Here is a 71,831-nt window from a genome sequence, read left to right as displayed (position 1 = left end):
ACACTTATATTCAGGGTCGTGCATTCAATCACTCTGCAAGATTTTCCAAAAAGGACTGAGAGAAGAGAACTGCTGGTCTATGTTTAGGCAAAGACGAGAGCTGAAAGGGGAGTGTAATAGTGGTTATATGCAATTTATGCCATTATCTCTTACAGACCATGGCTTAAGTATATACACACTGAACCGGATATTAGTGTAAACCTAGTGTTTGCATATTCACCCATTTCGGACACCATCCCCTCCTCTGCCCCGCTGAAGTAACTGTCTGTGTTAACTTGTAACTTACCAAAAAATATGTACAGACATTTGGATGGAGAGAGGATGCCGGTCCCGTGAGGATGAAGGGAAGCTTGTAGGATGATCAAACTCTCTGGAGTCAGGCAACATTGGCCAGGCCACGCACTCCAGCTTCCCATGGAGGGATTCTTGGGGGTCAGAGTGTATTAATGTGAACCTTAGTTAAGGGAAAGTTAATAGAGCCCAGTTCTGATCATAATTACACATGTAAATCTGGAGTAATGCGATTGAAGTCAATTTTATTGAATTAAGAACCTGGACCTAGGAATTTATCCCATGTACTGCAAACATGCAGTGGCATAATTTGAACTCTTAGGAGTGGAACAAATAAAGACTATATATATATATATAATGCTGCAAAGAAACACATTTATAAATAGCTTCAGTGCAGGACAGATAAATGCAATGACTGTTTTCACCATGCACTTGCCATGTGTTTATACACCTGTCATGGTACTATGGGCCACGCTCAGAAGTGGAGGGCCAGAAAGGGTGTCTGTGGAAAGGTCACAATTGTAAAATCACACAGTGCTCACATAGCTTGCGGAACTCCCTGCCACAAGATATCAAAGGGGCCAAGAGCTTAGCAGGATTCAAAGAGGTAGGGGATGTTTATATGCGTAACCAGAAAATCCAATTACAGTCTTGAGGATTTTTTAAAGAAGAGTCTTGGAAGGGCTATACACTTTTGTGATTCACACCACAAACTATGTCTAACTAGTGGGTGTCAGGGGAAAACTTTCCTGAGGAGCAAGTCATTCATAGCTGCCTATTGCAGAGCTTCTACCACCTTCCTCTGCAGCGTCTGGAACTGGCCACTGGATAGGGCGCTAGATGGACTACAGGTCTGATCCAGTCTGGCAGTGCCTATCTTCCTATCCTTGGATCCATGGATATGCTTTTGCTGATCTTCATTGAGCTCCTGGGGGTCTCTAGACTTGCACTGAGAGCAGAAAGATGTCTCACTAAATATTATCTAGTTTCCTGTTCTTTTTCCTTTCAGGAAGAAAAGTTCAGAACTCCTCGGACCTGCCCAGTACATTATGTCAGCTGTCAATGACACCAACTTGAACTCTGCAGTGTTCTTTCTCACCGGGATACCTGGGCAGGAAGACGTCTATCTGTGGATCTCTATCCCCTTCTGTTTCATGTACGTTATTTCCATAGCAGGAAATTCAGTTATTCTGTTCATTATAAAAACAGATCAAAGTCTCCATGAGCCCATGTACATTTTCCTTTCCATGTTGGCCATCACAGACCTTGGCTTATCGATAGTCACCATACCGACAATACTGGGCATATATTTGTTCAAATCCAGGGAGATCAGCTTCGATGCCTGCTTTGCCCAGCTCTTCTTCATCCACTCGCTTGCAAAATTTGAATCCTCCATTCTCTTATTGATGGCCTTTGACCGCTTCATCGCAATCTGTAACCCACTGAGATATGCTGCCATCCTAACTCCACCAAGAATAGCCAAAATGGGACTGGCTTTTATGTTAAGAGGGGTGGTTGTAATATTCCCACTTCCCTTTCTCCTTAAACGGTTCCATTACTGTCGAGACAACGTCCTCTCCCATTCCTACTGTGTGCATCAGGAGGTCATGAGGATGGCTTGTTCGGATATCACAGTCAACTACATCTATGGCTTGTGTACTACACTCTTAACAGTGGGGTTGGACTCGCTGCTCATCTTCCTCTCTTATGCAATGATCCTCAAAACAGTGCTGAGCATCGCATCCCACACGGAGTGCCTCAGGGCCCTGAACACTTGCGTCTCCCACCTCTGCGCCGTCCTGGTCTTCTATACGCCAGACATTGGCCTGGCTGTGACACACAGATTCGGGAATAGCTCTTCTCACTTGCTTCAAACGGTCCTGGGCTATGTCTACTTGCTGGTCCCACCTCTGATAAATCCAATTGTGTACAGCGTGAAAAGCAAACATCTTCGTGAGAGGATAATCAGGGCATTTGTCAAATGAAGGGTCAGTTCATCACCCGTCTCCAGGGCTGGAGGCACGGGAGACAAAAAACACAGCCACCTATTTCATCCTGGATCCTCTTCCCTGGAGGTCCCTCCCTCTGCCCTGTCTCCAGGCTGGAAGCCAGAGCCAGGCTGTGGTAAGAGCTGCCCAGAGAGCCACACCCACTGTGAGGAGCCCCAGACCCTCCACATTTGATGCCTCCCCCCACTAGGATGTACAACCCAGGGAAAGTGGAGAGTCCAGGGTTCCCCACAACATCCTGTGCTCCTGGGGCAGCTCTTACCATGGCCCGACTCTGGGCTGGCTGGGAGGCGGAGCATCAGGGGAAGTGGAGGAGCAGGGGGCAGGGCTTAGTGGAAGAGATGGGACAGGGGGCGGGGCTTCAGGGGAAAAAGAGGAATAGGGATGTGGGAAGTTTGAACCAATGCTGGACCCAGCTAGCAAGGTGGTGGGGGGGCTCCTGAGCTAAGGATCTGGGGGTTAGGAGACCTTGTGTTTTGGAGAAGACTGAATTAATGCAACCCCAGAAAGGGGCTCCTTTTTTAAGTATTCTAGGCTGAGCATAAGTCATTTCAAGGATCTTAGAGGGAAAGGTAGAGCAGGGCTACCTCAGGCCCCAAGGGGACACTCTGGGGTGGCCCCTGTCTACAGGGACTTGGCCAGAGTGGGCTGTGATCTTGGAAGCCGATACTAATGGGTGGAGGCCAGCCGAGGCCCCAGGCTGCCCTGAACTCCGCTCAGGGGGAGAACAGGCCAGCAAGTCAAACCACTGTACCTGGCTCCTTGCTCTCCGTGCTCCCTGCAGCACAGCGGGGAGCTCTTCTGGCACAGCAGACAATCCAGCCAGGCCTGTCACTGCTCAGATGGCTGGAAGGCTGGTCCTGTGATCTGGGCACGGTTCTGTGACTCAAGAGAGTTGGGTTTGATTCCCTGACATGTGTGACCGTGGGCAAGCCATTGGCTGTCTCTGAGCCTCTGCACAGGTGGATAATAGCCCTGCCCTGCCTCACAGCAGTGACGGGAGCATAAATACATTCAAAGGGCTCAGATACTCAGAGACCCTAAGATCAGGGCTAGGTCAGGGTTCCACCTCTGACACTGGTCTATAAAAGGCTTCTTATCACAGCCTCCTTTGACAGCGGGTTTTTGGGAAGCCCCATGAGTTTAGCCCCTTGATGTCTGTGGCAGCAATCTGAGGGCAAAGGTGAGCTTCACACCTAGGCCCTGTAATATGGACATGGCTGAGCACTGCAGTGAATGGACCCAGGCTCACACAGGTTTCAGCAAAGGCTGCTTCCACAAGAAAGGGGTAAACAGATGGGAAGATGCTCTCAGGGACACAGGAAAACTAGGCTGGGTCCCAAGAGCTCCTTGGCATTCCAAAAGAAGGTAAGTTGGGCCAGGTCTGATCCTCTATCTCCAGAGAAAAGCCTGTCTAACTTAGCTTGCAGTCAGACGTGAGATGATTGTGGATTGCGGATGATACTAAACTGGGAGGAGTGGTAGATACGCTGGAGGGGAGGGATAGGATACAGAAGGACCTAGACAAATTGGAGGATTGGGCCAAAAGAAATCTGATGAGGTTCAATAAGGATAAGTGCAGGGTCCTGCACTTAGGACGGAAGAACCCAATGCACAGCTACAGACTAGGGACCGAATGGCTAGGCAGCAGTTCTGCGGAAAAGGACCTAGGGGTGACAGTGGACGAGAAGCTGGATATGAGTCAGCAGTGTGCCCTTGTTGCCAAGAAGGCCAATGGCATTTTGGGATGTATAGGTAGGGGCATTGCCAGCAGATCGAGGGACGTGATCGTTCCCCTCTATTTGACATTGGTGAGGCCTCATCTGGAGTACTGTGTCCAGTTTTGGGCCCCACACTTCAAGAAGGATGTGGATAAATTGGAGAGAGTCCAGCGAAGGGCAACAAAAATGATTAGGGGACTGGAACACATGAGTTATGAGGAGAGGCTGAGGGAGCTGGGATTGTTTAGCCTGCAGAAGAGAAGAATGAGGGGGGATTTGATAGCTGCTTTCAAGTACCTGAAAGGGGGTTCCAAAGAGGATGGCTCTAGACTGTTCTCAATGGTAGCAGATGACAGAACGAGGAGTAATGGTCTCAAGTTGCAGTGGGGGAGGTTTAGATTGGATATTAGGAAAAACTTTTTCACTAAGAGGGTGGTGAAACACTGGAATGCGTTACCTAGGGAGGTGGTAGAATCTCCTTCCTCAGAGGTTTTTAAGGTCAGGCTTGACAAAGCCCTGGCTGGGATGATTTAACTGGGAATTGGTCCTGCTTCGAGCAGGGGGTTGGACTAGATGACCTTCTGGGGTCCCTTCCAACCCTGATATTCTATGATTCTATGATTCTATGAGATAGATGAGTGTAGACGTGTGACAGCTGCCTGGTATTTTCAAACCATTTTCTCCAATGCTTTGTGAGATTTGCCAATAAAACTACTACTTTTAAAGAAGCTGGAGGTGACTGTGTAGCTCTGGTCACAAACACCCGAAGGGAAGAGACTGAGGTGTCCAATTGGACCTGCTTGGTGATAAGCATTTTATATAGGTGGGGTGTTGTTCCCAGCTGGAAGAGTGGTACAGTTGTGAGTTCCCCCCAAGACAGGAAAGGACCTGGTTTAGAGAACAAAGACCATATCTCCTGGTTTTACTTTGACAATTCAGATTCTTCTTGGCCAGCGTCTCTCCTGACTGAGTGCCTGTCAGCATTCAAAGTAGCAACTTGTTCAAATTGGATCCAACATAACTATCCACTCAAGACAATGATTCATAAAGTCATAGAATGTAAGGCCAGAAAGAGCTGTTAGATCATCTAGTCCGGAGGTTCTCACACTGGGGGCTGGGCCCCTCTGGGGTGTGCAGAATGTATTCCGGTGTGGGGGGCATGAGAAGCTTTCGGGGAAAAACCTGACTGCACATTTTACCCACAGCAATGAGTAACTAGCCACGCTAATTCCTCCAGACAGATCCAGTCCTCAGATGGCACTGTGCGTTTGATTCTACGCGGTGCTGTGTATTTTGACAGATTTCTGTTAGGTTTGCAGAGCATGATAGAAAGTCGGTGCCATCTGTATGTGAATCCGTTTGCTATGGCACAGTGTGCGTATTTCACTGTAAGCAGGGACCACAATCACAGTTTTGTTTTGGTCTTATTACAGTGGATCTTTGGATCATTCATGCAGCAGAAAAAACCCACAACTGATTCAAGTGGAGCCCCGTCCCCACATGTATCACTATATGTATTTGTGTGGTGGTGGTCGGCGGGGAGGGGGGACGCTACCCTCTTACAGACACAAAGACATGGGGGCGCAATCAAAAAGTTTGAGAACCACTGATCTAGTCTGACCTCCTCTATATCACAGGCTGCAGAATTTCACCCATTTACCCCTGTCTTGAACCCAGTGACCTTGTCTGACTAACTCATCACTTGCGTTTATCTAAAGTGTATCTTCCAGGAAGGCATCCAGTCTTGGTTTGGAGATAGCAGGAGAATCCACCATCTCCCTGCGGAGTTTGTTCCAGTGGTTAAACACCCTTGATATTAAAAAGGTGTGCCTCATGTCCACATTTAGTTTGTCTGGTTTCAGCTTCAAGCCATTGGCTCTTATTATAACTTTCCATGCTTGATAAACGATCCCCTTAGTAGCTGGTATTTTGACCCTGTGAAGGTGCTTGTACACGGTTATCAAGTCAGCTCTCTGCCTTACTTTTAGTAAGCTAAGCAGAGTCAGCCCTTGAAGTCTCCACTGTCCGGCATTTGCTCCAGCCTTCAGTCATTTTTGTGGCTCTTTTCTCCACCCACTCCAATTTTTCAATCTAGGCACCAGACCGGTGTGCAGTATTCCAGCACTGGTCTCAACAATGTCATATAGAGACCTGAGATCACCTCCCTAGTTCTAGTCACTACACACTTGTTTATACAGCGAAGGGTATGTTGGAAACGAGAGAGGAGAAGAAAGACGTGGGTGTATTAGTCAGTGCCAGGATGACTGTGAGCCACGGGTGTGATGCCGCTTTGAAGAAGAGGCATGAGGTCCTAGAATGTGTTAGGCAAGATAGAGAATTATGAATATCACTATACAAGGCACTGGTGAGACCTTCTCTGGCAAACTGTGTAAAATTCTGCTCACTCCTATGCTAGAAAGAAGAATTCAGGCTGGAACAGGGACAGAGAATGGCTGCTAGGATCATCAGGGCAATGGAGGGCCTGGCTGATGAGGAAACTGAAAGAGCTTGGCTGCTTTAGCCTAACACAAGGCAGGCTGAGAAGGGATCGGATTGCTCTATAAATACACCAGGGGAGTAAAAACCAAGGGGGGAGCCGAGCTCCTGAAGCTAAAGGACAGTGTTTGCCCAAGAAGAAATGGGGAGAAACTGGCCAGGAGCAAACTGAGGCTGGAGAGGAGAAGGAGGTTTTGACCATGCGTAGAGGGAGGTTCTGGAACAGCTGCCCAAAAATGGCAGTGTGGGGCCAACAACCCAGATGGTTTTAACATGGAGCTTGACAGGTACATAAAGTAGGCAATATGCCAGGGTCACCTGCCATAGCAGAGACCGGGCTCATGGAGCCATGAGGTCACTTCCAGACCTATATCCCTCTGGATCACATTCACCCATTTTCACAGAATCATAGGACTGGAAGGGACCTCGAGAGGTCGTCGAGTCCAGTCCCCTGCACTCATGGCAAGACCAAGCACCATCTGGACCATCCCTGACAGGTGTTTGTCCAACATGCTCTTAAAAATCTCCAACGATGGAGATTCCACAACCTCCCTAGGCAATTTATTCCAGTAGTTGACCACTCCGACAGTTAGGAAGTTTTTCCTAATGTGCAACCTAAATCTCCCTTGCTGCAATTTAAGCCCATTGCTTCTTGTCCTATTATCACAGGTTGAAGAGGACAATTTTTCACCCCCCTCCTTGTAACAATCTTTTAGGTACTTCAAAACTGTTATGTCCCCTCTCAGTCTTCTCCTTTCCTGACTAAACAAACCCACTTCTTTTCATCTTCCTTCAGAGGTTTTCTAGATCTTTAATAATTTTTGTTGCTCTTCTCTGGACTTTCTCCAATCTGTCCACCTCTTTCCTGAAATGTGGCACCCAGAACTGGACACAATACTCCAGTTGAGGCCTAATCAGCATGTATGCCTCATAGAGGTGCTATGGGGTACTGGGTGGAGACCCTGAACCTTCCCAACACTCCTTGGTGATGAGACCTGAGATAGCACAGCATTCTTTGGCAGCAAGAGGGGGAATCAGGATGTGATTTCAGAGAGCGAAGGATCTGGAGAGTGGTACCTAGCCGAACAGAGCCCTGCTGGGCTACTCCTCAGTCTGATCCTGACCCTCACCCACTCTATGAGCACTGAGCGCCTCTCTAGTGCTGGTGATAGACTTCACACCCTGCGTCCAAATTTCCAACATCACAAAGTTTGGGGGGAGCTGAATGTAGGGGAGGGGGTTGTTTGGGTCCAAGAGAAAGCTCGGAGCAGGCATTTGAAGGTGAGCTTTGATCATGCCCCTTTCTATTAAAAATGTTGATGGCCTTGCTTAACTGCATGTGCATGTCTTATGCCTAAATATGAGGAGAGCCCCTCTGAGCTGTGCCTCAGGTACCCAGTGACCATGCGAGCCCATCGCTGTTATGTCCGGCTCTCTGTGGTATACTACTGTTCCTTACAACAGGGGACTCTGTATCCCAGTGCCGAGGGAAAGAGCGTCTCTGTCAGTGCTGGACTGTGTGACCAGCAATGTCCGCTAACCAACCCTCAGTGCCTTCGTTTGTGGACATTTGGTCTGACCCAATATGGCCTTTGTTATGTTCTGCATTTGTGCCACTGATGCATGAGCTGCTGCAGACAAACCATTTCCAGGGCCACCCTCTGTTATGTTGCTAGCATAGCCATGCTACGAGATGTCCAGGGGCTGCTGAGTGTGGGAGACCAATGAGGGGCTAATGATTCCACGTAGGGGTGTGGTCCTGTAGCACCTGGCACAGAGGCTCATGGTTTGAGCTAGAGCTGAGCTGGAAGACAGAGTGTTTTCCCTCATGCAAAATTATGACACAAACTCACATGTTTGCTTTTCATCCATGTTTTGGGGTGAGTCTTCATAGAAAATGGATGATCAATTTTCTTTGTAAGCTCAGCTCCCAAGATGCTGCCCATCTGCAGGTGCCTGGATCCCCAAGAGAAATTGGAGGCTTTTCATCTGCCTCTTCCTCATAACGTAGATGAAGGTTGCACTGATGGAGTCTCTGGCTGCGCTCTGGGTATGGAAATGTCAAAACCTCCCGACCAGTCTATGGCTGGGGTACTGTGCCCAGCAGCTACTCTAACCAGCCCTCCCATCTCTGTACAGCCCCCTCCACCCTGTACAACCCCCTCCACCCTGTACAACACCCCAAGTAGATCGTGTGGGCAGTGGTTACTGTGACAGGCCCTGGCAGCACATCTCTGATTAGCCTGTGCTAGCAGAGAGCTGGAGAGGGTCCTGGAGCAGTTGTGGAGGCCCAGAGATTGTGGGTGGGAGACCTAGCTATCAGTGGATCACTGAGATCTATGCCTAACTTTGGGCATCCCTGGATATTGGGTCCCCCTTTTCATTCCTCAGGGAGAAGGGAAGGGCACCCCTCCCCCCAAAAAAACAATCTGAGGGAAATTTCCCTGTTGGGAGCCTTGTAGAATCTCCCTTCCCTGGCCTGCACCCTGGGTTTGTAATGCAGAAAAGGGGGTTGCTGGGGAGAAATCTAGCCCTATGTTGTTATTATTATTATTATTACTACTATTATTATTATTATTATTATTATTTCAGCAAGATCACAGTTATGACATAATCATTGTTACCACTCAGTGACTCTCGAGGTAGCTGTGGGATTAATCAGAACGATAGGAACAGTGATGAAAAGCCCAGATTCCAGGAGCAGAGCCTTTAGCAGGGCTTGTGCTACAGTCCATTTGGGCAGCATCCCCACACGTCCCCTGTGATTTGGCCTCCTGCTGTTTGCCATTGGATGTGATGGCGGTTAAAGCTGGTGCACACTAAGCCAAGCAGCTGAGGTTCCCTGATGGCCAGGTGGCCCCAAGGGAATATTCAGGCACGCTTCATAAAGGCACCTGACGCCCTGTCTGAACAGATACTGCCTGCGGCCAGTGCTACCTCTCCAATGGCTCCTGGTCCTTTAGGGCGAAGACCTCTGGTGTTAGCGGCTCCCCTTCTAGCAGGAATTGGGTGCATTGGCAGGTTTCACTCTCTTTAAAATGCAAAGTGAAGGGGAAAGGCTGGAAGCTGTTTCTTTTGCAGATTTTCTGTGCAGTGGCAGAGGACTCATCTGGACCGTCGGGGTGACGCAGTGATGGGGCTGGAGGGCAGTCACTGCACGGTAGCTCAGGAACCCCGCCCTTACATCTGCCCATGCTTCATGGTGGGTTATTCAAACTCCACAGAAACCTGACATTCAAAGTGAACTTGGAGTGTTAAAACCCTGATGCCCCAAGTCAGGATTTCTCCAGGGCTCCCATTTCGAGAGGTGCCGTGTGCTGTGGGCCCGATCCTGCCAGGTGATGAGTGAGCGGAGACTCCGTAGAAAGTCAGTGACAAGTTCCCAAATCACCTCAGGTTTATTTGCTCCTGCAAATTTAATGAACAAATGCATTTTCAAGGGTCTTATTCTCTGGCTCGATTGTGAACACAGGAATCCAGAGCTACGGTTCTCTCTGGTAACAGGTCCCATAGGGCAAATTTCTGTGTCCAGACTGGCTGAGGGCTTCAGCATTTCTGCCCTGAAGATACTCCTCAGCGTTCCAGGGCTTCTAGCATCTCTGCCCCCTCTCTGGTTTCCCAGTGCCAGGTCGAGTGTCGTAGCCTTCCCTCCCACGGGGTGGAATCAATCGATCTGCTCACCCTCACACTGGGCTCTGGGCTACAGCACACTGTGGGGGGACTGGGCTTGCCGAGCAGGTCTGAGTGGGCTCAGCTCCTGTGGTTCTTCCCTTTGGGAGTCCGTGACTAGCGGTGAGAGGAGTGACCAGCCAGCCTTCTTGAGCCAAAATTCTGTTTAATCTGAACAGTCGGAATAAAGCGTAACATGGGAGAATAATAATTTACAAACTAGGGAAATACAACCTAGCTGGAGCTACTATAAGGGTGGGGGGTGGATAACCATTCCCAGAGAGTAGTTATCAATGGTTCACAATCAAGATGGAAGGGCATAATGAGCGGGGTTCCGCAGGGATCAGTTCTAGGTTCTGTTCTGTTCAATATCTTCATTGATGATTTAGTTGATGGCATAGAGAATACACTTATAAAGTTTGCAGATTACACCAAGATGGGAGGGGTTGCAAATGCTTTGGAGGATAGGATTATAATTGAAAATGATTCAGACAAACTGCAGAAATGATCTGAAGTAAATAGGATGAAATTCAATAAGGACAAATGCAAAGTACTCCACTTAGGAAGAAACAATCAGTTGCACACATATAAAATGGGAAATGACTGCCTGGGAAGGAGTACTGTGGAAAGGGATCTAGGGATCATAGTGGACCACAAGCTAAATATGAGTCAACAGTGTAACACTGTTGCAAAAAAAGCAAACATTATTCTGGGTTGTATTAGCAGGAATGTTGTAAGCAAGACACGAGAAGTAATTCTTCTGCTCTACTCCACGCTCAGCTGGAGTATTGTGTCCTGTTCTGGGCACCACATTCCAGGAAAGATTTGGACAAAATTGGAAAAAATCCAGAGAAGAGCAACAAAAATGATTAAAGTTCTAGAAAAAAGACTGATGAGGGAAGATGGAAAGCATTGGATTTGTTTAGTCTGGAAAAAGGAACACAGAGATGGGATATGATAAAAGTTTTCAAGTACCTAAAAGGATGTTACAAGGAGGAGGGAGAAAAATTATTCTCCTTAACCTCTGAGGGTAGGACAAGAAGCAATGGGCTTAAACTGCAGCAAAGGAGGTTTAGGTTGGACATTAGGGAAAATCTTCCTCACTGTCAGGGTGGTTAGGCACTTGAATAAATTGCCTAGGGAGGCTGTGGAATCTCCATCACTGGAGGTTTTTAAGAGCAAGTTGAACAAACATCTGTCAGGGATGGTCTAGATGTTGCTGGTCCTGCTATGAGTTTAGGGCACTGGACTTGATGAGCTCTCGAGGTTCCTTCCAGACCTATGATTCTGTGATTCTGTGAATAAGAGGGTTTTCAAACAACAGTCTATAGACGTCTCTGACCCCAAGCCCTCTCACTCTGACGGGGACCCAGGCAGGCCGAGGGTCTTCAGACTTCCCCAGCGCTGTCTGCGCCTGTCAGTCTGAAGAGCTTCTCAGCAACAGCTGCCCCCCCTCTGGACAGACTCCCAGTTCTGGCAAAACAGGCTGTGTAACGTGGCTGGAGCCCACAAATAGGCTCTTCCCAGCTTGTAGCTCCAGAGTTGTCTCTGAGCTTGCCTGAAGTGCTGACTGAACGATAGCTTTTCTTCAGCTCTTGCTTCCCTTCCTGCTTTTTTCCCCACCAGCCGGCTGTTAAACTAAGATGAGCCAGACTGGTTTCACACACTATAGCCATAGCATAAATGTCCCCAAAGTTAACCCAATGTCTCTGTACAGCAAACATCCCAAGCACTGGGTTTAACATCCACATTCATTATGGCAGCTCCGCTCCATGTCTGACCCAATGCCATCATCGGGGGCTAAGTATTTGATAAATACCGTCCTAGACTGTCAGAGAGAGAGCGAGAGCGAGAGCGAGAGAGAGAGAGCAATAGACTTCTTTCCTGTGGGAAATGGAAAGTTCCATTTCCATGAATACTCCTGTATTCGACTTTGAAATCCACTTCCTGCAAACCCTCATCGTGCCTGAATAACAGGTGCTGAGGTCACTACGTACTTTGGAGTGAGAGCTCAGTGAATGAATATTTTCTATACCGACCCCAATGTCTGCAGCCACTCCAGATACAGGCTACAGACTGACAGAACAGAACCTGAGGGAAACCAGTCAGCTATTAACCCAGGGACAGAGGAGCTACTAGACTTTTGTTTGTTGACAAGAGACTGAATGAGGGCTGAGATGCTGGGATCTTTTCAGGTTCTGAAGAAATCCAGATGACAGATTTTGAGTCCCACTCTAGCCTGAGAAATCACCTCTGAAAGATGAGGCAAACAAATGGGTTCACATGCGTGCACTAGAATTCAGATGTGTAAATGTTATGCTGGAACTGTTCATTGTAATACAAATATTACAAACCAAACTTTCATGAATTGTTTGGATATCAAAAGCCAGCAGCAGAGTTGTTGGAATCTCTTCAGGAAGGAGCAGTTTACAGAGCTATTTACTTCTTAATAGCTTTTGCTTTTAGAAAGTATTTCAGAAGTACTCAAAATACTGTGTACAATGGGTTTGTGCTATTAACTCTTTCTTCAGTGGATAGTATGATACTGTCTCCTGGTAACTGACTAAAAGCTGTTTTGAAAATTTACATTCAGGGCCGTGTATTCAGTAAATCTTCAATACATGTGCAAGATTTACCAAAAAGTCTTGAGAGAACAGAAGTGCTGGTCTGTGTTTCAGCAAAGAGAAGAGCTGAGGTGCAGCAAAGGGGAGTGATACAGTGGATATATATAATTTACACTCATCACCTGTTACATGGGAATGGTTGTAGTAACTTGCACACTCAACTAGATATTAGTTCAAAAATACTGTTTGCACTATTCACCCATTTTTCACACCAACTCCTCCCCTGCTCAGCTGTAGTAACTGTCTCTGTTAGCTTGTAAATTGCCAAATATCTACAGACCCTTCCATGGGGAGAGGATACGAGTCCTGTGAGGATGAAGAGAACCCTGTAGAATGACTGAACTCTTTGGATTCAGTCAATGCTGGGCAGGCAAAGCACTTCAGCTTGTCTTGGAGGGATTCTTGGAGGTCAGAGTGTATCACCAGGAGCATTTGGTAAGGGAAACTTAATAGAGCCTGGTTCTGATCGAATTTACACATTTAAATCTGGAGTGACACCACTGAAGTCAATTTTATAACTCTCAGGAGTGGAGAAAATAATTATCTATCTAATGAGGCAATGAAACACGTTTATAAATAGCTTCAATGGAGGAAAGATAAATACAATGACTGTTTTCACCATGCACTTGCAATGTGATTACCCACAGGTCATGATACAGTGGGCCAAACTCAGAAGTGGAGGGCCAGAAAGGGAATGTCTCAATTGTAAAATCACACAGTACTCAAATAGGCTGTGGAACTCCCAGCCACCAGGTAGCCAGGGGGCAAGAGCAGGATTCAAAGAGGGACTGGATAATACAATTATAGTAGTGAGGATATTTTTGAAAACGTCTTGGAAGGGGTGTAAACCTTCCTGATTTACAGCACAAAATATGTCTAAGTAGTGGGTTTCAGGGGGAAACTTTGAACTGGCCACTGGTTACTGGGCTAGATGGACTATAGCTCTGATCCAGTCTGGCAGTGCCTATCATCCTATCGGTGATGTAAATCCAAGACTGTTTTTGCTCATTTTCCTTGAGCTCCTGGAGTCTCTAGACTTGCACTGAGAGCAGAAAGATGTCTCGTTAAATATCGTCTAATCTCTTGTTCTTTTTCCTTTCAGGAATGAAAGTTCCAAACTCCTCGGACCTGCCCAGTACATTATGTCAGCTGTCAATGACACCAACTTTGACTCTGCAGTGTTCCTTCTCTCTGGGATACCTGGGTGGGAAGACGTCTATCTGTGGATCTCTATCCCCTTCTGCTTAATGTATGTTATTTCAATGGTAGGAAATTCAGTCATTCTGTTCATTATAAAAACAGATCCAAGCCTCCATGAGCCCATGTACATTTTCCTTTCCATGTTGGCCGTCACAGACCTTGCCTTATTGATAGCCACCATGCCGACGATACTGGGCATATACTTGTTTAACTCTAGGGAGATCAGCTTCAGTGCCTGTTTTGCCCAGCTGTTCTTCATCCACTCACTTTCATTCATTGAATCCTCTGTGCTCTTGCTGATGGCCTTTGACCGCTTTGTCGCGATCCGTGACCCGCTGAGATATGCTTCCATCTTAACTCCACCGAGAATAGCTAAGATAGGACTGGTTTTTATGCTAAGATCAGTGGCCCAAATATTCCCACTCCCTTTTCTCCTGAAACAGTTCCAATACTGTCAAGCCAATGTCCTCTCCCATTCCTACTGCCTGCACCAGGAGGTCATGAAGATGGCTTGTTCAGACATCACAGTGAACAGTATCTATGGCTTGTTCACAATAGTCTTCACAGTGGGGTTGGACTCAATGTTTATTTTTCTCTCATATGTGATGATCCTCAAAACAGTGCTGAGCATCGCGTCCCGCGCAGAGCGCCTCAGGGCACTGAACACCTGCGTCTCCCACCTCTGCGCTGTCCTGGTCTTCTATACATCATTGATCAGCCTGGCTGTGATACACAGGTTTGGGAATAGCTCTTCTCACTTGCTTCAGATTTTCGTGGGCTACGTCTACATGCTGTTCCCGCCCCTGATTAATCCAATCGTGTACAGCATGAAAAGCAAGCACCTTCGTGCGAGGATAATCAGGGCCTTCATCCAGTGATGGATCAGTTCATCACCTGGCTCCAGCGCTGGTGATATGGAAGACGAAAAACACAAGGAATGGCAACAGCCACTTATTCCTTCCTGGATCCTATTCCCCTGAGGCCTCTCCCTCTTCCCTGTCTCCTCCCCGAATCCCTACCTCTACTACTTCCCTTTACCCAAGGCTCCACCCCCTCTCCAGGTGGGAAGCCCAACCGTGACTGCAGGAATCAGGGCAGTGGCGGGTTCCTGAGTAAGGGATGAGGATGGGGTCAGAGAGTAGGAAAGCCTGTGATTTGGAGAAGACTGAATAAATGCGGCCCCACAAAGGTGGCTTTTGTTTTAAGTATCCCAGGCTGAGAGTAAGTCTTTGCAAGGGCCATACAGGGAAGGGCAGGGTCTCTCTGAGCCTCTGCACAGGTCAATAATAGTCTTGCCCTGCCTCACAGTGGTGGTGGGAGGATAAATACATTCAAGGTGCTGAGATACTCTGAGACCCTAAGATCAGGGTTGTGTCAGGCTTCCATAGAGCAACATCCCTGACGTTTGTCTATGAAAGGCCTTTGACCACAGCCCCCTGTGACAGCTGGCTTCTGGGAAGCCCCATGACTCCGGCCCCTTGGTGTCTGTGGCTAATGTGGGGATGCTCAGGGGTGACAGTGAGGGGTAGGTAGTGAATTTCTGAGGGAGTGTTGGAGCATCACAGGATCGCTGGGAGTTTCAGCACAGTCACGGGACCAGTGTTTGCCAGCCATTGAGTCTGAATGAGTCTAACTGCCAAACTATGGATCAACGGCCATGGGGGCCTCATCTTAGATGGTCTGTCTGGGAGAAAGCAGTCTGAGGGCAAAGGTCAGCTTCACGCATTGACCCTGTAACATGGACATGGCTGAGCACTGTGGTGACTGGGCCGAGGCTCACACAGGTTTCAGCAAAGGCTGCTTCCACAGGAAAGGGGCAAACAGAGGGGACAATGCTCCTTGGCTTCCTAAAAGAAGGTAAGTTGGGCTAGTTCTGTTCCTCTATCTCCAGAGCAAACCCTGTCTAACTTATCTTGTAGTGATACATGAGATGGATGAGTGCAGACATGTGACAACTGCTTGGTACTTAAAAAACATTTTCTCTAATGCTTTGTGCTGTTTGCTAATGAACTTGGTTTTAAGGAGGACTGGTCACAAGCACCCAAAGGGAAGAGACTGTTGCATCCTGTCAGACCTGCTTGGTGATAAGCTTTTAGCATAGATGGGGTGTTGTTCACAGCACAAAGAGTGGGACAATTGTGAGATTCGCCCGAAGACAAGAACGGATCTGGTTTAGAGGGTAGAGAGACCATATATCCTGGTTTTACTGTGACAATCCTGATTCTTTTTGTCCAGCGTCTATCCTTGTTGACTATCTATCAACATTCAGAGGAGCAACTTGTTCAAATTGAAGCAAAGATAACAATTTAAGGCCAGAAAGAGCCATTACATAATCTAGTCCAGAGGTTCTCACACTGGGGGGGTGGGGGGAGCGGGTTCCCTCTGAGGGGGTGAGAAATGTATTCGTGGAGGTGTGTGAGAATCTTTAGGGAAAAAACTTTACTGTGCACATTTTCCCCACAGCAATAAACAAATAGCAAATCTGGTTGCTCCAGACAGATCCAGTCATCAGATGGTGCTGTGGATTTGACTTTAGGTGGCACTGTGCATTTTCACGGATTTCTGTTAAGCTTGAACGGCATTATACAAAGTTTTTGCCATCTGTACGTGGCTCCATTTGCTACGGCACAGTGTGCACATTTCAGTGTAAGCAAGGATCCCAAATGCATTTCTGCTTTTGCTGTTATTCCAATGGATCGTTGGCTCATTCATGCAACAGGAAAAACCCAACCACACCGAATGAAGTGAAGCATCATCACGGCATATATCAGTATATGCATTTGTATGGCTGGGAGTAGTGGAGGGTGGGAAATGTGGACATAAACTCTCACAGACACAAAGAGGAGAGGGAGTGATCAAATAAGTTTGAGAATCATTGATCTAGTCTGACCTCCTGTATATCACAGGCTGCAGAAATACATTCATTTACCTCCATATTGAAATTTTTCCACTGGTTAAGCACCCTTGCTGTTAAAAATGTGTGCCTCATTTCAATTTCCAGCCAAATGTTCTTGTAATACCTTTCCCAGATAAATTAAAGAGCCCATCAGTAGCTGGTATTTTGTCCCTGAGAAAGTGCTTGTACACTGTCATCAAGTCAGCTCTCAATCTTCCTCACTTCTACCCACTACACCTCTATTTGTAGAGCCAAGGGTAAGCTCTAAATGACAGAGGAGGAGAAAGACCTGGGTGTATTAGTCAGTCCCATGATGGCTGTGAACCACTGATGTGATGCTGCTGTGAACAAGGCAGATGAGATCCTAAAACATCTCGGGAGAGATAGGGAGGTTGTTAATATCCTTATAAGAGGCACTGGTGAGACCTCCTCTGGCAAACTGTGTAAAATTCTGGTCATGCATATTCCAGAAAGAAGAATTCAGGCTGGAACAGATGCAGAGAAGGGCTGCTAGGATGTTCAGGGCAGTGGAGGGTCTGCTGACAAGGAGGCTGAAAGAACTTGGCTAGTTTATCCTAATATAAGGCAGTCTGAGTGGGGTCAGATTGCTGTCTGAATACATCATGGGGAGGGTAAACACCAGGGAAGGAGACGAGGTCCTGAAGCTGAATGACAGTGTTGGGACAAGAACAAATGGGGAGAAACGGTCCAGTAGTAAACTAAGGCTGGAAAGGAGAAGGAGGTTTCTGACCATCCAAGAAGGAAGGTTCTTGAACAGCCTCCCAAGAGGAGCAGTGCGGGGCCGGGCAAACAACCCCGCTCATTTTAAATTGGAGCATACACAGGCTTACATACCGGATGATATCCTGCAGTCACAGTCGCCTCCCATAGCAGGGGACTGGGCTCATTGACCTATGTGCCTGTAAGTAGTCTTAATGAGCTCTCCCCTGACATCTGGTGGTGAACTGTCCACTATGACCCTGCTCTGGGCCCTGGCCGATGGATCTGTCCCTCAATAGATTCAGGAGAAAGCATGACTCAGCGTTATCATCTGGAAAAAGAATTGTTCTTGAGCTCCTGTTCAGTGATGTCACAGGAGTTTAATCCCCTGAGTTTCTGGTAATTTCATCATGCTGAGCTGCCAGCTACCCTCTCTCCAGTCACTAGCCCCAGAGAAGAAGGATGGTTCAGGGGTTAAAGTTCTAGCCTGGGACTCAGAAGAACTGGCTTCAGTTCCAGGCACTTCCACCGACTTCTTCTGTGACCTTGGGCAACTCACTTAGTCCCTCTGTGCCTCAGCTACATGTGGTTTAATGCAGCTCAATGTAGAGGTTTACATCTAGGAAAAAGGCACGCAGGCCATCCTTACTGGATGGGGGATCCAATCTTGGGAAGCAGTAACCCGGAAAAAGACTTGGGGGTCATACTAGATAATCAGCTGAACATGAGCTCCCAGTGCAACACGATAAAGCTAGTGCAATCCAGGATGTACAACCGGGGGAATCTCAAATAGGACCAGAGAGGTTATTGGTTATTCTACCTCTGAATTTGACACTGGTGCGAGCTCTGCAGGAATCCTGTGTCCAATTATGGTGTCTACAGTTCAAGAGGATGTTGATAAACTTGAGAGGGGTCAGAGAAGAGCCACAAGAATGATGAAAAGATTAGAAAACCTGCCTCATAGTGATTGAGACCCTGTAGCCAGACAGCCAGCCCCCCCCCAGACCAGCATTGCTGGAAACACAGGAGGAAGCAGGAACAGGGCACTTAACATATATTCCAGCACAGCCTTTGAAGCTGTGAAAGCACAGGTGTGCTGCTACAATGTGCCTCTGGGAGCAGATACCACGATTAAGCTCACAGCAGGCAGAGGCCCTGTGACAGACATGGCTCTTAGCCCCTACTAAATAGCGTGATGCACACACACCAACATCCTAGGTGGGAAAATATTTACCCTGATAAAAGAAATGTCCAGTAGTCGAAACTTATTGTTTCTCTCCTTTGCAAGTGTAAACTACTCTTGCGAAAGCTGGCGTCGCCCAGACAGACCAGCCTCAATTTGGCATAAGAAAGGAGAAAGAGAATAAAGGAGTACAGAGGTATAAGTAGGGGACCTACAGCACCATGATTTTTGAGTGCTTTTCACTATCTATCTGCTGGTCAGATACGTGACAGCCTCCCAAGGCTTCTGCAGCTAAGAGGGTCCCTAAGCCTTGTCCCTTATTCGTCTTTCCGTGGAATTGAGTGACCGATCCTGGCTTGGCACCGCTGGAATCGAGAGATGCAAGGAGGGTAAGAAGCACCCACACCTGATCTCCTATCTTTAGTGTACACATATTTTGAAATAGAGCTCTATACTTTGTTTTCTTTCTTTGGGATTGTGGCTTCAGTTTTGTAACTTGTTTGTGTGTGTAACATCTCTACATTTAAATAAGTAGGCACTAGCAATTTTGTAACCACATGATTAGAATGTAGCTTAATAAATTTTGGTAACCATTTGTGCATAAGCCTGACTTGTTTTCTCTGGTTTACTGTAAAGCAGCCAACACAATTAAAGAACCTCAGCCGTTTTGGCTCTAAAGCCTGGCCATTAGGTGAGAGTACTAAGAGCCTAGCGTTGAGTTGTGCCGCCTCCACGGGGCAAACTCTTGGGGCACCTGTCAGTCAATCCTGGCTGCCTGCTGCGAAGGAGCTCTGAGCTCTAGCAGTTAAAGTCACGGGTGTGGAGAGGCTCTTAGTGCTGCCATTGGGGCACCTGTCAGTCAATATTGACTGCCCGCTGTGAAGGAGCTCTGAGCTCTAGCAGTTAAAGTCACGGGTGGTTAGGACCTTGGGGCATCCGTCAGCCTAGCCCGGGCTGCCCGCCGTGAAGGGACAGTGCGTCCTAGCGGTTAAAGTCACGGATGGTATAAATGGGCATAGCTGGCACCTCACCAAACATTCTTGGCCGTCGGCTAACAGACCCATGAGTCTATCTATTTAGCTTAACGAAGAGAAGGTGAAGGGGTGACTTGATCACAGTCTGTAAGTACCTGCATGAGGAACACATGTTTAACAATGGGCCCTTCATTCTAGCAGAGACAGTTATAACAGGATCCAATGGCTGGAAGCTGAAGCTAGACACATTCAGACTGGAACTAAGGTGTAATTTTTTTCAACAAAGAGGGTAATTAACGATTGGAACAATTTACCAAGGGACTGTGGTAGATTCTCCATCACTGACAATTATTAAATCAAGGCAGGAGGTTGTTTTAACAGCTCTGCTCTAGGAGTTATTGTGTGGCAGGTCTCTGGCCTGTGCTAGGCAGGGGGTCAGACTCAGTGATCACAATGGTGGCTTCTGGCCTTGGGATCTGCCCAGTGGTGTTTAGTAGCATGGACCTGCTATTGTATTCATAAATATGTTACAGATTGCGCAGGGCTTGGACACTTACAATAATTGGGGCCAGAGCTAAGTGCCTTAGAGAGATTTCATCTCGGTGTGCCCCATACGGGTGATTTGGGGCAGTGGGTGGAGAACCTGAACTCTTCCCAACACCCCTTGGTGATGAGGCCTGTCATCAGCACAGCCCCCTGTGATGAGGGAGTTCCGGGCCCCTCCTGCAGCTCGGCAGTAAGAGGGGGAATCAGGAGGTGCTTTCAGAAAGCGAAGGATCTGGAGAGCGTTTCCTGGCCAAACAGAGCCCTGCTGGGCTGTCCCTCGGTGTTATCCTGACCCCCACCCTCTGCATGAGCACTGAGAGGCACTAGATATACCTCACACCCTGCATCCAAAGTTTCATCATCACCAGATTTAGGGGTAGCTGGATCTGGCAGAGAGGGTTGTTTGGATCCAATAGTGAGCGAGCAGCAGGCATTTGGAGCTGGGCTTGGGTCATGCTCCTTTCTGTTAAGAAAATGTAAGGCCTTGCTTACACAGCGTGTGCATGTCTCATGCCTGAGTAAGGGAAGGAGACCCTCTGAGCTGTGACTGAGGTACCCGTGATTCTGCAATCCCTCATTGTTATGTCCGGATGTCTGTAGCATAACCATGTTCCTTACAACTGGGGGCTCAGTAGTCCCATGCAGAGGGAAAATGGTCTCTGCCACTGATGGACTGTGTGACCAGAAATGTCCACTAACCCACACTCAGTACCTTCATTTGTGGGTGCTGCCCTTGAGATACCCCCAGTAGTGCCCGCTCTTGGGATTTTACTGGGAGTCTCGCACTGTTTCCTGTCTTTCTTAAAGCCCCAACTTCTGAGATCAAGACACTGCACAGGAATCTCAGCTCTCAGTTTTCCTAAGAAAGATTATTTAGGAAAGTGCTTTGCAGAAAAGCTAGAAAACCAGAAGCAAGTGCAACCAATGGCTCAGACACCACGGGCAAATGAAAACGAACTCCACTTTAGTATATTTTTAAATCTCATTATTTTTAAAGTAACTCATGACTTTGGGGGTGGGGGGGGACGTGACTCATAATTTTTGAATTGGGCTCAGCAGTGCTGGCTACCTACTTCAAGAGATCGGAAGAGCAAGTAGCAAAAGACACAAAAATTAAGAGCAATTTTTTAAAAAGTACGTCAGAAGCCGGAAGCCTGCCAAACAATGAGTGGTGTCAAGTGTTAAAGGCTCACTCAAGGAAGATGAGGCTGCTGCAGAGAGGCTAAATGAATTCTTTGCACTGGTCTTCACTGTAGAGGAAGAGAGAGAGATTCCTACGCCATTCTATTTAGGTGATAAATCTGAGGAAATGTCCAACATTGAGGTATCAGTAGAGGAGGTTTTGGAACAAACTGATCAATTAAACAGGAATAAGTCACCAGGACCAGATGGGATTCACCCAGGAATTCTGAAGGAACTCAAATACCAAATTGCAGAGCTACTAACTGTGGTATGTGACCTGTCACTTAAACCAGATGACTGGCAGATAGCTAATGTGACGCTGATTTTTAAACAAGACTCCAGTGGCAAGCAATTCAGACCAGTAAGCCTAATTTCAGTACTAGGCAAATTCATTGACACTATAGTAAAGACAGACACATAGATGAATACACTTTGTTGGGGAAGAATCAATACAGCTTTTCAAAGGGAAATCATCCCTCACCAATCTATTGAAATTCTTTGAGCCGATCAAACATGTGGTCAATGGTCATCCATGGCATATAGTGTACTTGGACTTTCAGAAAGTCTTTGACAAGGTCCCTCTCCCAAGACTCTTAAGAAAACTGAGGAGTCATGGGAGAAGAAGAAAGGTCCTTTCTTGGATCAGTAACTGGTTACAAGACAGGAAACAAAGGTAGCAGTAAAGGGTGAGTTTTCAGAAAAGAGATCTAAATAATGGTGTCCTCCTCAGGTCTGTACTGGGACCAGTGCTGTTCACATATTCATAAATTATCTAGATCAAGGGGTAAACAGCGAGGCAGCCAAATTTGCAGATGAAACACAATTATTCAATATATTTCAATCCAAAGAAGATTATGAAGAGTGACAAAGGGATCTCACAAAACTGGGTGACTGGGCAACAAAATGACAGATGACATTTAATGTTGATAAATGCCAAGTAACACACGTTGGAAAACATAATCCCAGCTGTACACTCAAAATGATGGGGTCTAAATTGGCTGTTACCACTGAAGAAAGAGATCTTGGAGTCATTGTGGATAGTTCTCTGAAAACACCCACTCAATGTACAGAAGCAGTAAACAGAAAGAAAACAGAATGTTAGGAACCATTAGGAAAGGGATAGATAATGTGGCAAATGGCCAGTCTTACTGTGGCGGGTCCCACACTTCTCCTTGGTGAGGTGGGTCAGGGTGTTGCTCCTTGCCCCTATTCTTGTGTGTTATGCACTCTGCTTGTGCCCCAGTGGGAGAGAGGTGGGAGTGGGGAAAAGATCTGGGTCTGAGCCCCTACCCCTCTCAACCTCTGCAGGTTTCTGACCCTCTTCCCCCCCTTGTGTAGGGTTAACCTCATTTCTTGATGCTGGGGCAGAGCCTCCCTTCCTCCAGTTCTCTGGCCTTCAAATCACAACGCTGGTGCGCGTCCGCGTCTGCGTCCACGTTCACGTTCACGTTCACGCTCAAGCTCCAGTACTCTCTCCTTCCTCACTCCACCCTCTCTGCCTGAAGTAAGGGACTTTTTTTAGGTTCCTGACAGGGCCTTAATTGGCATCAGCTACTTCAATTAGCCTGTAGTAGCCTTCCCTAGTTTACAAGAAGAAAAGGAGTACTTGTGGCACCTTAGAGACGAACCAATTTATTTGAGCATAAGCTTTTGTGAGCTACAGCTCACTTCATCGGATGCATACTGTGGAAAATACAGAAGATGTTTTTATACACACAAACCATGAAAAAATGGGTGTTTATCACTATAAAAGGTTTTCTCTCCCCCCACCCCACTCTCCTGCTGGTAATAGCTTAACTAAAGTGATCACTGTCCTTACAATGTGTATGATAATCAAGGTGGGCCATTTCCAGCACAAATCCAGGTTTTCTCCCCACCCTCCCCAACAAACCCACTCTCCTGTTGGTAATAGCTTATCTAGAGTGATCACTCTCCTTACAATGTGTGTGATAATCAAGGTGGGACATTTCCAGCACAAATCCAGGGTTTAACAAGAACGTCTGAGGAGGGGTTAGGAAAAAACAAGGGGAAATAGGTTACCTTGCATAATGACTTAGCCCCTCCCAGTCTCTATTCAAGCCTAAGTTAATTGTATCCAATTTGCAAATGAATTCCGATTCAGCAGTCTCTCGCTGGAGTCTGGTTTTGAAGTTTTTCTGTTGTAATATCGCAACTTTCATGTCTGTAATCGCGTGACCAGAGAGATTGAAGTGTTCTCTGACTGGTTTATGAATGTTATAATTCTTGACATCTGATTTGTGTCCATTTATTCTTTTACATAGAGACTGTCCAGTTTGACCAATGTACATGGCAGAGGGGCATTGCTGGCACATGATGGCATATATCACATTGGTGGATGTGCAGGTGAACGAGCCTCTGATAGTGTGGCTGATGTGATTAGGCCCTATGATGGTGTCCCCTGGATAGATATGTGGGCACAGTTGGCAACGGGCTTTGTTGCAAGGATAGGTTCCTGGGTTAATGGTTCTGTTGTGTGGTGTGTGGTTGCTGGTGAGTATTTGCTTCAGGTTGGGGGGCTGTCTGTAGGCAAGGACTGGCCTGTCTCCCAAGATTTGTGAGAGTGTTGGGTCATCCTTAAGGATAGGTTGTAGGTCCTTGATAAAGTGTTGGAGGGGTTTTAGTGGGGGCTGAAGGTGACGGCTAGTAACGTTCTGTTATTTTCTTTGTTAGGCCTGTCCTGTAGTAGGTGACTTCTGGGAACTTTTCTGGCTCTATCAGTCTGTTTCTTCACTTCCGCAGGTGGGTATTGTAGTTGTAAGAATGCTTGACAGAGATCTTGTAGGTGTTTGTCTCTGTCTGAGGGGTTGGAGCAAATGCGGTTGTATCGCAGAGCTTGGCTGTAGACAATGGATCGTGTGGTGTGGTCAGGGTGAAAGCTGGAGGCATGTAGGTAGAAATAGCGGTCAGGTAAGGTACTACACCTTACCTAGCCTAGGGCTTATATAGCTCCCCTTGACCACGCCCCTGCTGCTCTGTGGCCCTGCTCACTGTATCACAATAATAAGACATAATTCATGGTATACCCACACCTTAATACTTTGTGCAGTTTTGGTCACCACATTTAAAAAAATAAATTAGAATTGGAAAAAGTACAGAGAAGGGAAACAAAATGTTTAGGGGTGTGGAATAGCTTCCATATGAGGAGAGATTAAAAAGACCGGGACTTTTCTGCTTGGAAAAGAGACGACTGAGGGGAAATATGATAGCATCTATAAAATTATGACTGGTGTGGAGAAAGTAAATAGAGAAGTGTTATTTACCCCTTCAGATAACACAGCAACTAGGAGTCACCCATGAGCTTACTGAGAATTCACACAATGCACAGTCAGCCTGTGGAACTCATTGCCAGGGGATGTTGTGAAGGCCAAACGTATAACTGGGTCCAAAGAAGAACTAGTGAAGTTCATGGAGAACTGGTCCATCAATGGCTGTAAGCCAAGATGGTCAGGGATGCGGCCCATGCTCTGGGTGTCTGTAAACATCTGACTGCCAGAAGATGGGAGCAGAGGAGAGAGGTTGGATCACTCAATAATTCCATAGTTTTCTTCATTCCCTCTGAAGCATCTGCACTGCCCACTGTCAGAAGATGGGACTCTGGGCTAAATGGACCATTGGTCTGAATCCATATGGCCATTGTTAAGCTGGGCTGTTGCAGACAAGCCATTTCCAGGGGCTCCCTCTGTTATAGGGGTGTTATAGCCACCCTAGCAAACGTCCACGGTAGAGTGACCATACATCCACTTTTGGCTGGGACAGTCCCCTTTTTAAGCTCTCTCTCAGCTGCCCCTACTTTTTTTGTCAAAAGGAGGCATTTGTCCCATTTTCTCTTCCTGACTTGATCAGTTGGCAAGAGCCAACGAGACTAATGCCCATTTCTGCCACAAAAGCGGGGAAGTGGTGAACAGAGGAATGTTCGGGGGAGGTGAGTGGAGACACCAGCCCCCCTGTATGGGGTGAGGCAAACCGGGGGGGGGGCAGATTCCAGCCACACATGACAGACTTCTGAGACCTGACGGGGGCCCTATAGGATTCCAGTGATGTGCGACAACCTCGCACGGGGTCAGCGGGGAGGGGACTCAGTAACGCAGCTGGGGGTCTCCTGTTTTCTCTTTGGGAAATATGGACACCCTAAGAGGACACTCTATATGGGAGGCCAATGGGGGATGAGTGCTGTCACCTAGGTACATGGTCCTGTAGCACAAGGGACAGAGGCTCATGGTTTGAGTGAGAGCTGGGCTGGAAAACAGTTTTTCCCCCTACAAAAAATTTTGACCCAAAATAAATTGTTTCTTTTCCATCCATTTTTGGGGGTGAGTTTTCATAGAAAATGGATCATTTCTCTGAAAGCTCAGCTGCCATGATACTGCCCAGCTGCAGCTGCCTGGGTCCCCAAAAGAAATTGGAGGCTTTTCATCTGCCTGGTCCTCAGAACATAAAGGAAGGTTGCACTACGGAGTCTCTGGCTGCACTCTGGGCATGGAAATGTCAAAACATCTCCACCAGTCTATGGCTGGGGTACTGTGCCCCTCAGCTACTCTGACCAGCCCTCCCATCTCTGTGCAGCCCCCTCCACCCTGTACAACACCCCTTCAGCAGATCCTGCGGGCAGTGGCTACTGTGACAGGTCCTGGCAGCACATCTCTGATGAACCTGTGCTAGCAGGGAGCTGGAAAGGGTCCTAGAGCAGTTGTGGAGGCCCAGAGATTGTGGGTGGGGGAGGGTAGCTACCAGTGGATCACTGAGATCTGTGCATAACTTTGGGGATCCCAGGATCCTGCGTCCCCTTTTCATTCCTCAGGGAGAAGGGACGGGACCTCCCCTCCTGGAACGATCAGAGGGAAATTTCCCTGTCGGGAGCCTTGTGGAATCTCCCGTCTCTGGCCTGCAACCTGGGTTTGTAATTCAGGAAAGGGAGCTGCTGAGGAGAAATCTTGACCTATATTATTATTATTCTATGTTTTAAATTTTATTTCAGCTCACACCTGTGACAGCCTCATCGTTACCACTCGGCCACCCCCACATAGCCCTGTGACTAATCAGAACCATATGAACAGTGACAACAAGCCTGGAGTCCAGGAATAGAGCCTGCAGCAGGGCTGGTGCTGCCGTCCAGTTGGGCAGAACCACCAACATCCCCTGTGATTTGGCCTCCTGCCGTTTGCCATTGGCCGTGATGGGGTTAAAGTTGGTGCACACTAAGCCAAGCAGCTGCCGTTCCCTGATGCCCAAGTGGCCCCCAAGGGAATGTGTGAACATGCTTCATAAAGACAGTTGCCTCCCCATCGGAACAGATACTGCCTGCTGCCCATGTAGTATCCTCTCCAATGACCCCCTTCTCCTTTACAGCAAAGATCTCTGATGTCAGCTGCTCCCCTTCTAGCAGGAACTGGGTATGTTGGCAGGTTTCACTACCTTTAAAATGCAAAGTGAAGGGGAAAGGCTGCAAGCTGTTTTCATTTGAAGGCAGGCAGGGTTAGGTGGCTTGGGAACCCCTCCCCTACATCTGCCCATGCTCCACACTGGGTTATTAAAGTTGTGCAAAACTCTGACATTCAAAGTGCTCGGGGCCCGACCCTGCCAGGGGCTGAGTGAGAGGAGATACCACGGAATGTCAGCGACTAGTTCCCCACTCGTCTCAGGTTTATGTGCCAACAGGTCCAATATTTCTGTTTTCTGACTGGCTGAGGGCTCCAGCACTTCTGCCCCGTAGACACCCCTCTGAGTTACAGGGCTACCTGCATCTCCGGCCCCTCTTAGGTCTCTGAGTGTCAAGTGTCAGGCCTCCTACCTTGACCACTCATGGGGTGGAATCCCATGATCCTCCCACCCTCAGACTGGGCCCTGGAGTACATCACACTGCGGGTCGACTGTGCTTGCTGAGCAGGTCCGAGTGGTATGCTCCGATCCATGTCTATCCCAATGCCATTCCCGGGTACTACAGACTTTATGAATACAGGACAGAGACAGTCAGAGAAAGCGAGAGCAATAGACTACTTTTGTGTGTGAAATGAGGTTCCATTTCCATGAACACTCCTGCACTTGCCTTTGAAATCCATTTCCTGCAAACCCTCGTCGTGCCTGAATAACAGGTGCTGGGGTTACTCTGTACTAGAGAGTGACAGCTCAGGGAATTAATATTTTCTATACTGACCCCAAGGCCCATTACCACTCCGGATATGGGCTACAGACTGACAGAACAGAACCTGAGGAGATCCAGTCAGCTATTAACTCAGGGACAGGGGAGCTACTAGACCTTTATTTGATGACAAGCAACCGCATGAAGGCTGAGATGCTGCAACCTTTTCAGGTTCTGAAGAAATCCAGATAACAGACACTACCTTTTAAGTCCCACTCTGACCCCTGGCAATTGCCCCCTAACCCCCATTGGCGGGCCTGAACTAGAGAAATCACCTTTGAAAGCAGATCAGAGGGGAAATAATGGGTTCACATGTTCTAAAGTACAGATGTGTAAATATTATGCCCAAACCTCTGTAATGCAAATATTACAAACCAAACTTTCATGACAGCCATATATATTGAAAGCCAGCCGCATAGTTGCTGGAATTGCTACAGAAAGGGGCAGTGGTCATTGAATTGCTTAATGTCTTTTGCTTTTTAAAGTATTATAGAAGTACTGAAAATACTGATTGCAATGGGTTTGTATTATTAACTCTTTGTTCAGTGAACAGTTGTAAGATACTGTCTTCTGGTAACTGACCAGAAGCTGTTGCTCATAGTTACATTCAGGGTCATGCATCCAACCACTTTGCAAGACTTGTGCAAGACTTTCCAAAAAGTCCTGAGGGAATAGAACCTCTGGTTTGTGTTTCAACAAAGAGTAGAGCTGAGGTGCCAGAAAGGGGAATGGGATAGTGGTTGTATGTAATTTCCGCCCATCAACTTTGACATGAGCATGGCTGAAGTAATTTGCACGCTCACCTGGATATGAGTGGAAACCTAGTGTTTGCACTATTCACCCATTTGTGATGCCAACCCCTCCCCTGCCCAGCTGAAGTAACCATCTGTGTTAGCTTGAAAATTGCCAGATACCCACAGACTGTTGCATGGGGAGAGGATGCAGGTCCTGTGAGGATGAAGAGAAGCCTGTAGGATGATGAAACGCTCTGGATTCAGTCAACTCTGGGTAGGCAACACACTTCAGCTCCTGTTGGAGGGATTCTTGGGGGTTAGAAAAAACAACAAGGAGTCCTTGTGGCACCTTAGAGACTAACAAATTTATTTGGGCATAAACTTTCGTGGGCTAGAACCCACTTCATCAGATGCATGGAGTGGAAAATACAGGAGCAGGTATAAATACATGAAAAGATGGGAGTCACCTTACCAAGTGTGTGGTAAGTCTAATGAGACAATTCAATTAACAACAGGATACCAAGGGAGGAAAAATAACTTTTGTAGTGGTAATGAGAGTGACCCATTTCAAACAGTTGACAAGAAGGTGTGAGTAATAGTAGGGGAAAATTAGTATGGGGGAAATGAGGTTTAGGTTTTGTAATGACCCAACCACTCCCAGTCTTTATTCAGGCCTAATTTGATGGTGTCCAGTTTACAAATTAATTCCAGTTCTGCAGTTTCACATTGGAGTCTGTTTTTGAAGTTTTGTTGTTGAAGAATTGCCACTTTTAAGTCTTTTCTTGAGTGATCAGGGAGATTGAAGTGTTCTCCTACTGATTTTTGAATGTTAGGATTCCTGATGTCAGATTTGTGTTCATTTACACTTTTGCGTAGAGACTGTCCGGTTTGGCCAATGTACATGGCAGAGGGGATTGCTGGCACATAATGGCATATATCCTATTGGTAGATGTGCAGGTGAATGAGCCCCTGATGGTGGGGGTGATCAGCGGGAGCATTTGATAAGGGAAACTTAATATAGCCCAGTTCTGATCGAATTTACACATGTAAATCTGGAGTGATGCTATTGAAATCAGATATTGAATTTAGAACCTGGCCCCAAGAATTTATGCCATGTGCTGAAAAGAGACAGTAGCTTGATTTGAGCTCTTAGGGGTGGAGAAAAAAAGTATATATATGAGGCAATGAAGCACGTTTATAAATAGCTTTAATGCAGGGCAGATAAATGCAATGACCATTTTCACCATGCACTTGCCATGTGTTTACACGCATGTCATGATACAATGGGCCACACTCAGAACTGCAGGGCCAGAAAGCGTGTCTGTGGGAATGTCACAATTGTAAAATCACACAGTGCTCAAATAGGCTGCCGAACTCCCAGCCACAAGATATCAATGGGACAAGAGCTTAGCAGGATTGAAAAAGTGACTGGATATTTGGATGGGGAACCAGAAAATCCAAATACAGTATTTAAAAAAAAAACCTCTTGGAAGGGCTCTAAACCTTTCTGATTTATACCACAAAATATGTCTAACTAGTGGGTGTCAGGCAGAAACTTTTCCAGGGAGCAGGTTATTCATAGCAGTCTATTGCAGGGCTTCTTCCACCTTCCGCTGAAGCATCTGGAACTGGCCATTGGATACTGAGCTAAATGGACTGCAGGTCTGATCCAGTCTGGCAGTGCCTATCTTCCTATTGGTGGTGTAAATCCAAGCCTATGTTTCTGCTGATTTTCTTTGAGCTCATGGGCATCTCTAGACTTGTGCTGAGAGCAGAAAGATGTCTAGCTAAATATAATCTAGTCTCCTGTTCTTTTTCCTTTCAGAAGGGAAAGCTCAAAACTCCTGAGAACTGCCTAGTCCATTATGTCAGTTGTCAATGACACCAAATTCATATCTGCAGTGTTCCTTCTCACTGGGATACCTGGGCAGGAAGACGTCCATCTCTGGATCTCTATCCCCTTCTGCTTAATGTATGTCATTTTGATAGTAGGAAATTCGGTCATTCTGTTCATTATAAAAACAGATCCAAGCCTCCATGAGCCCATGTACATTTTCCTTTCCATGTTGGCCGTCACAGACCTTGGCTTATCAATATCCACCATGCCGACGATACTGGGTGTATACTTGTTTAAGTACAGGGAGATCAGCCTGGATGCCTGTTTTGCCCAGCTGTTCTTCATCCATGCGTTTCAATTCACTGAATCCTCCATACTCTTGCTGATGGCCTTTGACCGCTTTGTCGCAATCCGGGACCCGCTGAGATATGCTTCCACCTTAACCCTGCTAAGAACAGCCATGATGGGACTGGTGTTTGTACTAAGAGGAGTGGCCGTAGTATTCCCATTCCCCTTTCTCCTGAAACGGTTCCAATACTGTAGAGACAATGTCCTCTCCCATTCCTACTGCCTGCACCAGGAGGTCATGAAGATGGCTTGTTTGGATATCACAGTCAACAACATCTATGGCTTGTCTGTTACACTCTTAACTGTAGGGTTGGACTCGCTGTTCATCCTCCTTTCTTATGTGATGATCCTCAAAACAGTGCTGAGCATCGCATCCCACACGGAGTGCCTCAGGGCCCTGAACACCTGCGTCTCCCACCTCTGTGCTGTTCTGCTCTTCTACACACCAGAGATTGGCCTGACTGTGATACACAGATTTGGGAAGAACTCGCCTCCCTTGCTTCAGATTCTCCTAGGGTACATCTCCCTGCTGGTCCCACCACTGATGAACCCAATTGTGTACAGCGTGAAAAGCAAGCACCTCCGTGCAAGGATAATCAGGGCATTCATGAAGTGAAGGGTCAGTTCACCACCCAGCTCCAACGCTGTGCCACCAGAGATGAAAAACACAGGCCATGGACAGAGCCACCTATTCCATCCTGGATCCTCTTCCTCCGAGGTCCCTCCCTCTGCTCCGTCTCTTCTCCTCAAACCCCACCCCGTGCTCCTCCTCTTTACCTGAGGCATCACCCCCTCTCCTGGCTGAAATCCAGGGCCAGGCCATGATGAGAGCTGCCTAGTGTATCAGAGACACTTTGAGGATCCTCCACTTTTTACCACCCTCTGGATGTAGAACCCAGGGAAGATGGAGAGTCCGAGAATCCCCACAGCAGCCTGGGGTCCCAGGGCCACTTTTACTATGGCTGGACCCTGGCCTGGCTGGGGGTGGAGCCTGGGGGGAAGTGGAGAAGCAGGGGGCTGGACCTCAGGGGAAAAGTAGGAGCAGGGGATGCTGTAAATCTTAACAAGGAGGATGGTGGGGGGTTTCCTGAGTAAAGGAGGAGGATGGGGCTCGAGGGACAGAGAACCTGTGTTTTGGACAAGACTGAATTAGTGTGACCCCACAAAGGGGGCTCTTAAGTATTCAGAATGAGCGTAAGTCATTGCTGTTGTTGGGGACACTGGGGCACGGCCACTAGGTAACTCGAGGGGATGAAAGACCATGAGTGTCGATGAAGCCCCCTCGCACTAGGCCCAGGTGTCCTTGGCCCCCTCTCCCGCCGGGAGGCACTTGCAGCAGCTCTGCGTACTAGGCCCAAGTGTCCTGGGCCCCCCACCTGGAGGCACACACACAGCAGTTATGCTGAGAATCTGCAACAATATGCTGCAGAGTCAGACTGCCTGAAACTAAGCAAGGCCAAACAGGGGAGATATGGAAGAACAATGCTGAATAAAGTAGCTTTATGTATAGTTTAACAAATGATACAGAGAACCAGGGAACTAGCTGGGAACTGGATTGGCTGGCTATATGGATACTTGGGGCAGCTTGCTATTGGATAAGTATGCTGGGAAAAAGGATGTATAAAAGCCTGTGTAACTTCCTGCTCTGTGTACAGGATTTGAGATTCAAATCTCCCTGTACCTATTTGAAGCTTCAAATAAACTTTTCTGCTTCTCCACCCCGTTGTGATTATTGGGTGTAGCACACCAGGTAACGAACCACTCAAGCTGTTGTTCAGCCTCTCGGCACTGGGTGCCGGCAACACTGTGACCTTAGAAGGAAGGGTAGGGTGTGTGCAGGGATACCTCAGGCCACAAGGGGCACTCTGGGGTGTCCCCAAGCCACAGGGATGTGGCCATAGTGGGCAGTGCTCTTGGAAGCCATTATCATCGGGCAGAGGTCAGCCGAGCCCCCAGGCTGCTCTAAACTCCACTGATGCAGGAGGGAGCAAGCCAGAGAGTCAAACCCCTGTAACTGGCTGCTTGCCATCCCCGCTTTCTGCTGCACTAGGGGGAGCAAAGGCTGCTTCTACAAGAAAGGGGCAAACAGGTGGGAAGATGCATCTGTACATACATCTGTACCCTAGAGTTCAGAGTGGGGAAGGAACCTTGACAATCTCTATTTCAAATGTGTTTACTCTGGGTAACAGCCTCAACCAGCCTTTCAGTTACAACAGTGAAGAAGCTGGACAGGGTTGATGGCTCATCAACAAAGACAATAGACCATGGAAGAGCTTAGTCTTCCTGTATATGTTTCAACCAGCCTATCAGTAATGCCTGCTATGACTCAGCAGGGCAGGCAAAGGCAGGGGATAAGACCACATGACACTGAACTCCATATCGGTACCTGTATTTTTTTCACAAACTGGGCTGGGGACTTGTCTTGAAACAAAGGGTTTCTGCCATATGGAAAAACTGTATAATGTGGGGAGAGACATCATCTCTTGGCCTCATTCTCCACACAAGAGAATTCCTGGAAACACCTTAGGAACAAAGACTGAACTCGGGGAAGAGCTGCCAGGCTAAAGGGATTTCTAGCCTGTGTGTGAAAACTTGGTGGATGGCTTGTATCATCAGTCAGGGTGAAGAATTGCTAATTCATACCCAGTCTGTCTCGTGTGGTAGCCTTGGTTTGTAGTTTTGTTTATTTGCTATGTAATCTGCTTTGATCTTTTTGCTTTCACTTATAATCACATAAAATCTGTCTTTCTGTAGTTAATAAACTTGTTTTATGTTTAATCATAACCAGCGTGTTTTGAGTAAAGTGTATGAGGAGAATCTCAGCTCTGTGTACAAAGGCTGTTGCATATCTTTCCCACATCAAGGGGAAAGCGACCTGTATTAATGAGCTAATGCTGTTCAGACACCTGTGCAGTGCAAGATGGTAGAATTCTGGGTCTACACTCCAGCAGCGGTGCAAGGCTGTAGAGCTGGGAAATTGGTTGTTGTCGCCTGTTTGTCCTTGAGTGGCTTAGGTAAAGCACTCAGGTAGCTCAGTTCGGTGTGCTGTCATGTAGGGTGATAACAGGGCCTGGAGAGGCTGGCTGTGTATCACCCCCAGAGCAGTGTGAGAGAGGCCAGCCCAGCTGAATGGTTATGGGGCTCTGTGGTTCCACTGGTTCCCAGCCTGCAACCCGGGGTTGACAACCCATCACAGACGTTTTAAAACAAACTGATAATTTAAACAGTGAAAGTCTCCAGGACCAGATGATATTCACGCACAAGTTCTGAAGGAACTCAAACATCAAATTGCAGAACTACTAGCTGTGGTATGTGTTGGGGGGTAGAAACTGAGAGAGAGGGAAGGATCAACTCCAGAGGCAGGACCATTCAGTCTAGATCGCCATTCATTGCATCAGAGTTGTTTCAAGTTTGCAAGCTGTACCGCTCATTTCCCTTCTCCCTAACCCTGAGGAGTGAGCACCAAGGTTTGTTTGCATTTCCCCTTTATTGTAAACTTTAGTACTCCTCCTACCCAAGTGAGCATTTCTGGTCGTGGTCTTGGCCCAATATTTGTCTCTTAATTACACAGCTAAATTCTCTACCCTTGTTTACTGTTTATCACTGCTATGACATTTTGCTGCCTTACGGGGGAGATGCATGTAGTGTACTTGGACTTTCAGAAAGTCTTTGAGAAGGTCCCTCACTAAAGGCTCTTAAGCAAAGTAAGCAGTCGTGGGATAAGGAGGAAGGTTCTCTTCTGGATCAGTAACTGGTTAAAAGATAGAAAACCACAGGACCAGCCATCTGAACAGTGACAGGCCCAGCTGGATTCTCTGCAGTGCCAACAGAGCTCCCCCTGTGCTGTAGAGAGCAGGGATGGAAAGGAGCCAGTTACAGGGGTTTGATTCACTGGCCTATTCTCCCCCTGCCTCAGCAGAGTTTAGAGCAGCCTGGGGGCTGAGCTGACCTCTGTCCATTGTAACAGCTTCCAAGAGCACATCCCACTCTGACCAAGTCCCTGCGGGGCCACCCCAGAGAGCCCCCTTGTGGCCTGAGGTAGCCCTGCAGGTGCCCTGCCCTTCCCTCTAAAGGCCTTGCAATGACTTACTCTCAGCTTGGGATACTTAAAACAAGCCCCCTCCCCCCCTTTGTGGGGTCACATTAATTCAGTCTTCCCTAAAGTAGATGAAGGGTTAAAATCCATTGCTGATGTAATAACCTGGTAAATGGATTTGTGTACAGGCCCAAAGTCCAGAGTTTGGTCAAGAGGTCAGAGGCCTAGCAATAGCTAAGAGAAAGCAGAATAACCAAATATAACCTCCCTTTTGCTAAGATATGCCTGGTCAGCAAAACACCAGATACTGGGGGCAATAATTGTGTCTTATTCAAAGTTGCAAATAGAACAAAGAAGTCCTGTTTCTGTTGTGTTAGTTTCTTCTGTAGGGAGAAAAGTTTCTTCCCACTCATCCCACCTTGAGTTTATGAAAGGTTCAAGCATGCCAGTATAAGATATGGCCTCCTCCCATCTCCCTTGCCCAGGGACCAATGTCTGTCTTAAAACACAGATGAACAACTTGAAAGGTAATCTTTATTGCCATATACATTCACTGTTTCTTTGCTTTTACCCCTATATATGTATATGTTGGACAATCAAAGGAGCTACTTCATTCCTATGGACCCCAAATCAGAATTCAACATATATATTTTATACTAATACATTTATTAAAGTACTAATTAAATGTTAAATGTTAATTTGTTAACTTGAGACCATGGGTGGAGACATTATGTAACCTTTGACCATTGGCTACTGTGCTATCATGTCTTGCTGCTAGACCTATCCAGGGTTGTCCACTTTCCCCCGCCCATGGAAAATCCATATATTGCATTGTAATCAACTGATTGACAATGTCTCTGAGCCTAATAAGCGAGGTGACACTCTGTCAGCGCTGTACGTAATAAACTCCTGTGCTTGACCTCTACACAGTGTGGATTTATGTCCTTCAGTAGATGCTCTCCTACCCTCCTTCTTTACTCAGGAACCCACCGCCATTCTGCTTGCTAGGGTCAGCATTGATTCAAGCTTGCCGCACCCCCTGCTCCTCCTTTTCCCCAGAGCCCCGACCCCTACCCCATCTTTTCCCACTAGGGCCTGGCTCCTGCTCCTCCACTTCCCATGAGGCTCTGCCCCCCCCCCCCCGAAAGGTGGAAGTGAGCCATGGTAAGAGCTGCCCTGGGAACCCAGGATGCTGTGGGGAGCCCCGTACTCTCTACCTTCCCTGGGAGGTGCATCCTGGGGGATGGGAACACAGGCTGGGGGCTTCTCTCGGGTCCCCTGGCCAGGGCAGGTGGAGGGTCTGGGGCTCCTGACAGAGGCTCTGGCTCCCTGGGCAGCTCTTACCACGGCAAAGCTCTGGATTTTGTCCTGGAGAGTGGGTGGAACCTTGGGTAACAAGGGGGAGCAGAGGCCTAAAGGAGGAAGAAGAGGGGCAGAGGTACTACAGACCCTGGGGAACTACAGACTGGTCAGTCTCACCCCAGTCCCTGGAAAAATCATGGAGCAGGTCCTCAAGAAAACCATTCTGAAGCACTGGGAGGAAAGGAAGGTGATCAGAACAGTCAACATGGATTCCCCAAGGGGAAGTCATGCCTGACCATCCTGATTGCCTTCTATGATGAGATAACTGGCTCTGTGAATATGGGGAAAGCAGTGGACGTGATATATCTTGACTTTAGCAAAGCTTTTGAGATGGTCTCCCACAGTATTCTTGCCAGCAAGTTAAAAAAGCATTGATTGGATGAATGGACTATAAGGTGGATAGAAAGCTGGCTAGATTGTCGGGCTCAACGAGTAGTAATCAATGATGTGATGTCCAGTTGGCAGCCAGTATCAAGCGGAGTTCCCCAGGGGTCGGTCCTGGGGCGAGTTTTGTTCAACATCTTTATTAATGATCTGGATGATGGGATGGATTGCACCCTCAGCAAGTTCACAGATGACACTAAGCTGGGGGGAAAGGTAGATACGCTGGAGGGTAGGGATAGGGTCCAGAGTGACCTAGACAAATTGGAGGATTGGGCCAAAAGAAATCTGATCAGATTCAACAAGGACAAGTGCAGAGTCCTGTTCTTAGGATGGAAGAATCCCATGCACCACTACCGGCTGGGGATTGACTGGCTAAGCAGCAGTTCTGCAGGAAAGGACCTGGGGATTACAGTGGACAAGAAGCTGGATATGAGTCCACAGTGTGCCCTTGTTGTCAAGAAGTCCAACGACATATTGGGATGTAATAGTACGAGCATTGCCAGAGATTGAGGGAAGTGATTATTCTCCTCTATTCCACACTGGGGAGGCCACATCTGGAGTATTGCATCCAGTTTTGGTCCCCCCCACTACAGAAAGGATGTGGACAAATTGGAGAGAGTCTGGTGGAGGGCAATGGAAATGATTAGGGGGCTGAGGCACATGCCTTATGAGGAGAGGCTGAGGGAAGTGGGCTTGTTTAGTCTGCAGAAGAGAAGAGTGAGGGGGGATTTGATAGCAGCCTTCAAATACCTGAAGGAGGGTTCCAAAGAGTCTGGAGCTTGGCTGTTCTCAGAGGTGGTAGATGACGGAACAAGAAGCAATGGTCTCAAGTTGCAGTGGGGGAGGTCTAGGTTGTATATTAGGAAACACTATTTTACTAGGAAGTGGTGAAGCACTGGAATGGGTTACCTAGGGAGGTGGTGGAATCTCCATCCTTAGAGGTTTTTAAGGCCTGGCTTGACAAAGCCCTGGCTGGGATGATTTGGTTGGTGTTGGTCCTGCCTTGAGCAGGGGGTTGGACAAGATGACCTCCTGAGGTCTCTTCCAATCCTAATCTTCTATGATTCTCTATCCTCCATTAATTTTTCTAGTTCTTTTTGAACCCCATTATACTTGTGGCCTTCACAACATCCCCTGGCAATGGGTTCCACAGGTTGACTTTGTGTTGTGTATAGTGCTTCCTTTTCTTTGTTTTCAACCTGCTGCTTATTAATTTCCTTTGGTAATCTCTGGTTCTTGTGTTATGTGAAGGAGTAAACAAGACTTCTGTATTTTCTCCACACCATTCCTGATTTTATAGCTCTCTATCATATCCCCTCTTTGTCGTCTATTTTCCGACCTGAAAAGTCCCAGTCTTTTTTAATATCTCCTCAGATGGAAACTGTTCCACACTTCTATGTACCTTTTCCATTTCTAATATATCTGTTTTGAGATGAGGCAACCAGAACTGAACACAGTACCCATACTAGGGGATTAAATCGTGGCATTATTATACTTTCTTTCTTCCTATCTATCCCTTTCCTAATGGTTCCTAACATTCTGGTAGCTTTTTTTTTTTTTTTTACTGCTGCAGCACACTGAGCAGATATTTTGTGAGCATTATCTACGATGACTCCAAGATCTCTTTCTTGATTAAAAGCTATTTCAGAGTCCATCATTTCATATGTATAGTTGGGATCATGTTTTCTAATGTGCTTTACTTCTATCATTTGAATCTTTTAAAAGCCTAGGAGTATATTCTCCTCATAATCTCATTGTTACACTGTGCCACATATTCTTCAGAGTTGTATGATTATGGCATAATCATGATACATTTTGTACAAGTTATGTCTTGTCAGGTGTCATAGGATAACCCTTTTCAGGAAATCATAACTTTTCCAGTTTGTGTGCGTGTATCATTTTTTTATCTGAGATTATGAATATTGATTATATAGCTGTATTTCAAATGTAATTACAATGGGGTTATACTCACTAGGCAAAATGCTTCCAGGCTAGACAGCTGGTTGTGAAGGGCCTATAAAGGGTAATGGGCCGTTAGGGGAAACAATGAGCCTGAGAAGCAGCTTATCCCCCACCTGGTGAGCCTTCCTGAGAATGTTCCAGACAGCCTATGGATAATGGATGCTATGACTCAGGAGGACATGCAAGGGCATGTGACCAGACCACATGACACTGAACTCCATTTTGAGTATCTGTACTTTTCCACAAATTGGACTGGGAACTCTTTTTGGAACAAAGCATTCCTGCTATATGTTAAAGCTGTAGAAGGAGGGATGTGACACCATATTGTGGCTTCACACCCCACGCAAGAGAACTTCTGGAAACACAAGAGGAACAAAGAGTGAACTGGGGGAAGTGCTGATCCCAGGTTAAAAGGATTTTTAGCTCTGTATGGAAACCTGGTGTACTGCTTGTATGCCCAGCCAGGGTGAGCAATTGCTAATTCACATGCAGTCTAACTAGGATTTTAGGTTAGTTTTCAGTTTTGTTTATCTGCTAGGTAATCTGCTTTGATCTATTTGCTATCATAATCACTTAAAATTTATCTTTTTCTAGTTAAACTTGTTTTTTTTTTGCTTGATCTAAACCAGTGTGCCTTTGAATGAAGTGTCTGGGGAAAATCTCAGCTTGGTTAACACAGGCTTATGGCATTTCCTTCCCCCAAGAACTGGAGGATGAACTGTACTAATGAGCTTACATTGTACAGATCCCTGTGCAGCGTAAAACAGTATAATTTTGGGTTTATACTCCGGGGAGGGAGGGGTCTGAGCCTTCAGAGCTGAGAAATCAGCTGGTGTCTGCTCCTTATACTTGCGAGGCTTAGGTAAACCCTCAGGTAGCTCAGTTGGGTATGCAGCACCATCTGCTGTCGTGTTGGGTGATCACAGGGCCTGAAGAGGCTGAATCACCAGCAAAGCAGTGTGAAACAGGGCCAGTCCAGCTGGGTGGTTAGAGGGGTGCAGCAGTTCTCATGGCTCCCAGACTGCACCCCAGGTGTGACAACCCATCAGACTCATACCCTCTGGAGCCCAAATTTGGCCGCAAGGCACCTATGATGCAAGTGTGGGGGTAGGGATGGTAGCCCAAACAGGAGATCCAGATGTAGAATCATAGAATCATAGAATATCAGGGTTGGAAGGGACCCCAGAAGGTCATCTAGTCCAACCCCCTGCTCAAAGCAGGACCAATTCCCAGTTAAATCATCCCAGCCAGGGCTTTGTCAAGCCTGACCTTAAAAACCTCTAAGGAAGGAGATTCTACCACCTCCCTAGGTAACGCATTCCAGTGTTTCACCACCCTCTTAGTGAAAAAGTTTTTCCTAATATCCAATCTAAACCTCCCCCACTGCAACTTGAGACCATTACTCCTCGTTCTGTCATCTGCTACCATTGAGAACAGTCTAGAGCCATCCTCTTTGGAACCCCCTTTCAGGTAGTTGAAAGCAGCTATCAAATCCCCCCTCATTCTTCTCTTCTGCAGGCTAAACAATCCCAGCTCCCTCAGCCTCTCCTCATAAGTCATGTGTTCCAGTCCCCTAATCATTTTTGTTGCCCTTCGCTGGACTCTCTCCAATTTATCCACATCCTTCTTGAAGTGTGGGGCCCAAAACTGGACACAGTACTCCAGATGAGGCCTCACCAATGTCGAATAGAGGGGAACGATCACATCCCTCGATCTGCTCGCTATGCCCCTTCTTATACATCCCAAAATGCCGTTGGCCTTCTTGGCAACAAGGGCACACTGCTGACTCATATCCAGCTTCTCATCCACTGTTACCCCTAGGTCCTTTTCCGCAGAACTGCTGCCTAGCCATTCGGTCCCTAGTCTGTAGCTGTGCATTGGGTTCTTCCGTCCTAAGTGCAGGACCCTGCACTTATCCTTATTGAACCTCATCAGATTTCTTTTGGCCCAATCCTCCAATTTGTCTAGGAGCAGTTGTTTGATTCCTTTACCACCATGTTCTTACCTGAGCAGGGCACACTACCTAAAATACCAGCATACTGAAATGGCCCCAGGGCAACAGATCAGGAAAATTCCATGGTTGTTCCTTCAAAGAATGTGGGACACCATGTGAGATGAATTCCAGGTCATTTCACCATGGGGAGAGCTGAAGGAATCACACAGTCATAGACACCAGCTTCTCCTGGTGCCAGTGGGTGCTCATGTCCCCCCGCTCCCAGCCCCGCCCCAACTCCACCCCTGCCACGCCCCCATTCCAACCCCTTCCCCAAAGTCTCCACCCCAACTCTACCCCCTCCTTGCCCCTATTGGACTCCTTCCCCAAATCCCCGCCCTGGCCCCGCCTCTTCCCCGCCTCCTCCTCTGAGCATGCCGTGTTCCCGCTCCTTCCGCTCCCTCCCACAGCTTGTTACACCACAAAACAGCTGTTTCGCGGCAGCAAGCGCTGGGAGGAGAAGCGGGGAAGGCACGCTCAGGGGAGGAGGCGGAGGTGGGAGGGTGGGACAGGGAGCTGCCGGTGGGTGCAGAGCACCCACCAATTTTCCCCCATAGGTGCTCCAGCCTGGAGCACCCATGGAGTCAGCGCCTATGCACACAGTGAGTGGAGAAATCCCATTGTACTTGTTCTGACCCAGGATATCATAACCCGTTTCTGCACCAATTTGTGCAAGATCAACACAGTATTGAAGTTTGATGCCACCCTGATACAGAGAGTAGATTAACCATTAAAACAGTTGGTAGCTGTCAGATATATACTGAACTTCAGACCTCACAAAGGCACACTGGCAAATACAGTTGATGCCAGAGTCCTGGGAGAAGAAAACCTTTTACATAAAATTATGGCTTGCATAAATTCAGGATCACGTAATTTGGCCTCGACGGGGTGGCACTGATTTTTCAGGGGCTAATGGATGGGACATTACAATTGCATGGGCAGTATGCAGCGGTTCACCGCTACCATCAACTGAAAATTGGTTTTGGTCCCGTATCGTGTGGCAGCATTCCCACACAGAGTGCAGGGGCAGTGCATTACACCCAGAAAAGAAAGGCAGCATCAATTGCTAGTCTGAATAGTTTGCAAGATGCAGTTTTCCCTGAAAATCTGAGCCCCTGTTATCGGGGAATCATTTCTTCACTCCCAAGGGTGGCTCTCAGGCTGAAGTTCTCTAGGGTCTATTTTCTGCTCTTCCCACTGCTCACAGAGTCCAGGGAATTGTCTGGGAGTCCTGGCCAACCTGAGAGTCCACAGGGACTGTTCGGGGGGAATCATAAAGGTCACTGTGCAGCATGTAAAGTGTCAGACATGTGACATTCATACACTGATTCTCAAGACTCTGCCTTGCAGTAGCAGTAAGGAGATTTCCTTTCTCTGCTGAGTGAGATTGCGGTGAGTTGCCTATTTTTGCATTAAAGTTAGTGCTGAGGGATCAGGAAGGGTTCCAGGGTTCAAGTCAAGAACCATCTGGGCAGGAATTCACCAGCACAGTGACTTGAATTGTTTAGTACTCTCAGAAACACCAAGGGATTTACCTGGTAAAATTGGAACGACAAATGTATTGGAAATACTTTAGACAAATATTTGTTTTTAAGTTCAGTTCCCTTTCTCTTCCTGTGTCCTTCACTCTCAGTAGCTTCCTTTTTTGGGTGGTGTAGTTTTTCCTCTGGTTCGCTCAAGTTTTCCAATTCAGCAACTTCACTGACCTGTAAGGAAGTGCAGCCAAAGCCTCTGCGGTGGGTATGTGTGTTACCAGGAGGTTCACAACAAGAATGAACCACACACTGGCTATATTCTGCTCTCACATTCTGTCTTCACTGGGTCACTCCAGATTGACACTGGCCTCTCTGAGAGCAAAATCAGGGCCCCTGTGTTTTGAAATTCCCAACTTTCATTCCCAGTCTCAGAACACCACATGAACTGGTGGTTTCCCTCAGACACTTTCAGCACCCTAACAGAATAGCACTCTCTGCAGCAGGACCCAAAGCCGTGATTTTCACAGCCAGGAGCCGAAAGTTAAACACTGAGGGTGAATCTGGCCCCCTTGAGATCAAAGGCCAAATTCTCAACAGAGCCAGGAGTTCCCCCTAAATCCACATGTAGTGACTTAAATAAATGCCCTGATTTACATCAGCCATGAGTCTCCAGTGACTTCATCTGGAGTCATCCCATGGCCTCTAAGGATGGGTGATCCTCTTTGGACTCAAGAAGAACTGACAGGAGAGTTGCTGAAATCTCAAACTCACAGGCTTAAACCTTCAAAACAATTAGGATAACAATTTTTTTTCAAGGGGGAAGAGGGGTCTGCTCTCTCTGAGCCCCTGCATCTCTGTTTCTGGAGAGGATGAGAAGCACAAAAGGCAATAAAATTAAAAGCATGTTTCTGGCTTAGAGGTGGTGTTGCAAATGTCACCGGGGGAGGTCCAGAAACACACACAGGAGTGGGACAGCGGGACATGCAGTGTCCTCGGAGTCCTGAAACTATGCAAAATGGGGAATGGACGTCCTCCCCAATGCACAGACCAAATAGGTGCCATGAGCCCTCCTAGGTCCGGGAGGTGTCTCAGACTGGAATGTAAAGTGGACCACACTGCAGCAGATCGTCTCTGACACTGTGCCTTATCCGGACCATCCTTCCTCCCATAAGAAAGCACACTACAGTTTCGTGGCAACGTCAGCCATTGCCAACATGGAAAAGCAGCCTCAGAAAGGTATGTCTGGGTTTCTAACTGGCTGCAGTACGTCAAATCTTTGTGTCGTTTTGAGGAAGAGTTACTCATGCTGGCTCCTTTTAGTCTCCACATACTCTCTCCCTCCCACTGGGTCTGTCCCCCTCTCCTTCCCTGCACAGGCTGAGCTGCTACAGGGGTTCTCTTTGCCCCCAGAAAGGCTGTTCAGTCTCATCTCCCCCTTTCCCTGGGGCAGGCAGACACTAAGTCTAACCTAGTCTGAGGAGATATTTCTGTGAGCCGTCACTGTGGTGTGTGGCACCTGGTTTTGGTCCTGAGTGAGGGGTATCCCTATGTGGCAGGGATGGAAGTTCTGGGGACGGGGGATCTACATGGACCAGTGACCAGCACCCAGGGGCAGCCCTAGACTAGCTGCCAGCAACTGGCGCCCTAGGTGAACCATGCAATCGGCATCTCCACCCCCAAACCCCAAGGCAGATCTAGGCTGAAGTTTTTGGTAAACTGGGAAACATTGTGCCCCTTTTTTCCTTTTAATGTTTTTTAAGCGTTTTTTTTAAACAGAGGCTTAATTATTCAGTTTGTCTGTCCGTCTGTCCAACCAATGTTTCTGAGATCAGATAAAACAGAGACACAACATTTTCAGAATAGATTTGCACATGACAGCTAGATGATATTTCAGTTCAATTTCAAATAAAAATACATTAAATTGTTAATTATAATTTTTATTATTATAAATCCCAAAACATCCATTATGCTATCCTGCTTTAACGGCCATTACCACCACATCCAATACAGAAAGAAATAAGAAAACTCTTCAATGAACTTTAACCTGTATTTACAAAACACTCTGAATAAAAAAAACCCCTCTGTTCTCTTAAAACATGACTTTTCTTGCCTTAAGTTTTGAAAATTCAGTCACTAGTTATTTTAGATCCAGTTTTCCAGGTATTTCATGCTCTACTGACATTGTGGCAAGTCCAACGAGTCTCCCTTGCACCCTTGTTGAATGCAGAGATGTTTTTATCAATTTTAATTTTGAGAAGCTACTTTCCCCACTAGCTACGGAAACTGGCAAAGTTAAAAGAATGTGTAGAGCTATAACAATGTTTGGAAAACTGTCTGTGAGTTTATTTTCACAAACAAACTTCAGTACTTCTTCAGGAGTGGAATGTTTCTTGAGTTGTCTTGAAAAAGCCTGAAGCTCGCTAAACAAATCTGTAGCATCAATGTCTTTTGAATTTTCATGAGTCAATGCCGACTCCAGTTTTATACAAAATTCTCTTATCTGTTTTGCTGTTTTCTTTTGCAAGCTGTGGATATCGTATAGAAAGCCAAATACTGACTCTAGGTGCTACATCTGTTGAAATCTTTCATCAACCGAGTGAATAGCAGTATCAAGAACTGCAAAGTAGAAATTCACTTTGAACCTTTGTTTTGGGTTCTGATTGAGTGTGTCTCATCCTTTATATGAAAACTGCTGCTTCTTTTACCAAATGCAAACTGGATCTGGTTCAAATTCTATCGGAAAGTCTATTTCTGCAACAAGCTCGAGAGAATCTACCAGTGTTCTTTCGAACCCTTCATCACCAGCAAACCTGGTGGCTGAACTTTGTGACTTTGTCCTTACCCATAACTATTTCTCATTTGGGGACGATGTATACCTTCAAATCAGCACTGCTATGGGTACCCGCATGGCCCCACAGCATGCCAACATTTTTATGGCTGACTTAGAACAACGCTTCCTCAGCTCTCGTCCCCTAATGCCCCTACTCTACTTGCGCTACATTGATGACATCTTCATCATCTGGACCCATGGAAAAGAAGCCCTTGAGGAATTCCACCATGAATTAACAATTTCCATCCCACCATCAACCTCAGCCTGGAGCAGTACACGCAAGAGATCCACTTCCTGGACACTACAGTTCTAATAAGCGATGGTCACATAAACACCACCCTATACCGGAAACCTACTGACCGCTATTCCTACCTACATGCCTCCAGCTTTCATCCAGACCACACCACACGATCCATTGTCTACAGCCAAGCTCTACAATACAACTGCATTTGCTCCAACCCCTCAGACAGAGACAAACACCTACAAGATCTCTATCAAGCATTCTTACAACTACAGTACCCACCTGCTGAAGTGAAGAAACAGATTGACAGAGCCAGAAGAGTACCCAGAAGTTACCTAGTACAGGCCCAACCAAGAAAATAACAACGCCACTAGCCATCACCTTCAGCCCCCAACTAAAACCTCTCCAATGCATCATCAAGGATCTACAACCTATTCTGAAGGACGGCCCATCACTCTCACAGATCTTGGGAGACAGACTAGTCAGTGCTTACAGACAGCCCCCCAACCTGAAGCAAATACTCACCAGCAACCACACACCACACAACAAAAACACTAACCCAGGAACTTATCCTTGCAACAAAGCCCGTTGCCAACTGTGTCCACATATCTATTCAGGGGACACCATTATAGGGCCTAATTACATCAGCCACACTATCAGAGGCTCCTTCCCCTGCACATCTACCAATGTGATATATGCCATCATGTGCCAGCAATGCCCCTCTGCCATGTACATTGGCAAACTGGACAGTCTCTACGTAAAAGAATAAATGGACACAAATCAGATGTCAAGAATTAAAACATTCAAAAACCAGTCAGAGAACACTTTAATCTCTTTGGTCACTCGATTACAGAACTAAAAGTGGCAATTCTTCAACAAAAAAACTTCAGAAACAGACTCCAACGAGAGACCGCTGAATTGGAATTAATTTGCAAACTGGATACAATTAACTTAGTCTTTAATAAAGACTGGGAGTGGATGGGTCATTACACAAAGTAAAACTATTTCCCCATGTTTATTCTCCCCCCCACCACACTGTTCCTCAGACATTCTTGTCAACTGCTGGAAATGGCCCACCTTGATTATCACTACAAAATGTGTTCCCCGCGCCCAGCTCTCCTGCTGGTAATAGCTCACCTTAAGTGATCACTCTGGTTACAGTGTGTATGGTAACACCACCCATTGTTTCATATTCTCTGTGTGTATAAAATCTCCCCACTGTATTTTCCACTACATGCATCCGATTAAGTGAGCTGTAGCTCATGAAAGCTTATGCTCAAATAAATTTGTTAGTCTCTAAGGTGCTACAAGTCCTCCTTTTCTTTTTTCATCACTTCTGAATTCCTCCAGAAAATTTTTAGTTTGCTGCAATTTTTTAATAGCAGAATGTATGTTCAAGTTTATTTTTCTGAAGCTGCTTACTAGTGAGGTTAATCTCAAAAAGGATATTATACCACAAAAAGAGTGAAGTCACCCATTTGAACTTGGAAAGGCCATTTGCAAGAGCTTCTGCATCTGAACGTGCTGTATTGCCATATGATCCAGTAAAGGTAGTATCATCAGAAATTTCAATTAGGGCATCATAAATGTTTCCAAGTTCATAGTGAAGAGGCTTCAAAGCATCAATGCGACTCTCCCATCTTGTCTGACTAAGTAGTTTCACAGTTAGAGAATTCACATGGTGAGTCAGAATCTCCCAACGACGTGTTGAGTCTGAGAAAAAAACAGAAACATGTTGCACCAGGTCAAAGAAACTGCTTGCCTCCAAACAGCATCTAGCAGCATCATTGACAACCAAATTCAGAGAATGCGCACTGCAAGGAACGAAAAAGGCCCTAGGGATTGATTTCCATCATTCTCCTTTGCACACCATTGTCTTTACCCTTCATATTACTCCCATTATCATAGCCTTGGCCACGTAAGTTTTCAACAGATAATGACATTGTTTCAAGCTCTTGTGGAACAGTTTCAGTCATAAATGCTCCAGTCATCTCCTTCAGTGGTACGAAACCCCAAAAATGTTCCTTTATCAGCACTTCAACATTATCTTCATCTGCAGGCTTTTCCGTATCCACAAAATGAATGATCATCGTCATTTGTTCAACATGACGCACATCTGGTGTACAGTCCAGTGTTATTGAAAAATATTTTTCAGAATGGGCAGCTTCTACAATTTTCTTTTTAATGGCTTTTGCTAGGATTTGAATCACTTCATTCTGCATATTTTTCCCTAAGTAATGAACCTGTGTTTCATGATCAGTTATTTTACATAGATGCTTCTTCATGACTGGATCAAACAAAGCTAGGTATGCAACAAATTTTAAAAAGTTTCCATTACTTGGAGTGTATAATTTTTCATTTCTACCGCAGCCATGGAATACTAAATTTTGTCCACCAAGAACTTTCACTAAAGCAATCAGACGCTCTAATATTTGTTGCCAATATTCTTTTTTTTCCTTGATCACATGTAAATTTTCTTCATAGATAGTTTTATTATAGGTGAGAGGTTTATTGCAGGAGTGGGTGGGTGAGATTCTGTGGCCTGCATTGTGCAGGAGGTCAGACTAGATGATCATAATGGTCCCTTCTGACCTTAATATCTATGAGTCTATGAGTTTTTCCTTTTTTCAATAGTAATTCAAAAGTTCTTTCCAATTTTGAAAACATTCCGAATGTTCTGTACTTCTTTCATGTGAAGAGAGAATTGAAGATATGTTTTTCCAGTCCTTTGAACCATTTTCAGTAAATGATGTACTAATTGCTTGATTTCTAAACAACTTGCAGCAAAAGCAAAACACAGAGTCCTTCGACACTGAATATTGTAACCAGTTTCCATGAATTTCTTCCCCATTAATGAGTTTCCTCTCATAATGCTCAGCAGATAATTTTCTTTTATTTCCATCCTTAGGGAAGGGAAATTCATGAACTTGTTCAGGTCCATGTTCCACAAGAATTTGCCGCACACTGTCATCACATCTGGGCCATGAAGTTGGGTCCCCATACTGTAACTTATTTGTAACTTCCTCATCCTTTCTTCTTTCTACTTCATTTACTTCAATTTCTGCATGTGTCTCTGAAGGTGAATAAATTTTCTCCACTTCCATATCCATCTGATGCTGTGAGCTGCTTTCATCTAGAAGTAAGTTTCCATCATCTTGAGTTTCCAAACTGCTTTTTTGTGGATGTGAGCTACCCTCATCTCAAAGTAATATACCTTCATCTTGATGTTCCAAACTGCTTCCATTCGGATGTGAGCTAACCTCCTCCTCTCCAAGTAAAATTCCTTCATCTGGATGCTGTGAACTGCTTCCATCTTTATTTGGATTAAAGAGAAGATATTTCAGGAAAGATCCTTCCTGTTTTGCTTGGTCCTTTTCCTTCTCAGCCTTTTGTTTACGATACTCAGCTCCTCAGGATTTTCTTTTTCCTCTTTCTGCCATGGGGCATTTCAATATTGTTATATACTGTGCTCCCGACTGCAAGCATGATCGCGTTAAGGATGGCTGACACACCCACCACATGGTTGGCGATTTAAACCACATTGCAGCCATCCCAACACTTCTTTTCACTGCTTAAAGGTTCAGTGATTAGTAACATACACTCACTTCCCTATTAAAACGGTTAGTTACAGCATTTACACAGAAACACAATGATCTTTTTTGATGTTATAACCCCACACCTGTTGTTTGGAAAGTAATCCCCTTCCTCACGGTTACCCACTTGGAGTGTGATGTCATCACTTTCATAGTCTATTAAGCATTAATATTTTTCTTTTATGGACTTTATTGCATGTGAACCAGTTATAACAAAGAAAAGTTCATAATTATACAGCCCAATAATAATGCTAAGGTTTAATAACGCTTAAAGATACTCACATTTTGGATTTATAATGCTGAAAGATGTTATTCTTTATTCTTTGGCACCAAGAAACACAATTTTCCACAGTATTCACTCGATTCTTAACCATCTACCTGCAACGTGTGTTAAAATGACCATTTGATATCAACTTGTGATATCTCCACTCTACATGAATTTCCAGCTATGCGACCTTGATGTATATTCGAGTTAGGAGTCACTAGCGTTGCAGCTTTTGCCTCTCGCAGACGTGTTTCATTGTGGCTGAGTTATTGCTTATCAAAATTGTGGAGTGGGTCATCTTGACCCTGCCTCACAAATTGAAAAAGAAATTGGCTAAATATTATTTATTTTTGCAGTAAATAAAAGATTTGACGTATTAATGCATTCTCAGAAATGTAGAGAAATGAATTATAACTCATATTCCGTCCATACGCACATGGGAATTGAAATAATGACATCTTCATTATTTTATTTGTATTTTTTCATCTTTTTTTTTAATTTGATTTTTCCCCCCCTAGAATTTGGTGCCCCATTTAATTTGGCACCCGAGGAGACCACCTAGTTCGCCTATATGGATGGGCCGCCCCTGCCAGCATCAGGGGTTGTGAGGCAGGAAGCGGGGTGTACAGAGTCAGGCTGGAAGTGCTAGAGGCGGTGGGGGCAGGCAGGGGGTGTACACAGAGAAGTGGGCACTGCTGAGGGTTGTGGAGGCAGGCAGGGTGTGTACAGTGACAGGCGAGTAGCACTGAGTCTTTGTGGGTGCTGTGACATTCTATACCTTGGGGGAGTGTACTGTAACCCCCATATTCCAGATCTTACATATAGAGCATACCTGGTAAAGTATCAGGGTAAAGGTTATGATCTGCTGAAAGTCATTTCTCTATCCATATTTGTGCATCATTAATGCATATGAAGTTATGAGAATTGTGTTGTACGGTGGTCACTAAAACATGCTATAAGTTGGGGAATCAGCCAGATATTAGCTCTCCAGAGGCAACAGAAAGGAAACCTAGCAGATCACCAGTCCAGATAACATGAGGGGAACGTCACAGTGGCGCAGCGAACAGGGTGTATGTGCAGCTTGTTACTCCAAGTGAAGTTCACACTTTAAGCACTGATATTTCTGATTTTAAGTGAGTCTTCAGTGCAGTGGCTAAGAAAAGTCAGGAGGAGGTCACAGTTTTGTTATTTTATGTTTGCTTATTTCAGGTGAGGGAAATAAGCACAAGAATGCAGAAAAATGACTACCAGTGAGGCAGCTACAAAACTAGAGTGGGCCAGACTGGCAGCAGCAGAGAAGGAAAAGTACTGTGATTTTCAAACGTGGCAGGCAGAAATGAGGCTCAAAGAAGAGGAGGCTGCACTCCAAAGGGCTATGGAGGCAGAGGCAGCCAGGGAGGAGGCTGCACACAGAAGGGCTATGGAAGAGAGAGAGAGAGAGTGCAAAAACACCAACTGGACTTGATAGAGAAGCAGAACCAGAGGCCCTAGCCCCCAATGACTCCCATCACTCCCAAAATCCACAAATGGGAACACTCATGTCCTGCAGACAGTGAAGATGATGATATTGCTGAATATCTGACTGCCTTCGACAGGCTGTGTGTGATACATGATAAGAGAGTTCCTACCCTGATTGCAAAATTAACTGGTAAAGCTCGAAATGTATTCAATGGAATGGCTATTGAAGATGCTTTAGACTATTGTAAATTTAAAGATACTGTTTTGTGAAGTTTTCATATTACCCCTGAAACATATAGAGTTAAATTAAGGAAACTTAAGCGTGATATTGGGATGAGTAATGGGGAATATGTAAACAAAATGAAAGATTTGTTGGGGGAGGTGTGACATTCTATACCTTCAGGGACAGTACTGTAACCCCCATATGCCTCATTTTCATATGATCATGATCTTACATATAAAGCATACATTGTAAGGTATCGGGGAAAGGTTATGATCTGCTGAAAGTCATGTCTCTATCCATACATGTGTATCATTAATGCATATGGAGATATGAGAATTGTGTTGTATGATGATCACTAAAACATGCTGTAAATTGGGGAATCAGCCAGATATTAGACCCCCAGAGGCAACAGCAAGGAAAGTAACCAAAGCCCGGGCAGGGTGTCAAACAATCCATCAACAGCCATTGTCCAGCAAGGGAGCTCCAATGCAATGACTCACCTGCATGAGGCCCCGCAAAGGGAATTGCTTAACCTTGCTTGGAGAGACTCAGCAATGCCCCCCAGAAATGCCTGGACTTGTGCTCCCCAAGAACATGGACTGAGGGTATAAAACAGACTGTGCCATTCTTCTGCCCCCACCTTCGCTGTAAGCAGCTAAGACACCGAGAAGAAGACAAGACCCAGGTTTAAGGAACAAATCTGTATATTAAGGACTGCAACATCCAGTGGGGTGAGAAAAACTGCTTAATCTAGATATTGCCCAGTCTAATAGGGTTGAGAGTTTAGACTGAGTCCTTATAGTTTATTTTTGGTAACCACTCTTTTTGCCTATCACTTAATATCACCTAAAATCTATCTTTGTAGTTAATAAATTTGTTTGTTTAGTCTACCTGAAGCAGTGTGTTTGGTTTGAAGTGTGTTAGAGACTCCCCTTGGGATAAAAAGCCTGGTGCATATCAATTCTTTTGTTAAATTGACAAACTCATATAAGCTTGCAGCGTCCCATGGGCATAACTGGACACTGCAAGACGGAGGTTCCTAGGGTTGTGTCTTGGACTGGATATATTGGCTACTGTCATTCAGCTGCACAATCCAAGGAACTGCTTACATGCCAGAGACTGTACGTAAACAGCCCAGGAGTGGGGGATCTCACAGGTGAGCAGGGTAAGGCTGGCTCCAGGAGTCAAGGATAGGAGTGACCTAGCAGATCACTGGTCTGGATAACACCAGAGGGGAACATCACAGGGTTGCAGAGCAGCATGTAGACAGACGGGTGGGCAGTGCTGCTGAAATAATTTTTTTTCATTGTGATTGTTGGTCCAAGGCCAGCTTTGGGACCTTTCCTGGTACAGAGTGTGTTTGGGGAGTTTCAGGGTCTCTTTGCCTTGGCAAGCCACAGAACTGCTGTCTCGGTGTCACAAACTTTACTCAGTTTTGCTTCCAATTGTTTTTGTTATGTAACTTCAGACATTTCACTGGTAGAAATAACCATTGATATTTTTGTGACACTGTACCCCATATTGTTCATAGGGATATTATTAAGATATGATTATAGTTTATAGCATAATTATGATACATTTTATGCAAGATGAGTCATGTACTATAAGGACCTCATAGAAGAAATGGTTGTAGGGGACAACCTTGGTTTGAGCGATCATGAGCTAATTCAGTTCAAACTAAATGGAAGGATAAACAAAAATAGATTTGTGACTAGGGTTTTTGATTTCAAAAGGGATGACTTTAAAAAATTAAGAAAATTATTTAGGGAAGTGGATTGGACTGAAGAACTTGTGGATCTAAAGGCCAAGAAGGCCTGGAATTACTTCAAGTCAAAGTTGCAGAAACTATCAGAAGCCTGCATCCCAAGAAAGGAGAAAAAATTCATAGGCAGGAGTTGTAGACCAAGCTGGATGAGCAAGCATCTCAGAGAGGTGATTAAGAAAAAGCAGAAAGCCTACAGGGAGTGGAAGATGGGAGGGATCAGCAAGGAAAGCTACCTTATTGAGGTCAGAACATGTAGGGATAAAGTGAGAAAGGCCAAAAGCCATGTAGAGTTGGACCTTGCAAAGGGAATTAAAACCAATAGTAAAAGGTTCTATAGCCATATAAATAAGAAGAAAACAAAGAAAGAAGAAGTGGGACCGCTAAACACTAAGGATGGAGTGGAGGTTAAGGATAATCTAGGCATGGCCCAATATCTAAACAAATACTTTGCCTCAATCTTTAATGAGGAGCTTAGGGATAATGGTAGGATGACAAATGGGAATGAGGACAAGGAGGTAGATATTACCGCATCCGAGGTAGAAGCCAAAATTGAACAGCTTAATGGGACTAAATCGGGGGGCCCAGATAATCTTCATCCAAGAATATTAAAGGAACTGGCACATGAAATTGCAAGCCATTAGCAAGGATTTTTAATGAATCTGTAAACTCAGGGGTTGTACTGGATGACTGGAGAATTGCTAACATAGTTCTATTTTTAAGAAAGGAAAAAAAGTGATCCGGGTAACTACAGGCCTGTTAGTTTGACATCTGTAGTATGCAAGGTCTTGGAAAAAATTTGAAGGAGAAAGTAGTTAAGGACATTGAGGTCAATGGTAATTGGGACAAAATACAACATGGTTTTACAAAAGGTAGATTGTGCCAAACCAACCTGATCTCCTTCTTTGAGAAGGTAACAGATTTTTTAGACAAAGGAAACACAATGGATCTAATTTACCTTGATTTCAGTAAGGCATTTGATACGGTTCCACATGGGGAACTATTAGCTAAATTGGAAAAGATAGGGATCAATATGAAAATTGAAAGGTGGATAAGGAACTGGTTAAAGGGGAGACTACAGCGGGTCACACTGAAAGGTGAACTGTCAGGCTGGAGGGAGGTTACTAGTGGAGTTCCTCAGGGATCGGTTTGGGGATCAATCTTATTTAATCTTTTTATTACTGACCTTGGCACAAAAAATGGGAATGTGCTAATAAAGTTTGTGGATGACACAAAGCTGGAAGGTATTGCCAATACAGAGAAGGACTGGGATATCATACAGGAACATTAGATAACCTTGTAAACTGGAGTAATAGTAATAGGATGAAATTTAATAGTGAAAAGTGCAAGGTCGTGCATTTAGGGAGTAATAACAAGAATTTTTGTTATAAGCTGGGGACGTATCAGCTGGAAGTAACAGAGGATGAGAAGAACCTCGGAGTATTGGTTGATCACAGGATGACTATGAGCCGCCAATATGATATGGCCTTGAAAAAAGCTAATGCGGTCTTGGGATGCATCAGGCGAGGTATTTCCAGTAGAGATAAGGAGGTGGAATATTGTGTGCAGTTCTGGTTTCCCATGTTTAAGAAGGATGAATTCAAACTGGAACAGGTACAGAGAAGGGCTACTAGGATGATCCGAGGAATGGAAAACCGGTCTTATGAAAGGAGACTCAAGGAGCTTGGCTTGTTTAGCCTAACCAAAAGAAGGCTGAGAGGAGATATGATTCCTCTCTATAAATATATCAGAGGGATAAATACCAGAGAGTGAGAGGAATTATTTAAGCTCAGTACCAATGTGGACACAAGAACAAATGGATATTAACTGGCCATCAGGAAGTTTAGACTTGAAATTAGATGAAGGTTTCTAACCGTCAGAGGAGTGAATTTCCGGAACAGCCTTCCAAGGGGAGCAGTGGGGGGAAAAAGACCTATCTGGCTTGAAGACTAAGCTTGATAAGTTTATGGAGGGGATGGTATGTTGGGATAACATGGTTTTGGTAATTAAATGATCTTTGACTTTTAATGGTAAATATGCCCAATGGCCTGTGATGGGATGTTAGATGGGGTGGGATCTGAGTTACTACAGAGAATTCTTTCCTGGGTGTCTGGCTGGTGAGTTTTGCCCACATGCTCAGAGTTTAGCTGATTGCCATATTTGGGGTCGGGAAGAAATTTTCCTCCAGGGCAGACTTTTCACCTTCCTCTGCAGTGTGGGGCATGGGTCACTTGCTGGAGGATTCTCTGCACCTTGAAGTCTTTAAACCACGATTTGAGGACTTCAATAGCTCAGACATAGGTTAGGGGTTTGTTACAGGAGTGGGTGGGTGAGATTCTGTGACTTGTGTTGTGCAGGAGGTCGGACTAGACAATCATAATGGTCCCTTCTGACCATAAAGTCTATGATTCTATAATATGCCATTGGAAAAGTTATGACTTTCTGAATATGATTATCCTATTTGTATGCATAACATATTATATTATATTGCCTGAAGTTATGAATATTGAATACTTATCTGTTTTTCAAATGTAGTTACACCTGGGTAACGCCCACTAGGCAAGATGTTTTCAGTCTAGATAGCTGGTTGAGAAAGGCCTATTCAGGGCAATGAGCCATTGGGGGAAACAACAGGCCTTAAGAGAAACTTATCTCCCACCTTGTGAGCCTCCCTGAGAATGCGTCAGACAGCTTATAAGTAATGGATGTTATGACTCTACAAGGGCATGTGACCAGGCCACATAACTCTGGACTCCAGCCTGGGGAGTCTGTAATTTTCCCACAAACTGATCTGGGAACCAAGTTTTGAAACAAAGGGTTCCCGCCATATGTTAAAGCTATATAAGGCAGGGAGTTACATTATCAGTGGTTCTTCAGTCCCCACTCACAAGGATTGTTAATAACTATAAAATATTTACCCTACTATTTGTTATAAAGTATGTAACCCCCTTTGCTGTGCTTCTGTCCCTTCACAGGCACCTTGAGCATTTCTGAGTTGTATCGACGCATCAACCACCTCATGGCAGCTTTCAACCTCACCTCCTCTGACCCTTCAACATTCATCCTAATGGGCATCCCTGGGTTGGAGGCTGCCCATATCTGGATTTCCATCCCTTTCACTACATTCTACATTATCAGCCTGTTGGGAAATTTCACACTTCTGTCTGTTGTAGGTAAGGAGCAGACCCTGCACAAGCCGATGTACCTGCTGCTCTGCATGCTGGCGCTTACAGATATCGCAACACCTACCTTTGTCGTACCAAAGGCACTGTGTATATTTTGGTTCAATTTGAAAGGTATTACTGTGGCTGGCTGCCTCACCCAGATGTTCTTCCTCCACATGGTTTCTGTTATGCACTCAGCCGTCCTCGTGACAATGGCCTTCGATCGCTACATTGCCATATGTAACCCTCTGAGATATGCCACCATCTTCACCAATGCACGACTAGCTAAGCTAGGGCTTGCAGGTTTGATAAGAGCTGTTCTCTTCATTCTGCCCCTGCCCTTGCTCGTGAGTCAGCAGCCATTCTGTGCCAACCGCATTATCCCCCACACGCAATGCGAGTACATAGCTGTGGCAAAGATGGTGTGTGGGGACATCACCGTCACCAGGATATATGGCTTGGTGCTAATGTTTGTAATCAATGGGTTAGACTTGACGCTCATTGCCCTGTCTTACGGTCTGATCATCAGGGCCGTCCTCAGAATCTCCTCTAAGAGAGCCCACCAGAAAGCCCTCAACACTTGCACAACCCACATCTGTGTGATGCTGACATATTATACCCCTGGCCTCTTCTCCAATATCACACACCAGTTCAGGCAAGGCATCTCTCCCTACATTCACATCATCTGGGCCAACATCTATCTCCTTATCCCTCCGATGCTCAATCCTATCATTTATGGGGTCAAAACCAAAGAGCTTCGTGACAAAGTAGGCAAATACACCTGCAGAAGGTGATCGCCTGTGGTCACTGACTTTAAACTGGGTGACTAGAGGGGGAAAGCATATCTCTTCATTAATCAAGGGCACCCTGTCCCAGTTTGGTTGAGCTAACCATTATGGAAGTTCACAGTCTGAGAAGTTCCTCCCACCCAATATCTTGTCACTCCATCATTAAGCACTGCTCTTTCTATTGCTGAGTTCCATCTCTCTGACCATCACCTGACCTCTTTCATTGTCACCCATCAGCCTACCTCCCCACACACCCTGTTACTCAGCCTTTCTGTGACTCTAAGGTTATGTCTATACTACCACGGTAAGTGAACCTACTCTACACAACTCCAGCTATGTGAATAATGTAGCTCGAGTCGACATACCTTAGGTCAAGTTACCATGTAGTCTACACCACGGGGCAGTTGAGGAGGGAAAATCTCCCATCGACTTATCTTACTCTTCTCATCGGGAGTCGACTGCAGAGCCATCTGCAGTCAATTTGGCCAGTCTTTACTAGACCCGCTAAATTGACCGTCGGTGGATTGATTTATGAGCGTCGATCCCAGCTGTAGTGTTGACCTGCCCTAAGACTACCATAAAATACTGTAGCATTTTGATGCAAAGTGGTCTTCCATTAGTCCCTGTGTGGTCATGGTTCTTGTTCAGTTTTACAAAGAGAAGCTACACTTTCAGATAGCCAAAGAGAAAAAGAAAGAAATGGCAAAGCTGAACTTCTTTATCATATGTACAGTGATCTGATGAGCAAAATTTACCTGATTTTTCTACGTTGAATCCATCAGGAAACCTGGAGGATAATCCTAATGTTTCAGTTGGAAAGTCCTAATACAGGAAAGCTGCTGTAGGAATTGAGGACATTCTACTAGAGCTTACTGGGGAGAGTTGTGAAACTGTGTGTTTTTGCAAAAAGAAAAGGAGTACTTGTGGCACCTTAGAGACTAACCAATTTATTTGAGCATGAGCTTTCGTGAGCTACAGCTCACTTCATCGGATGCATACCGTGGAAACTGCAGTAGACATTATATACACACAGAGACCATGAAACAATACCTCCTCCCACCCCACTGTCCTGCTGGTAATAGCTTTTCTAAAGTGATCATCAAGTTGGGCCATTTCCAGCACAAATCCAGGTTTTCTCACCCTCCGCCCCCCCCACACAAACTCACTCTCCTGCTGGTAATAGCCATTACCAGCAGGAGAGTGAGTTTGTGTGTGTGGTTTTTTGGAGGGGGGTGAGGGAGTGAGAGAACCTGGATTTGTGCTGGAAATGACCCACCTTGATTATCATACACATTGTGAAGAGAGTGGTCACTTTGGATGGACTATTACCAGCAGGAGAGTGAGTTTGTGTGTGGGGGGTGGGCGGAGGGTGAGAAAACCTGGATTTGTGCTGGAAATGGCCCAACTTGATGATCACTTTAGATGAGCTATTACCAGCAGGACAGTGGGGTGGGAGGGGGTATTGTTTCATGGTCTCTGTGTGTATATAATGTCTACTGCAGTTTCCACGGTATGCATCCGATGAAGTGAGCTGTAGCTCACGAAAGCTCATGCTCAAATAAATTGGTTAGTCTCTAAGGTGCCACAAGTCCTCCTTTTCTTTTTGCAAAGACAGACTAACATGGCTGTTACTCTGAAACCTATGTGTTTTTGAGAACTGGACTGCTGTATTTAACTACGACATCACCTTTGAGTAAAAATAACTTTCTGCTTTGCGCAGTTGATTTTGGAGTGGACCAGACTATGATCTTTCCTTGCATCCCAGAGAGGGTTCTTTGTGATGTACCCGTGCCCACAGAGTGGGGTTTCTTGTTTCCGTGAACCTTTCCCATGTTTTTGTTTATTGTTCTTACAGTTGCTGTTTAATAAATTATATTTGGTTTGAACTTAATTTAGTGATCGGGGGTCAGGGAAGTGTCCAGTGTGAAGAGAGTACCTTGGAGTGGGGACACCCTAGCCCCTGTCCCTAACTGACCATGATGAGACTGGGGGTTCAGCCTCCCAGGAATCCTGGACCCAGCCGTGTCACCATTATGAGGATTTTGCCACACAGGAGAGTGGAAGGGGAGTCCTTGAGGTCAGGCAGGTCTGTGGGAAAAGGGAGTGGGGATTCAGACCCTTTCCTCAGCGAATTCCCCTGGGGTAATGCAGAAGCCAGGAAAGTTCCCCACAATAGTTCCCCACTTACATTAGGGAACTGGGACAAATGGGTGGGTTGGATTTTAGTGATGTGTAAAGAGATGTGTAAGTTGTGAAATCTTCATATGAATGATAAAAGCTGAAATGTGTAACTTTAGGGGGCACACTTACTGAGTAAGGTGAATGTAACATCACTGCAAGAGACGGCTTCCCCAGGACTAATATTTTCCTGTACTATTTTGAGGTTAGAACAGTAAACCTGACGTTTATTTGGCCTCTTGAACCTATTTCATAACAAATGAAAGCTTGGTTAAGCAATTGACTACACAATTGATCAACAACCAGTATGAATCACTCCTTCCTTTAGATTCAGTATTTAGAAACAATGAAGGCACCCACAGAAATAATTCTCCTGAGCAAAAATGCCGATGAAGTTTATGAGCCTCCAACATTAAAGAAATTAATAGAAAAATTTAGTTTTGTTTTTCTCATTGAAAAATTCTGGAAACGGGAAATGTTCATTCAAAACGGCTACAATCTAAAGACACAGACCTATACGAAGCAGCAAGATTACTTCCCAAAGCCAATGAGTTTGTCGCTACATTTCAAATTGAGTTAAAAGAAGCCAAACATTCAGCAAGTAAATTAACAGGAAAATGGGGAAGAGAAAACAAGTCTGAAGAGAAGTGCTTGAGAAAGGCAAAAAGGCAGGGGAGCAGCTTGTTTTATGGCAGACCAGGGAGGAGAGCAGACCCGCTACTGGCAGCTCCAGGGGAGAGGATCAGAGGGAAGGCAGAATCTCCCTCTGAACAACTGCCCAAAGGTCCCTCTGTAAGGGAAGAGAGGGCCTGCTGCAGGCACAGCCTGAGAGGGAAGCATTCATCTCTCATATGAATGCTGGACTTAATTGATCCCCTTTATTTGCTCTTTGGACTATCCCAGCAGGGGAGAGCCCTGGGACTGAGCTGGCCCTTGGAGGTTGGGCCACACCACAGGAAGAGGCCATTGCTGCCTGAGAAGAAAGGAGTAAGACCTTGTTACATGCCACCACCAGAAGGTTCCTTGCGGTGAGCAGACACCCTTCATGCTGCTTTACCCCAGACGGAGACCTTGGGACATTCGCAGGGAGGTGGTAGGAAGTGGCCCAGTTAGGCAGCAGGTATAATAGGCCAGGGGAGGCTAAACCTCCCTCGGCTGTGCAGCCCCCAACCTGCCACCTTTGAGAGAGGGGTCACCTGGGCTGTGGTGTCCCAGCCTGCACTCCACCCTGATTCCCCCTCCTGCTTTTTCTCCATGGTCCCACTCACACTCCACTTCCTCTTATCCCTGCTCTCCCCCTCTGCCGGGGTCCTCTTTGCTTATCGCTGAATCCTTCCTCTCCTTCCCTGAGAGGACCCCACAACCAACCACTCACTGAGCCTCTCCCCTCCTCCACTGCCCCATGGGGCCCTCCTTTCCCCACGGTGTTGCATCTAATCCAGAATCCATCCTCTCCTCCACCCCCTCCTCTGTGGCCCCACTACCCGCAGCTTGCTTAGTCCCTCCTGTCCTCCATCCTGCTCCCCCATTCCTTCCCACACCTGCCATTAGCTGAGTCCTTCCTCTCCTCCACTCTCCTGCTTACTGGTCATTGAATCCTTCCTCTCCTCCACTCTCCTTTCCCCATGGCCCTTTGCCAACCACCTACTGAGTCCATCCTCTCCTACAGACTGACCTCCCAACCCCTGAAGTCCCTACCACCTGCTGTTAGCCAGTGAAAAACCGAACCACATTAAAAAGTGGGCCCTGGCCTCCTGGCCCTCCGTGTTCCAGCCCCCTTAGCTGAGTTGCTCCAGCATCAGCAGGCATCACAGTACGAGGAGTCCCAAAGCTGGGCCAGGTATAGGAGCCAGAGATCAACCAAGAGCAGAGGCATGCTAATGTCATAGGTGAGTAAGTGGCGCAAAGTCCAAAGAAGGAGTGAAAATGAACTAGGGACACTAGAGTCAGCAAATTTATGTCTTGGTCTTTCTCATTGACATTGGCATATTCCAAGACATGGTCATTTTTACAATACAGTGAACTGGCAGATGCAGTTTTCTGCTTTACTTACAGATAGTTTTCCAGTGGTTTGAGAGACGCTGTGTTCACTGAAAATGAAGTAAAATACAGGAAAAAATGTAGGAAAAAAACTTCAGAAACGTATACAATCTGCCTGCAGGTCATTTTGGCCCTGGGAGTGGTGAGGGAATCACACAGTGAGTAAAGAAGTCCCATGGTACTAGTTCTGATGCAGGATAGTACAACCCACTTGTGCATCAATTTCTGAAAGATGAACACAGTATTGAAATTTGAGACTTACCCGATGAGGAGAGAACTGGTCGTCCTTGAGGGGAGTGGCACTATATTTGAAAGAATGCATAGAATCAACTGAAGAAAAAAATCTTAAATGAACCAAACTGTACCATAGAATAATAATAAGAATTTAGCAGTGTGGATATCACCTGACCAGGACGGTGATACTGACTGAGAAAAGCTCATGGAGCTTACAGAGGCTCTAAAAATAAAAAACTCAGTAATAGTGTGTGTGGGGGGGGGGGGGAGGGGGGTTCAGCTATCCCTATATTGACAGGGCACATGTCACCTCAGCGCAGGATGCAGGGACAAAGTTTCCTGATACCTTAAATGACTGCTTATTGGAGCATCTAGTCCTGGAATCCACAAGCGGAGAGGCAATTCTCTATTTAGCCCTAAGTGGAGTACAGGATCTGGTCTAAGGGATGAATATAGCTGAAGCACTTCATAATAGTGACCATAACATTGTAAAATTTTACATCCTATTTGAGGAGAACATCCCAGCAGCTCACCACTGTAGCATTTAATTTCAGAAAGGGGGCCTACACAAAATTGAGGAAGGTAGTTAAACAGAAATGAAAAGGTACAGTGCCAAAAGTGAAATCCCTGCAAGCTGCATGGAAACTTTTTAAAGACATCATAATAGATGCTCAATTGAAATGTATACCACACATTAAAAAAACACAGTAAGAAGACCAAAAAAGGCCATTGCGTAGAAAATTAATGAATTCTTTGCATCGATCTTCACAGCTTGGAATGTGAGGGAGATTCCCAAACCTGAGCCAATCTTTTTAGATGACAAATCTGAGGAACTGTCCCAGATTGAGGTGTCATTAAAAGAGGTTTTGGAACAAATTGATAAATTAAACAGCAATAAGTCACCAGGACCAGATGGTATACCGGGGCAACTACTGTTCAACATATTGTTAAATGATCTGGAGAAAGGAGTTAAAAGTGAGGTGGCAAGATTTGCAGATGATACAAAATTACTCAAGATGGTTAAGTCCTTAGTAGACTGTGAAGAGTTACAAAGGTATCCCGCAAAACTGGGTGACTGGGCAATAAAATGGCAGAGGAAATTCAACGTTGAGAAATACAAAGTAATGCACATTGGAAAACATAATCTCAACTACACATATATAATGATGAGGTTGAAATTAGCTGTTACCACTCAAAAAAGAGTTCTCGGAGTCATTGTGGACAGTTCTCTGAAAACATCCACAAAATGTCTAACAGCACTCAAAAAAGCTAACAGAATGTTGGGAATCATTAGGACAAGGATAGGTAATGAAACAGAAAATAGCATATTGCCTCTATATAAAACAATAGTATGCCCACATCTTGAATACTGCATGCAGATGTGGGCGCCCCATGTCAAAAAAGATAGATTGGAATTGGAAAAGGTACAGAGAAGGGCAACAGAAATTATTAGGGGTATAGAACATACCATATGAGGAGAAATGAATAAGACTGGGATTTTTCAGCTTGGAAAAGATATGACTAAGGGGGGATACAATAGAGGTCTATAAAATTATGACTGATGTGGAGAAGGTAAATAAGAAACTGTTAATTATTCTTTCTCATAACAAGAACTAGGGGTCACCAAACTAAATTAATAGGTAGCAGGTTTAAAATGAACAAAAGGAAGTATTTCTTCACACAACGCACAGTCAACCTGTAAAACTCTTTGCCAGAGGATGTTGTGAAGGCTAAGACTACAATAGGGTTCAAAAAGGAACTAGATACGTTCACAGAGGATAGGTCCATAAGTGGCTATTAGTCAGGATGGGCTGGGATACAAAATCATGCTCTCAAGTGTCCCTAGCCTCTGTTTTCCAGAACCTGGGAATGGGTGACAGAGGATGGATCACTTGATGATGACCTGTTTTGTTCATTCCCTCTGAAGCACCTGGCACTGGCCACTGTCACAGGACAGGATACTGGGCTAGATGGACCATTGGTCTGACACAGGATGGCTGTTCTTATAAAGAGTAATTTTTTTAAGGGTTCCTTTGTCAGAGGTTTTCCTTACGCCTCTGGAGTCATGCCATGATGGGAAGGTATTTTCTGATCCTGAGGTGAATATTTAGCTAATGCATATCACTGTGTGGTTGCAAGAATGAAACACATAAGTGTTTCAGAGATGCATCCAATGAAGTGAGCTGTAGCTCAGGAAAGCTTATGCTCAAATAAATTTGTTAGTCTCTAAGGTGCCACAAGTCCTCCTTTTCTTTTTACACATAAGTGTGTATCTGCTTGTAATTGTATTTTGGACGTAATCAGCACCAAGTTCCCTTTCCCTTTGCACTAATAATGGAATTCTTGTGTGGAAACTTAGTTGTGCTAAACCTGAATATACTTAGTAGGGAAATTATTTCCAATATCTCACCTTTCCGGTCATATCGTGCAGGGACTGGAACCACTTTGGTGAAGTTCTGTACAGGTCCCTGTGTAGTGCAACACAGTATACTTTTGGGTTTATACTCAATCGGGTTGGGAGTGGTGAGCCTGGGATGCTGGGAAATTGGCTGGTGTCTGCTGTTTGTATTTGAGTGGCCCAGGTATACCCTCAGGTAGCTCCGTTTGGGTTTGTGGTGTCATCTGCTAAATACTAACCAGTATTTTAGGCTTAGTTTGTGTTTTTGTTGATTTGCTAGGTAATCTGCTTTGATCTGTTTGGTATCATAATTGCTTAAAATCTATCTTTCTGTAGTTAAACTTGTTTTTTGCTTTACCTAAATCAGTGTGCATTTGAGTGAAATGTTGGGGAATATCTCAGCTTGGTTAACACATGCTTGTGGCATATTCTTCCCACATCGAGGGGTGGGCGTACTGATAAGAACAGAAGAACAGCCATACAGGTTCGGACCAAAGGTCCATCTAGCCCAGTATCCTATCTTTCAACAGTGGCCAGTGCCAGGTGCCCCAGGGGGAATGAACAGAACAGGGAATCACCAAGTGATCCATCCCCTGTCGCCCATTCCCAGCTTCTGGCAAACAGAGGCCATGGACACCATTCCTGCAGATTCTGGCTAATAGTTATTGATGGACCTATCCTTCATGAATTTATCTAGTTCTTTTTTGAACACTGTTACAGTCTTGGCCTTCACAACATCCTCTGGCAGGGAGTTCCACAAATTTGACTGTGTGTTGTGTGAAAAAATACTTCCTTTTATTTGTTTTAAACCTGCTGCCTATTAATTTCATTTGGAGACCCCTAGTTCTTGTATTTTGAGAAGAAGTAAATAACACTTCCTGATTTACTTTCTCCACACCAGTCATGATTTTATAGACCTCTATCATATCCCCCCTTAGTCGTCTTTTTTCCATGCTGAAAAGTCCCAGTTTTATTAATCCTTTCTCATCTGGCAGATGTGCCATACCCCTAATCATTTTTGTTGCCCTTTTCTGAACCTTTTCCAATTCCAATATTTCTTTTCTGAGATGGGGCGACCACATCTGCATGCAGTATTCAAGATGCGTGTGTACAATGGATTTATATAGGGGCAATATGATATTTTATTATCTATCCCTTTCTTATTTATTCCCTGCATTCTGTTCACTTTTTTGACTGCAGCTGCACACTGAGTGGATGTTTTCAGAGAACTCTTCACAATGACTCCAAGATCTCTTTCTTGAGTGGTAACCGCTAATTTAGACCCCATCATTTTATACGTATAGTCGGGATTATGGTTTCCAATGTGCATTACTTTCCATTTATCAGCATTGAATTTCAATTGCCATTTTTTTGCCCAGTCACATAGTTTTGAGCGATCCTTTTCTAGCTCTTCCCAGTCTGCCTGGGGCTTAACTATCTTGAGTAGTTTTCTATCATTTGCAAGTTTTTGCAACCTCACTGTTTACTCCTGTCAAGGTTCCTTCCCCACTCTGAACTCTAGGGTACAGATGTGGGGACCTGCATGAAAACCTCCTAAGCTTACTTTTACCAGCTTAGGTTAAAACTTCCCCAAGGTACAAACTATTTTACCCTTGGATTTCCACTGCCACCAGCAAACTTTATCTGGATTCCTGAAAAAACGTAGTTTGGACACGTCTTTCCCCCCAAAATCCTCCCAACCCTTGCACCCCACTTCCTGGGGAAGGTTTGGTAAAAATCCTCACCAATTTGCATAGGTGACCACAGACCCAAACCCTTGGATCTTAGAACAATGAAAAAGCATTCAGTTTTCTTACAAGAAGACTTTTCATAGAAGTAAAAAAGAATCACCTCTGTAAAATAAGGATAGTAGATACCTTACAGAATAATTAGATTCAAAACATAGAGAATCCCTCTAGGCAAAACCTTAAGTTATAAAAAAGACACACAGACAGAAATATTCATTCTATTCAGCACAACTCTTTTCTCAGCCATTTAAAGAAATCATAATCTAACACATACCTAGCTAGATTACTTATTAATTTCGAAGACTCCATTCCTGTTCTGTCCCTGGCAAAAGCATCATACAGACTGTCATAAATATAAAGGGAAGGGTAAACCCCTTTAAAATCCCTCCTGGCCAGAGGAAAAATCCTCTCACCTGTAAAGGGTTAAGAAGCTAAAGGTAACCTCGCTGGCACCTGACCAAAATGACCAATGAGGAGACAAGATACTTTCAAAAGCTGGGAGGAGGGAGAAAATCAAAGGGTCTGTGTCTGTCTGTATGATGCTTTGGCCAGGGACAGAACAGGAATGGAGACTTAGAACTTAGTAAGTAATCTAGCTAGGTATGTGTTAGATTATGATTTCTTGAAATGGCTGAGAAAAGAGCTGTGCTGAATAGAATGACTATTCTTGTCTGTGTGTCTTTTTTGTAACTTAAGGTTTTGCCTAGAGGGATTCTCTATGTTTTGAATCTAATTACCCTGTAAGGTATCTACCATCCTGATTTTATAGAGGTGATTCCTTTACTTCTATGAAAAGTCTTCTTGTAAGAAAACTGAATGCTTTTTCTTTGTTCTAAGATCCAGGGGTGTGGGACTGTGGTCACCTATGCAAATTGGTGAGGATTTTTACCAAACCTTCCCCAGGAAGTGGGGTGCAAGGGTTGGGAGGATTTTGGGGGGAAAGACGTGTCCAAACAACTTTTCCCAGTAAACCCAGATAAAGTTTGGTGGTGGCAGTGGAAATCCAAGTGCAAAGGGTAAAATAATTCGTACCTTGGGGAAGTTTTTACCTAAGCTGGTAAAAGTAAGCTTAGGAGGCTTTCCTGCAGGTCCCCACATCTGTACCCTAGAGTTCAGAGAGGGGAAGGAACCTTGACACAGACAGACACAGACCCTTTGTTTTTCTCCCTCCTCCCAGCTTTTGAAAGTATGTTGTCTTCTCATTGGTCATTTTGGTCAGGTGCCAGCAAGGTTACCTTTAGCTTCTTTACCCTTTACAGGTGAGAGGATTTTTCCTCTGGCCAGGAGGGATTTTAAAGGGGTTTATCCTTCCCTTTATATTTATGACAACTCCTTTTTCCTGATCATTTACGAATATGTTGAATAGTACTATGCCAATTACAGACCCCTGGGGACACCACTATGTACTTCTGTCCGTTCTGAAAACTGATAATTTATTCCTACCCTTTGTTTCCTATCTTTTAACCAGTCACCAGTCCATAAGAGAACCTTCCCTCTTATCCTATGACTGCTTTCTTTGCTTAAGAGTCTTTGGTGAGGGACCTTGTCAAAGGATTTTTAAAATCTAAGTACACTTCATTCCCTGGATCCCCTTTGTCCACATTCTTGTTGACCCCCTCAAAGAATTCTATAGATCGGTGAGGCATGATTTCCCTTTAGAAAAACCATGTTGACTATTCCCCAACGAATTGTGTTCATCTCTTTGTCTGACAATTTTGTTCTTTTCTATAGTTTCAACCAGTTTTCCTGGTACTGAAGTTTGGATTACCAGCCTGTAATTCCGGGGGTCACCTCTGGAGCCCTTTTTAAAAATTGGCATCAAATTAGCTACCCTCCCGTATTTGGCACAGAAGCTGATTTAAATTACAGGTTACAGACTACAGTTAGTAGTAATGAAATTTCACATTTGAGTTCTTCAGAATTCTTGGGTGAATACCATCTGGTCCTGGTGACTTATTGCTGTTTAGTTTATCAATTTGTTTCAAAACCTCTTCTAATGACACCTAAATCTGGGACAGTTCCTCAGATTTCTCACCCAAAAAGAGTTGCTCAGGTTTGGGAATCTCCCTCACATCCTCAACCGTGAAGACCAAGGCAAAAAATTCATTAAGTTTCTCTGCAATGTCCTTATCATCCTTGAGTGCTCCTTTAGCACCTCGATTGTCCAGTGGCCCCACTGGTTGGTTAGCAGGCTTCCTGCTTCTTATGTACTTAATTCTTTTTTTGCTGTTACTTTTTCAGTCTGTGTCGAGCTGTACTTCAAATTTTTTTTTTTGGCCTTCCTAATGATATTTTTACACTTCATTTGCCAGAGTTTATGCTCCTTTCTATTTTCCTCACTAGGATTTAACTTTCCCTTTTAAAAGGATGCCTTTTTGTCTCTCACTGCTTCTTTTACTTTGTTGTTTAGCCATGGTGGCTCTTTTTTTTGGTTCTCTTACTATGTTTTTTAATTTGGTGTGTACATATACATTGATCCTCTATTGTGGTGTCTTTTAGTAGTTTCTATGCAGCTGGCAGGGATTTTACTTTTGGTGCTGAACCTTTTAATGTCTGTTTCACTAACCTCCTCATTTTTGTGTAGTCCCCCTTTCTGAAATGAAATGCTACGATGTTGGACAGCTGTGGTGTTTTCCCTGTCATAGGGATGTTAAATTTAATTATATTATAGTCACTATTAACAAGCGGTCCAGCTATATTCACCTCTTGGACCGGATCCTGTGCTCCCCTTAGGACTAAATCAAGAATTGCCTCTTCTCTTGTGGGTTCCAGGACCAGCTGCTCCTAAAAGCAGCCATTTAAGGTGTCAAGAAACTTTATCTCTGCATCCCGTCCTGAAGAAACATGTACCCAGTCAATATGGGGATAATTGAAATCCCCCATTATTATTGAGGTTTTTATTTTAATAGCCTCTCTAATCTCCCTGAGGATTTCACAGTCACTATCACCATCCTGGTCAGGTGATCGGTAATAGATCCCTACTGCTATATTATTATTAGAGCCTGGAATCACTCTCCATAGAGATTCTTTGGTACAGTTTAGTTCATTTAAGATTTTTACTTCATTTGATTCTACATTTTCTTTCACATACAGTGCCATTCCCCCACCAGTACGACCCGTTCTGTCCTTCTGATAGATTTTTGTACCCTGGTATTACTGTGTCCCATTGATTATCTTCATTCCACCAGGTTTCTGTGATGCCTGTTATATCAATATCCTCATTTAATACAATGCAATCATTTAATACTCTAGTTCACCTATCTTATTATTTAGACTTCTAGCATTGGTATATAAGCACTTTAAAAGCCTGTCTCTTTTTGGCTGTCTCCCATTACATGATGTACTTGAATGAGACTTTTTTTCATTTGACTGTTTCTCATCAGATCCTGCTTGTATTTTATCATCTTCTATCCTCTTCTTACTAGAACACAAAGAATCTCCATTAATAGATCCTCCCCTAAGGGATGTCTCTGCCAAACCACGTGCTTCTCTGCACCTGTCTGCTTTCCCCCAGCCCTTAGTTTACAAACTGCTTTACGACCTTTTTAATGTTAAGTGCCAACAATCTGGTTCCATTTTAGTTTCCATTCACTCTATTAATAAGCTTACGTTGTACAGATCCCTATGCAGGGCAAGAGAGTATAATTTTAGGTTTATACTCCGGGAGGAGGTGAGCCTGGGAAGCTGGGAAATTGGGTGATGTCTGCTATTTGTAGCTGGGTGGTTTAGGAAAGCCCTCAGGAAGCTCAGTTTGGGTGTGTGGCGCCATCTGCTGATGTGTTGGGTGATCACAGGGCCTGGGAAGGTGGAATCACCAGCAAAGCAGGGTGAAAAGGGCCAGCCCAGCTGGGTGGTTACAGAGGAACAGCAGTTCCCACGGTTCCCAGGCTACACCCTAAGGGTGACAGCCTGTCACACTCATACCCTCTGGAGCCCAAATAAGGCCCCCAGGCACCTGTCATGCAAGCACTTGGGAGGGACTATAGCTCAAACAAATGATCCAGATGTAGCCGTTGTTTGATTCCTTTACCACCCTGTTCTCACCCCAGCAGGGTACACCTACCTAAAATACCACTACACTGAAATGGCCCCAGGGCAACAGATTAGGGAAAATCTGTGGCTGTTCCCTAAATGTGGGATAACATGGGAGATTAACTGCAGGTCATTTTGGCCCTGGGAGCGGTGAAGGAATCACACAGTGAGTGGAGAAGTCCCATTCTCCCACTTCTGCCGCAGGATAGCACATCACGTTTCCGCATCGATTTCTGAAAGGTCAGCACAGTATTGAAATGTGATGCTTACCCAATGCAGAGAGTAGATGAACCATAAGAACAGTTTGAGCTGCCAGATACATATCCAATTTAGATCTCACAAAGGGATTCTGACAAATTCCATTGATGCCACAAGCCTGGGAGAAGAAAGCCTTTTCCACACCCTTCAACTTGAATCAATTCAGGAACACATCATTCGGCCTCCACAGCATGGCAGTGACTTTTCAGAGGCTAATGGAATGGCTATTACAATTGCACGGGTGGTATGCAGTGCCACGCTACTACGATCAATTGAAAATGGTTTTTTGGTCCTGTATCTTGTGGCAGCATTCCCACACAGAGTGCAGATGGCAGCACATTACACCCAGGAAAAAAAAAATTGTCAATTCCTAGGCTGAAGACACTGCAAAACTCAGTTTGGCCTGACAATCTGAGCCTCTGGTATCAGCGAATCATTTCTTCACTCCCAGGGGAAGGTTCTCAAGATGAAGATCTCCAGGGTCAGTTTTCTGCTCTTCCCGCTGATCACAAAGCCGAGGGAATGGTCTGGGACTTCTGGTGAATCTGAGAGTCCAAAGGGACTATACAGGGGAATCATAAAGGTCGCTGTCCAGCACGCTGAGTGTCAGATATGTGAGATTCATACACTGATTCTCATGGCTCCACCTCCCTTTCGTGGTAAGGAGACTGCTGAGTGGGATTTCAGTGAGTTGCCTCTTTCTTCATTAAAGTTAGTGGTAAGTGTTCAGAGTTCAAGGTTCAAGTCAAGAACCATCTGTGCAGGAATTCACCAGCACAGTGACTTGAGCTCTTTCGTATTGTGAGAAATACCAAGGGATTTACCTGGTAAAATTGTAACTACAATTATATTGGAAATAGTTTAGACAAATATTTGGTTTTAAGATCAGTTCCTTGTCTCTTAGTGTGTCCTTCTATCTGTCTCAGTACCTTCCTTTTTTTTGGGCGGTGTGTTTTTTCCTCTGGTTTGCTCGAGGAATTTTCCAATTCAACACCTTCACTGCCCTGTTAGGTAGTGCAGCCAAAGCCTCTGCAGTGCGTATCTGTGTTACCAGAGGGCTCACAACAAGAATGGGTTGTACACTGGCCAGATTCTGCTCTCATATTCTGCCTTCACTTGATCACTCCAGATTGACACTGGCTTCCCTGAGAATAAAATCAGGGGCCCTGTGTTTTGAAATCCCCATCTTTCATACCGAGACTTAGAACGACACATGAACTGCAGGTCTGCCTTCAGACTAGTTCAACACCCTAACAGAATAGCCATCTCTGTAGCAGGACCCGAAGGCATGATTTTTGCAGCTAGAAGCTGAAAGTTAAACACTAAGGGTGAAATCTTGGACCCACTGAGATCAATGGCAAAACTCCCAACATGGCCAAGCATTCACTGTAAATCCACATGTAGAGACAAAAATAAAATGGACTTATTTACATTCACCATGAGCCTCCAGTGATTTCAACTGGAGTTGTCCTGTGGGTCATCTCATTTGGACCAAAGAAGACCTGGCAAGAGAGTTGCTGAAATCTCAAACTCACAGGCTTAGCGGTTCAGAACAATCAGGATAACAATTTTTTTCAGGGAGGAAGAAGGGTCTGCTCTCTCCATGCTCCTGCATCTCTGAATCTGGAGAGGGTGAGAAGCACCAAAATGCAATAAAAATAAAAGTATATAAAAGCATGTTTCTGGCTTAGAGGAAACCTGGTGGTGTTGGAAATCTCACAAGGGGAGGTCAAGCAATGCACAGTGTGTGTGTGTGGAGGGGGGCGAGTGACGTGCAATATCCAGATCACAGTGGTGCAGAGTCCTGAAACTGGGTGAAGTAGGGAATGCGTATCCTGCCTAATGCACAGACCAAAGAGGTGTAACAAGACCTCCTGGGCAGGGGGGTGTCTCAGACTGTAACGTAATGTGGACCACACTGTAGCAGTTTGTCTCTGACACCTTCCCCTCTCTGGACCATCCCTCTTGTTGTGAGAAACCCCACTACAGCTTGTGGTAACATCAGCAATTGCCAACACAGAAAAGCAGCCTCAGGAAGGGGTGTCTGGGTTTCTAATGGGCTGCAATACTTTAAAGCTTTGTGTCGTTTTGAGGAAGAGTTATTCACGCTGGCTCCTTTTAGTCTCCACGTCCTCTCTCTCTCCCACCGAGTCTCTCCCTCTCTGCTTCCCTGCACAGGCTGAGCTGCTCCTGGGGTTCCTCTCATCCCTGGAGGGGCAGTGCAGGCTGATCTCCCCCTTTTCCCCAGTGCAGGCAGACACTGAGTTTAATCTAGTCTGAGGAGACATTTCTGTGAGCAGTCGCTGTGGGGTCTGGCACCTGGTTTTGGTCCTGGGTGAGGGGTATAACTGTGTGGCAGGGCTGGAAGTTGTGGGGGTGGGGGACCTACATCGACAAGTGGCCAGCACTGAAAGTTATGAAGGCAGGGAGCGGGGTGTACATGGACAGGTGGGCAGTGCTGGGGGGTTTGGGGCAGGGAGGGATGTGTACACAGGGAAGCAGGCAGTGCTGATGGTTGCGGGGACAGGCAGGGCGTGTATAGGTATAGGCAAGCAGTGCTGGGGGTGGTGGGGGCAGGGAGCAGCATGTATATACGGATGGACAAGCAGGCAGTGCTGGGGATTCTGGGGCAGGCAGGGGTACATGGACAGGTGAGCAGCACTGGGGGTGGGGGCCCGGAGTGGCATGTACACAGACAGGCAGGCAGCGCTGCTGAAATTACATTTTTCGTTCTGATTGTTGGTCCAAGGCCAGCGGTGGGACTTTTCCTGGCACTGAGTCCGTGCGGGCAGGTCTCAGGGTCTCTTTGCCCTGGCAAGC

The 71,831-nt window shown here is 45.6% G+C and overlaps 4 protein-coding genes across 4 annotated transcripts; all 4 read left to right on the top strand.

Annotated features, from left to right (window-relative positions):
* The first annotated feature begins 1,340 nt into the window (after positions 1 to 1,340).
* On the top strand, positions 1,341 to 2,276 carry LOC140897959 (olfactory receptor 51G2). Its single transcript, XM_073311324.1, has one exon. It carries the CDS (start codon positions 1,341 to 1,343, stop codon positions 2,274 to 2,276), a length of 936 nt encoding a protein of 311 aa, XP_073167425.1.
* An 11,676-nt stretch (positions 2,277 to 13,952) lies between these two features.
* LOC140897908 (olfactory receptor 51G2) lies at positions 13,953 to 14,888 on the top strand. The gene has a single exon (XM_073311211.1). The coding sequence runs from the start codon at positions 13,953 to 13,955 to the stop codon at positions 14,886 to 14,888; it is 936 nt and encodes a 311-aa protein (XP_073167312.1).
* Positions 14,889 to 30,267: 15,379 nt separating this feature from the next.
* LOC140897858 (olfactory receptor 51G2-like) lies at positions 30,268 to 31,203 on the top strand. Its single transcript, XM_073311077.1, has one exon. The coding sequence runs from the start codon at positions 30,268 to 30,270 to the stop codon at positions 31,201 to 31,203; it is 936 nt and encodes a 311-aa protein (XP_073167178.1).
* Positions 31,204 to 55,154: 23,951 nt separating this feature from the next.
* Positions 55,155 to 56,129, top strand: LOC140897814 (olfactory receptor 52P1-like). Its single transcript, XM_073310946.1, has one exon. The coding sequence runs from the start codon at positions 55,191 to 55,193 to the stop codon at positions 56,127 to 56,129; it is 939 nt and encodes a 312-aa protein (XP_073167047.1). The 5' UTR covers positions 55,155 to 55,190.
* The last annotated feature ends 15,702 nt before the right edge of the window (positions 56,130 to 71,831 follow it).

This window comes from Lepidochelys kempii, chromosome 1 (genome assembly GCF_965140285.1).
Source record: "Lepidochelys kempii isolate rLepKem1 chromosome 1, rLepKem1.hap1, whole genome shotgun sequence".
Classification (NCBI taxonomy): Eukaryota; Metazoa; Chordata; order Testudines; family Cheloniidae; genus Lepidochelys; species Lepidochelys kempii.
The sequence above is the reverse complement of the archived record's forward strand: the minus strand, read 5'-3'. Positions and strand labels throughout refer to the sequence as shown.

Coding starts and splice junctions, on each gene's coding strand:
- LOC140897959 (XM_073311324.1), top strand. CDS start 1,341: ATGTCAGCTGTCAATGACACCAACTTGAACTCTGCAGTGTTCTTTCTC.
- LOC140897908 (XM_073311211.1), top strand. CDS start 13,953: ATGTCAGCTGTCAATGACACCAACTTTGACTCTGCAGTGTTCCTTCTC.
- LOC140897858 (XM_073311077.1), top strand. CDS start 30,268: ATGTCAGTTGTCAATGACACCAAATTCATATCTGCAGTGTTCCTTCTC.
- LOC140897814 (XM_073310946.1), top strand. CDS start 55,191: ATGGCAGCTTTCAACCTCACCTCCTCTGACCCTTCAACATTCATCCTA.